The sequence below is a fragment of the Adiantum capillus-veneris genome, chromosome 13, assembly GCF_014529385.1.
Source record: "Adiantum capillus-veneris isolate H3 chromosome 13, ASM1452938v2, whole genome shotgun sequence".
Lineage (NCBI taxonomy): Eukaryota > Viridiplantae > Streptophyta > Polypodiopsida > Polypodiales > Pteridaceae > Adiantum > Adiantum capillus-veneris.
This window is the reverse complement of record NC_140943.1, coordinates 80,987,510-81,059,598: the sequence shown is the minus strand read 5'-3', so window position 1 is coordinate 81,059,598 and position 72,089 is coordinate 80,987,510. Positions and strand designations below refer to the sequence as shown.

Below are 72,089 nucleotides of genomic sequence, written 5' to 3'. Positions count from 1 at the left end.
GCCAGCGGGTCTGCACCATACAATCTCTCTCTTTCTTGCATCTCTCTCTCTCCTCTTATGCGGTAATGTTGTAAGGTAACAGCACCATTCTCCCATAGTGATGTAGCTTGTAAAAACTGTCCTCTCTTGCACTTACGTGGTGCGGTAAGTTTCCCATGGTGAATCCCCCAGGGTTTCTAGCTAGTAAGTTGGTGTTGGCCATCCCTACCATAATGTGGGCATCTACAGGGCACATATGTGAAAGCTGATGGGGAGGTAAATTTTCTAGGTACTTTTGGGTCATAGGAGAAGTGGTTTCTCACTTTGTGTGTAACTTCCTTAACAATTATCATCAGCAAAGAGGATTCTGCAGGGTCTTAATAGAGGGTTTTGTAGGGTGTTAATAATTTAGCATCTTATTTTCTTGTGCAACTCCACCTCTATTCACAACTCAAAGCATACGTAAAACTACTCCTCTTTCTCAAAACTCTCATAGCCAAGGACCTCATGTCCTCCCGATCAGCGCACACAACTTGGCTGCTGACATTTCTAGTGAACCCAACACAAATAATTTGGGGTGTGAGCGATGATGACTACAATAGGAGAAGATGTTTTGGATTGATTTGAAGCAACTATGGTGTATGGAGTGGTCAATGATTCAATAGCCAAATGGGAGATTATGCAGATGTCATAATAATCAATATCTAATTCTCCTAAATGATTTTCTCATATTAAACGGATCATTTAATGTGGGGAAGGACAGGGGAGAAAAAGCTAGAATATTGGTTAAGCTAGCAGACCGGCCACAGTAGGGATCCAAAGGAGGAAAAATAGGGATCCAAAGGGGGGGCCATCTGCAAAAGAGCCATGTGCAAAAATGGGCTAAAAAGACCCTAAGGTTCAGCCCATTAAGACTTCCAAAATGCTAAGGTTCCAAAATTCAAAGGTTGTGTCCAAAGGTCAACCCTACGGAAAATGGATGCTTTGTGTGTGCCCTAAAAGTCTTTGCACATCCCTACATGGGAGGGGGAGAGCCCTAAAGGTAGGGGATGAGAGAGAAAGCCACACACACACACACAGGCTCCCTTTCAACAAAGGGAATGAGGGACACATGTCAGCTCCCTAGGCCAGATGCCCACAAGGTGTGCCCAATTTCTATTGGGTGACCCTTGAAGTGAACCAATGAAAATTAAGCTAGAGTAAATCTAGTTTAATTAATTTAAAAAAATTTAATAAAAGAAACCAATGAGAATTAAGTCTCCTAGAAGACTATTGGGCAGTCTCCCAAGGGGTCCAATGAGCATTCAAGAGCCCCATGGCTTGCCTGATTCCTATCGCCCAGGAGGCAAAGGGGTCCAATGAGAGTTTAGTTTAATTATTTAATTACCTAAAGCTCTCACAAAAGGGGAAAGGGGGACACATGTCAGAAGGCTATCACTTATGCTGCTTAATTGTAATTGGCTTGACTTGGGGAGGGCCAATGAGGCTGCATGAAGAGCAAATAGCAAGGGGGCTCGCCCAAGAGAGAGAGGGGGCTGATTTTTGCAAGGAATTATCACACACACACTCACACAAGCTCATGTGTGAAGAAAGAGAAGACTATCTCTTCCCAAGCTTTAATGGAGAACTCATCACCTACTCCAAGCTTGTGAGATAGAAGCCTACATCAACACTCTCTTGGCATGTGGATGCAAATCCAACCAAGAGCCAAGCTTCAATGCATGCTCATCTCCTCTACCAAGCTAATTACTAAGCTAAGCTATGATACATATGAGTGATTATGTGAGGAGATGTACATCTTTCTCGTAAGATACTCCTTCTTCCTCTCAATCTACTCTCATACCCTGCTAGCTCTCACCATCTTCGAAGGTGTGTGAGGTCTTGGGTCTGAGAACGGGGATAATTCAAGTTGTGTTTGTTAAGTGTTTTGCTTAGTGCATGAAGTTTCCATCTTCATTGCACTAGCTAGTCTTGAAGGAACACAAAGAATTGTATTGTACAATGTCTCTCTTGATGGGAGAAACCATAATACAAAGCCGTTTGGAGGGGGGACCGGCTCCATGAAAATCCGGTCCTCAACTGTTGTCAATAGCTTAATTGCTCTCTCTTTTGAAAGTATTGTCGATGCTATCTAACTAGGTGTTATGCTTTTTGTTGCTCTCTCCACTCAAGCACTCTTGTAATTCTCATTAGGAATCTATTCTAATGAAATGCCCACTATGTTCATGCTAATTTCCGCTACACATAAGTTATTAGGCCATTAAATGTTACATTGGTATCAGAGCTCAAGGTTTCTCTTTTGTTGCTCAAGAAGGGAGGTCCTCAAGCTAGTTACAAATGGTTGGTATTATTAATTGCGTGTGAGTAAGTAGAATAGGGATTTTTCAACCTTGGAGAGCGCCTGCGTTTGTGCAGTTAACGGTGCATCACCATCGAGAGCTATGGTCTTAATAGTGGAGTCCTACGGGGCTTGCCTACGGCTTAACCACTATTGAGCTATTAGAATCTTGACAGGAGTCGGTGCTGTTTTGGTGTCGAAAGACCCTCTCTTCTATTCCTTGCAATTAATGGTATTCGAGCTGCGGGTTTAGTAGCTTGAGTGATTTTTCTAAAGGGATAAAGAGGAGTAGCAACTAGGGCTTGAAGTGCCAAAGTACACCTAAAAAGTTTACACCTAAAAGTTGTTAGAATGCTGACAATAGTAAAGAGAGTGAAATTAATGTTGATAACTTTGATTTTGCTCTTGAGCAAGCTACTAATGATGCTTCAATGCTTGTTAACTATCTTGTTTCTAGGCTTCAACAAGCCATGGGCAATCCATCTCTCCAAAGTGAAGTGCAATGGCAGCTCCGTGCTCACAGGATTCTCCAAGCTCATCACCATGATGAGAGAACACCTAGGAAGCCTCCTTGTGAGACTACCAAAAGAGGTCTCTCTCCGATTCGGGAAGAAGAAGAGAATCCATATGAAGGGATCAAGAATTTACTTCTTGATGATGCATCTCCTTCCCAAAGGAGAACTCAAGAGCCTCCACAAAGGAATGAGAAAGAAGCGAGTCTCCCGCCACCTCGGCGGAGATGGCTCCACGAAGACGGCGGGCTAAACGCTCTCCATCACCACCAAAGCAGAGAAGACCATCACACTCTTCTCCACGCCATAATTCAAAGAGGGATGATAAAAAGCAAGAGAAGAAAAAGGCGAGAAAGAGGACACCCTCTTCTCCATCTTCTTCATCCTCTTCCTCTTATGAAAGCTATGGTGAAGACGACAAAGATCAAGACAAGAAAAAGGCGAGAAATAGGTCACCCTCTTCTCCACCTTCTTCAAATTCTTCACCTTCTGAAGAAAGTGATGGTGCAACCTTTGAACCATCAAAAAGAAGAGGTCATAGGAAATCCTATGCCACATGGAAGAGGTCCTCCAAGTTGAAGAAATTCAAAGAGGGAGGGAAGAGCATCTCTTTCCTTACCTATGATGGTACCTTTGGTGCTACGGACAAAGTCTTGGCCTTTATCCAACAATTCGATGTGGCGTTTGGAGATGAGGGCTTCACGAAGTCCTCTAAGCTACGCCATGTAGCTATGCACTTTCAAAATTCCACAAGACAATGGTGGTCTAGCCTACGAGCCAACGGTGAAGCTCCATGAACATGGAAAGCTTTAAGAGCTTCCATTATGAAGCAGTTTTTGGCCACCGATGCCAAAGACAAAGTACTCACCGAATGGTGGAGCTTAAAGCTCTCTCCCAATGAATCCATCGACAAATATGTAGACAAGTTTTGGGACTTACAACTCAAAGCCACTGTCTTCAAAAAGTTGGATTTTGGAGAGCAAAAGCAACAATTTTGTGCGGGCTTAACCGAAGAAATGGCGGAGTATGTCAACTCCCAAAGACCACGTACCATATCGGCGGCAATACACCACACTATGGTCGCCTCTCGAATCAATTTCCAAACGGGGGCAAAAAGAAATAATAAGCCCCCAGAAAATAAGGGTTCCAATGAGCCTAAGGGGAAGGACAATGTCCAAAAGTCTCCTAAGGGCAACTCCAACAAAGCTAAAGAGAAGGGAGTTTACAAAGGTAAGAATAAACTCTCTCTTGAAGAGCTTGAGCGTTATCGTAAGGATAACTGGTGTTTCAAGTGCGGCGAATAAGGGCATGCGTACCGCGCTTGTCCCCAAAAGAACAACCGCCAAGATCCTCCTAGAGCTTTCCTGGTTGAAATCCAAGAGGAGGAGACTCACCAAACTCACCACAAAGGATCTCCTCTATGCCATGCTTGGGGAAAGGTAAGAGAACATGATGCTTTTATTCTCTTTGACCCTGGTTCTACTCACAATTTTATATCTATAGAGTTGGCCACCAAGCTAGGAATACAATCCTACGAGATGGGAGATGTCCTACCCGCAGACAGTGCCTTCAAGGGGCAAGAAGCTTCAGTTACTCCCTTAATTGGGAAATGCTGAGATGTAGAGAGAAAGAGAGAGAGACGAGACAAGAGACACGCCATATATGCTCCCGAAGACTGATTCATATTGAGGACAAGATACAAATATATAGGTGAGACCAAGTTGAGTAGAGTGAGCCATATATAGCTCCAACACCCCCACTCAAACAAAGGTCTCTAGCTTTGGATGAAAAAACCCTTGGGGAGTTCAAGGGAAAAACCCAAGCCCCTATACAATGTGAAAATATGAACCAGCGATGATGATGTGAAAGTGAATTGTGCATCTATGTACAAATATTCAAGTGACTTAGAGATCACAATGTGCAAATGTGGAGTGTGCATAGTGCATGGTACCTAAAAGATTACAATGTCATATGTACAAAGCTATTACAATAGCAAAGAAGCTAATCTAGAAAGAGTGAGGTCGAAGCAACTCCAAGCTCCGAGCGCAAGAGGATGAAACGTGACTCGTTGAGGCCTTTGGTCAAAATGTCTGCAATCATCTGGTCACTTGGACAGTGCTCAACCATAATGGTTCCTTTGCGTACTTCATACCTGACATAATGATAATGGACAGCAATGTGCTTTGACTTATTATGTTGAACATAGTCTTTTGCAAGACTAATAGCACTTTGGTTGTCACACCGCAAGGGTGTGCTAGAAAGAGGAGAGTGACCGATATCAACCAGCATTTGTCGAAGCCAAATCAACTCACGAGCTGTAAGTGATGCCGCAACATATTTTGACTCAGTCGTAGAAACTGCAACACAACGTTGTTTCTTGCTAGTCCAAGAAACAAGACAACCATTTATAAAGAAGCAATTTCCACTAGTAGATCGCATAGATAAATGTGAGCTTGCCCAGTCTGCATCTGTGTAACCCAAAAGAGAAAGAGATTGCATAGAATCCGATGTGAGTTGTCGTCGATAGACTAAACCAAAATCTGTAGTGCCTTTCAAGTATTTCAACACACGCTTTGCAGCAGACCAATGCTTAAGAGAAGGACATGCAAGATGTTGTCCAAGATAATTAGCAACAAACAGAATATCAGGACGAGTTCATCGCGTACATGAAGTATTCTGTCTGGAGCAACTGAATATAGGATGCAGCTTGTTTCTGGTACAATGTTGTTTCGATGTTCAGTAGCATATGCTCTATTCCGATCTGTGTCGAATCGACGCTTATAGCACATATGAGTGGGATGATCAGATCGTCCATAATATTCACAAGAAGAAGAAGAAGAGTCTCTAGATAAACGTGGTTGTTTTGTGGTAATATTGTGTTCTTCATCATATTGACGTGCCCAACAATCATCTTCAGTATGGCCATTTCTGTTGCAGTAAGAACATTGCTTATTAGGAAATTTGAGATGAGAGAAAATATTACCGCGACGGCCACCTCTGTTGTGACTCAGTCTCCTCGTGTGAAATCATAGCTGTATCATGACTAGCATTACGACGTTCTTGACGTTGAAGTATTCAATTAAAGACATGCAAGCTTGGTCGAAATCAAGACCATCTTTATTAGAGAGAATAGTAACAATGTTATCATAAGAAGAGTCCTTCACCGTATCAAGGAGAAGTGTAATCAGTTGCTTTTGTGGAACAGGATCACCGGCAGCAGCAAGTTGATTAATAATAGATTTGAAAGATTCAATATGTCCCGTCATGGCAGTACCAACTTCATATTGTAACTTGTTAAGCAACCCTCTCAAATAAAGTATTTCTGTGAAAGATTTCTTCCGAAAGTTTGCAATAAGGTACTTCCATACGTCGTGGGAAGTAGGCAGTTCGTACATATCAAGCAAAAGGGAATCAGTAAGAGTAGAAAGAATATACCGACGAGCTGCTTTATCACGTTGTTGCCAATCCGTATAGGCAACATTCCAATCTTCAAATATAGGTCCTTCAGTGATAAGCACGTTATCATTATCCGTATCAACAGGCTGAGGCGGACAAACACGATTTCCAAGAACAACATCGGAGAGTTCATCGCCTTCAAGAATTAACAACATTTTTGCTTTCCAGTCTGGAAAACCTTGACCTTGGAAAGGAGGAACAAAACGCTGGCCAGAAGGAAAGCCGTTGACGAGAATATTCATAGCCATATCTTGTTGCGAGAAGACGTATAAGATAAGATCGCAGAATTTGCACACCATATATGGTGAAGGCCGCAATTGAGAATGAGAGAGATATGAGGACTGCGTTCTGTCAACGATAAACGTAAGAAGGATGCTCAAGGAACTTCCAAAGATGTGAGAGACGTCACCCAAAAAGGGCAGGGTAAAGGAGACGTTAATAATAAAAGTCCTCAAAATAGAGTGGCGTGAGACGCAAGATTGACGACCACAATATGAATAGCAAAAAGCTAAATCTTCTCGAAAAAGTTAACGCCAAAATAAGAAAAACGATCGCGGACGCTTCACGAAGAAGTAGGACGAAGAAAGCTGCGTCAAGCTCAATTGCAGTAAAAACAGCATAACTTTCTGCTGCGAACTCCGATTGACGCAAACCTAGAACTCAAATCGAAGAGCTCGAGGAGACGAACAAGTTTTGGATGAAAAGTGCCATTGTGCTATGCTCCATCGCGCTTTTCCCGTTTCTCCAAATTTTGAGCAGAACAATAAGAAAAATTGAGATGAAGTTCAGGGTGTCATCAACAAGAAAACGTAATCAACGATTAGATTGATTAGCAATAAACGTCACACAAAACACTAATCATATTCTTCTTAACACAAAACAACCACAATTAACAAGAATCAATGCTCAAAAATAAAATTTGTAGCAATTTTTGAATCTTACATGCAAATCGCATACACATACTGTGTTCTCACCATGAGTTGAATCGGCGCATGATCGTTACTGCTCTTATACCATGTTGAGATGTAGAGAGAAAGAGAGAGAGACGAGACAAGAGACACACCATATACGCTCCCAAAGACTGATTCATATTGAGGACAAGATACAAATATATAGGTGAGACCAAGTTGAGTAGAGTGAGCCATATATAGCTCCAACAGGAAATTGAGGCTTCATGTCCAAGGCTATGTGGACAAAGAGGACTTCTTTATCTCTCCTCTCAAGCATGAGGATGTAATCCTAGGGGCACCATGGTTTGACCGCCTGGCTGCCGATGTTAAATTTCCTGAAAGGAGAATCTCCTTTAAGTTCAAGGAAAAAGACATGTATATAGATGCTAAGGAAATAGGTAACACCATCCCCATTGTACATACACCAGCTTTCAACAAGTCAATAAAGAGCTCTATTTCCGTGTACATGATTTTTTGTTAAAGACTCTCAAAATGAACCTAATGCTTTAGCAAAAGAAAATAAAAGCAACCAAAAGGAATTAGAGTTATTCAATTTTCTCAAGGGGTTTCAAGATGTTTTTATTGACGACATCCCTTGTGAGCTACCTCCTAAACGAGGTAATGATGACCATGCAATTGAACTTCTTCCAGGAAGTTCATCGCCTAATAAACTTCCTTATAGAGTTTCTCAAGCTCAACAAGAGGAGATTATGCGGCAAGTGCATGAGTTAGTTGAGAAGGGTATGGTTAGGCCAAGCTCATCTCCATTTTGCTCACCTGTGCTATTAGTGCAAAAGAAAGACGGCACATATCGTATGTGTGTCGACTATAGAGCACTAAATAGGATCACTATCAAGAATAGGTTTCCCGTTCCACGGGTAGAAGACCTATTTGATAAGCTACAAGGATCAACCTACTTCAGTAGGGTTGACCTAAAAAGTGGCTATCATCAAATAAGGATAGTTGATCAAGACATTGTATAGACCTCATTTCGTACTACATTTGGTCTTTACGAATACATTGTCATGCCTTTTGGCTTGACCAATGCACCAGCCACATTCAACCGCTTGATGGAGAAGCTGTTCAGGCCTCATCGAACCTTCATTGGAGTGTTCTTTGATGATATTATCATCTACTCTAATTCATTGGAGGAACACAAGCAACACCTCCAGGTAATATTTCAAGTTTTAAGAGAGAATAAACTTTATGTTAATCGAAAGAAAAGTGAATTTTTCTTGCAAGAGATTCAGTATTTAGGTCACATTATCTCTCAAGATGGCATCCAAATGGATCCATCCAAGTTAGAGGTAATAAAAGGATGGCCTAAACCAAGGAATCTGCATGAACTAAGAAGCTTCATAGGTATGTGTGCATACTATAGACACTTCATAGAAAAGTTCTCACAAATTGCGGGACCATTACATGACCTAACAAAGAAAAGCGTTAGGTATACATGGTCTGCTAAGGAGAACAATGCTTTCGAAAAGCTTATCTCTCAACTTGCGCTTACACTACCGGATCTCTCAAAACCATTTGAGGTCCAATGCGATGCTTGTGGTGATTGCCTTGGATCTGTTTTGCTCCAAGAAGGGCACGCCATAGGCTATGAGAGTCGAAGGCTCGACCCTATTGAGCAAGCTCTAGGCATATACGAAAAAGAACTCCTTGCAGTTCTACATACCTTAGACTCATGGAAGCACTATTTATTGGGGACTCCTTTCATTCTGCGAACGGATCACCAAAGTCTTAAGTACTTCATGACACAGACCAACCTCTCCGACAAACAAATGAGGTGGGAAAATTTCCTTTCGCAATTTCATTTTCATATTGCTCACATTGCTGGCAAGCATAATCAAGTAGCTGATGCACTCTCAAGACGGCCGAGAGTGAATGCAATTTCCATAGCAACTCACAATGATCTATCTTCAATGATAGATGAGTATGCTATTGATCCCGATTTTAGAGATGTGATTTTAGCCCTTGCATTAGGGAAGAAAGAAGAACCATTTACTTTACAAGATGGTTATCTTCTCTATGGCAATAGACTATGCGTTACTAACTCACTACGTGAGAAAGTAATGTATGAATATCATGCTCCACCTTATGCGGGGCATAGAGGGATTCAGTCTACCTTAAAGGGAATTGAAACATATTTCTATTGGCCTACCATGAAAGTGAGCATACAAGAGTATGTTTCCAAATGTGTGGTATGCCAAAAGACAAAATTTGATAGAGGGAAGCAACTTGGATTGCTTCAACCCTTGCCAATCCCTAATTCACCATGGGAGAGCATATCCATGGATTTTATCTTTGGATTGCCTAAGTCTATCCATGGGAATACGGGAATATGGACGATAGTAGACAGGTTTAGTAAACAAGCTCATTTTATACCTGTCAAAAAGACTATCAAAGCCCATCAAATGGCAACCCTCTTTATTTCACAAATTTTCAAGTACCATGGCTTGCCCATGTCCATAGTGTCGGATAGAGATCCTAGAATGACCAGTAAGTTCTGGAAGGGTCTGTTTGAGAATTTAGGAACAAGGCTAAACTTCTCTTCGGCCTATCATCCACAAACTGATGGCCAAAGTGAAATAGCTAACCTAACCATTCTCGATCTACTAAAAGCCTATGTAACGGAAGTAGATCAAAGATCCCAATGGGAGAAGTACTTACCCTTAGTGGAGTATGCTTACAATAACACTGTACATACTTCCACAGGAAAAGCACCTTTCGAGGTAATTGAGGGAAGATCAAAAAGTCCCTTGCTACTTAAGGTACATGGGAAGATCTTCGCTGCAGATGAGTATAGCCGAGACCTACAAGAATCTTTCCAAAAGATTAAGGATGCTATCTCTATCTCACAGAAAAGGCAAAAGGCTGCTGCTGACAAGCACAGAAGAGCCCAAGCCGTTAAAGAAAACGATTGGGTCTTGTTAAAGTTTCCCAAGGCTCGATTAAGGCACACAACGGGCAAGAATCCTACGGGTCACCAAAAGTACTATGCTAAACTAGCAAAAAGGTACTATGGTCCCTTTAAGATTCTTAGGCCAATCAATGAGATGGCCTATCAACTCAAGTTGCCCAATCATTGGCTCATACACAATGCTTTTCATGTGAGCCTATTAAAGCCTTACAAAGAACCAACTATTGAAGACCCACCGGAGATCGAGGACCAAGAAGAGGTGCTGCAGCCCGAGTCCATTCTCCTACATGAAGACAAGGTACTAAGAGGCGGTAAGACTATCCGACGATATCTTATTAAGTTTAAGAATTATCCTTTTGAAGATGCTAGATGGATGCAGGGCATACAATTAAAGGATAACCTAAACCTTGTCAATGCTTACAATGCTTCCCAAGAGTAAGCAAATGTACAAAATGTTAAAAATGAACAAAAGTTTTGTCTTATAAGACTCTCTTTTTCTTTATTTGTGCACAAAAATGAAGTAGTATGCATGCTTAGATCAAGTTTGCAGAGACGACGTCTCCCAAACACCAAGTAGAGCTTGTCACTCTACTATGGAAGACTGATAGGACTAATGTGTAGACATGCTTGCGGCAGCCTCAGGCTCTCAAGCGCCAAATGGACTAGTCATCCATTGTGGAATGATGTCGTAGGGTAACATAGGGATCCTCTACCCGCTAAGAAAAGGACTCATGAACATGCTTTATCTTCTCTACACCATAGTTGAGGACGACTATGATTTCAAGAGAGAGGTAATGTCATAATAATCAATATCTAATTCTCCTAAATGATTTTCTCATATTAAACTGATCATTTAATGTGGGGAAGGACAGGGGAGAAAAAGCTAGAATATTGGTTAAGCTAGCACACCGGCCACAGTAGGGATCCAAAGGAGGGAAAATAGGGATCCAAAGGGGGGGCCATCTGCAAAAGAGCCATGTGCAACAATGGGCTAAAAAGACCCTAAGGTTCAGCCCATTAAGACTTCCAAAATGCTAAGGTTCCAAAATTCAAAGGTTGTGTCCAAAGGTCAACCCTACAGAAAATTGGATGCTTTGTGTGTGCCCTAAAAGTCTTTGCACATCCCTACATGGGAGGGGGCGAGCCCTAAAGGTAGGGGATGAGAGAGAAAGCCACACACACACACACACACACACAGGCTCCCTTTACACAAAGGGAATGAGGGACACATGTCAGCTCCCTAGGCCAGATGCCCACAAGGTGTGCCCAATTTCTATTGGATGACCCTTGAAGTGGACCAATGAAAATTAAGCTAGAGTAAATCTAGTTTAATTAATTTAAAAACATTTAATAAAAGAAACCAATGAGAATTAAGTCTCCTAGAAGACTATTGGGCAGTCTCCCAAGGGGTCCAATGAGCATTCAGGAGCCCCATGGCTTGCCTGATTCCTATTGGCCAGGAGGCAAAGGGGTCCAATGAGAGTTTTGTTTAATTATTTAATTACCTAAAGCTCTCACAAAAGGGGAAAGGGGGACACATGTCAGAAGGCTATCACTTATGCTGCTTAATTGTAATTGGCTTGACTTGGGGAGGGCCAATGAGGCTGCATGAAGAGCAAATAGCAAGGGGGCTCGCCCAAGAGAGAGAGGGGGCTGATTTTTGCAAGGAATTATCACACACACACTCACACAAGCTCATGTGTGAAGAAAGAGAAGACTATCTCTTCCCAAGCTTTAATGGAGAACTCATCACCTACTCCAAGCTTGTGAGATAGAAGCCTACATCAACACTCTCTTGGCATGTGGATGCAAATCCAACCAAGAGCCAAGCTTCAATGCATGCTCATCTCCTCTACCAAGCTAATTACTAAGCTAAGCTATGCTACATATGAGTGATTATGTGAGGAGATGTACATCTTTCTCGTAAGATACTCCTTCTTCCTCTCAATCTACTCTCATACCCTGCTAGCTCTCACCATCTTCGAAGGTGTGTGGGTCTTGGGTCTGAGAACGGGGATAATTCAAGTTGTGTTTGTTAAGTGTTTTGCTTAGTGTATGAAGTTTCCATCTTCATTGCACTAGCTAGTCTTGAAGGAACACAAAGAATTGTATTGTACAATGTCTCTCTTGATGGGAGAAACCATAATACAAAGCCTTTTGGAGGGGGGACCGGCTCCATGAAAATCCGGTCCTCAACTGTTGTCAATAGATTAATTGCTCTCTCTTTTGAAAGTATTGTCGATGCTATCTAACTAGGTGTTATGCTTTTTGTTGCTCTCTCCACCCAAGCACTCTTGTAATTCTCATTAGGAATCTATTCTAATGAAATGCCCACTATGTTCATGCTAATTTCCGCCACACATAAGTTATTAGGCCATTAAATGTTACAGCAGATGCTTCAACAGGTTCTGAGTCGTATGCATGAGCATGTAGCAAGGCTCGAAGAGGAGCGGATTGAGAAAGCAATGAATAGAGCTATGCAGCTTGTGTATGACGATAAGAACTTGTTTGACGGATACAATGTGATTGGGTATCTCACACATTATGTATAGGAGATGGAAGTACGAAATGTTCTAGAAGGTAGGATGATTGAAGTTTTTGTGCAGTTAGTGGTACTATATTTTAGTAATCGTGTGCAAGATATTCAAGCACAACATGGATACAGTTGGAAATTAAAGACTTTGAAGCAGCTCTCAAATGTGAGTATATAAATCATTGTTTGGAGAAAGAATCTGAGTTTCAGTCAAAGGATATTTTTTATACAAACCTTTTGGTCATAAGTGAAGCTTCCATGCCAAAATCTAGAGAAAGCTTGAACTTTGCAAGATGTACCAAGCCATGTGAGCCAAAAATGCATTTTGGTAACAATTGATGCTAAAATAGGTGAGTCTCTAACACAAAAGAATGATCAGGTGTAATGGCATACTTTATGTTGTATACGAGGAGCCATATAAAGTAGATATGGTCACAGAGAAGAAGGATATATATGAGTACAAGAATGGGAACGTTTTTGAGGATTATCAAAAGCAATTGGAAGCTGTGTGGAAAATTTGGGAGCTAAGACAAGATGTATTGCAAGTCCAAGTTTGATATGAATGACATTTTTTATGTGGCAAGATGTGTATATGAGGTTGAGGTTGGCATGCAATATATACTCTTTTTGGGCAATGATGAAAGCAAGCTAAAAGACGCCAGGTTGCTACATATGCCCTTTGATATAGGAGGAATCAATGTGGGCTATAAGGTAATGAATACTCTTCTAATGTCGTTTGATCCAGGAGAAATTCATTGTGAGCCCTAAAGGATACACTGTTACTTATTATTAATTATTGGGCTGATTTCAGGGATGTTGAAAGCTATTGCATGGTATGCTGAGTATGGGAATGGTAAAGAGTCACTTTATTCCTACGAACAGACCCAAAATGAGCTAGGCACTCTTGACTCTATCACACTTGTTTGTAGCCTCAAGGTATGCGGCCTAGTAGTAGCCATAAATCAGGGTAGAGATGAGATTGAAAGAAAGGGTCTTTTGATGGATAAGCGGGTTTTTGGTAATTCTTTGTTTGATGTCTATGCAAAATGCAACATGCTCCTCATAATAGGAGATATCTTTGATGCTCTTTTAGTTTGAGATGTAATTTTGCAAGATAAAATGATTGCAATATATTTTGAGCGAGGTGTTGATGAGGAAACCTTGAATTTCTTTCAACAGATGCAAGTGAATGAGGAACCTCAAGATGCTAGAACATATGTATGTGCACTGAAAGCTTGTATTAGCTTAGAAGCTATTGGTGGAGGCCAAGAGAATCCCCGTGAAGTGATTGTGGATGGTTCGAATGACAATACTTTTGTGGCAAACACCTTAATAAATTTTTGTGCTACTTGTAAGTAGCTTGTGGAGACTCAGGCTGATAAGTTGTCATTTCCAGATGTAGTAGCATGGAATTCAATCACAACTGGGGTATATTGATCATTGAAATAGTGAATAAGCAGTTTCATATTTGGAGCAAATGGGATCGACAAGGATGCCTCCAGAAGCAACAACCTTCAACTGCAATTGAAAAGTCTTTTGCAATTGAAGGCAGGTGATAGAAAAAGGCCGAGAAAAACACACTCTTATCTACAAAGTGGGGTTTGACAAAGACTTATTTATTGCCAATATTGTTATGGACATGTATGCTAGATGTGGCTCACTCTTAAAAGCTCAAAAGAACATTTGATCGGCTTCCTATTCAAAACGTAGTCTCTTGGATGGCCTTGATTAGTGGTCATGGGGTGGTCATGTTGCTCAACATGGAAACGTTCTTCAAGCACTGCTTTGTTGAGATGTGATAGAGGCATCTGTTTCATAATGCAGTAACTTTTCCTTGCATTTAAAAGCACGTGATAACATGGTGATTTGGCTGTTGGAAATACCCTACCTCATATGTACATCAGCTTGACAAAGTAACTGATGATGTTATTGATAAGCTTCTAGTGTGAGGTGTTGTATTATGGATCTTTGATTACCGGTTATGTAGAAAAATGTTTGCTTGGAAGTGCACAAGAATGTTTGACAAGGCTTTTGTTTATTTCCTTTGGATAGAGGAGGATGACTTCATGCACACTACCTTGTGCAATCCAATCCAGGGCAAGGCATAGTAAGACAACTCCTAGATTTGGCACATCAATTGTTTGCATATTGAATGTGTTCTTGGCATTTTTTGAGATGACAGATTTACATCCACATGCGAAGATATATGTTGCTCTATTCCTCATGTAGGTTGTGCTAATGTCACGCTACCGACAGTTCAAGGTGTATGGTAAATTGAGTTGAGGCACAATAATACATGCCATATCAGTTCAGATGCATTAAACAAGGGCTACTTGCAAGAGCTTAGCAATTAATTGGTGACCTACGAGCTTGGGACACTATTGTTGCTGGAGCTTATTTGTGTGATAAGGAGGCAATTGAAGTTGTCTATAGGAAAGGACCGGAGAGGGTGAAAGAGCTTATTTCTATGGGAGCGTTGATAAGAGAAGATGGTCATTTACATCTTTCATGTGAGGGTGGCCACTCACATCATCGAATTGTTCATGCTGTAGATATGACGGGTAAAGAGATTGAAAGGGCTTTGTTGACCTCTGAATGGAATTATTCAAAAATTACCTTCTTTAATGAGCATCACTTTTCCATAGACTTCTTAGTACTCCACGAAGGTATGCCTGTCACATGTCATGGTGTGGGTACATGGGACACTTTATCTTGGAATGTAATGATTCGCCCATATGTCGAACATGGAGAGAGAAAATTTGCAGTGTATTGTTGCAAAAATGCAATCCAAAGGTGTTTCTCGATTTTAGAATAGATATTTCGCAAGTCAATTCTTGGCAGAATGATGTCTCCGAAAGCGTTTCTCCGTTGCAAGTCAAGCCTTGGTAGAATGATTTCCTTCTCAAACTGTCTAGTGTCATGGATTACTGTCAACTAGCAGAAGTGATCCTCCATCTGATGGTGAAGATCCTGCACTTGTGATGGGGGGTTATGGTAGTAAAAACGCTAATCCAGCAAGAGAAGAAAATGAACAATAGTCTTGCACTACATGCAACTGCAAGGCCTAGCCTAGATGAGGATTGAGCAACACTGGGTGATTGCATGATCAGTATCATTGAAGAGACAAATGCTCTCAAGATATCAAAAAGAGTTTTTGAGTCACTATGCAAAAAAATCTTTGGAAGTTATTCCTATGGATCATGCTTAGAGGGTTTTAATTGACTTATACCTTCAAAGCACGAAGTGGGTGTATGTATAGAGAATCAAAACCATATCTCCATGAACTAGCTCTACTGATTTCCAAATGATTTCTAAAAGTGGTTGTTAATGAGTTCGGCACATGCCAAAGGATTTGTAGGTTCAAAGGGGTTCGATGTCATGCTATGGCACATACATAACGTAAATTATGGTTAGAAAACCATTTGAGAAGATTTTGATGCCATACTAAAATAAGAAGAGAGAGAACTATGGGGAGAGAGTACTGGAAAAATCACCCAAGCTAGAGGGTGGTGTAGATAGTGCTAGAAAATGCCCAAGCCTTAGCGTGGTGGTGTGTAACTTCCTTAACAATGATCATCAGCAAAGAGGATTCTATAGGGTCTTAATAGAGGATTTTGTAGGGTGTTAATAATTTAACATCTAATGTTCTTGTGTAATTTCACCTCTCTTCACAACTCAAAGCATACATCAAACTACTCTTCTCCGTCAAAACCCTCACAACCAAGGACCTTGTGTCTTCCTGGCTACCGCACACAACTTGGCTATCAACAACGTTCTCTATCGAACTGTGGATCAGGCTTGGGTGGGCAGTCTGAGCCCCCCTTAAGCTTGGGCTTATGTTTAGAATCTTGAATAGATATATCTACCCTGTGTATCTAAGGGTTTCATGACTTTTCTACATAATGTTCATTATTTTCTTTGATACAATCTCTAGCATCTTGATGGAAACAAGTGATAAATCATGAGACTTGCATAGTAATGTTTATTTGAATTAATGTTCTACAATAATGTAGTGCAAGAAAGGTTGAGAGAGGGAATGAGAAGAAGAAATAGAAACAAAAAATGTTGACATTGCAAGACGCAATCCTTGAGGCACAAGTGAGATAGAGATAGAGATAGAGATAGAGATAGAGATAGTGATAGATAGATAGATAGATAGAGATAGAGATAGAGATAGAGATAGAGATAGATAGATAGAGAGAGATAGAGATAGAGATAGAGATAGAGATAGAGATAGAGATAGTGATAGATAGATAGATAGAGATAGAGATAGAGATAGAGAGAGAGAGAGAGAGAGAGAGAGAGAGAGAGAGAGATTGACCCTTTTCAAAAACCATCGATAACATAATCACTAGATTCTTAGTCCTAATGAGTCTACAAAATTGCGTTCTTGCAATTAAAAGACTTGTGTTGAAGCCCTTATAAAGAGAGTATTGGAGTCAACATGAACATCCCACTCCTTCGCTTTTGAAGGTACATCCTTGATATTGCATAGGTAACTTCAATGCCTAATATCCTTCCCTAGTAGTTAATAATTTCTTCAGTTTGTAGAAAAAACCCATAGCAATAAGCAAATCTTCCATGATCTTTTAAAAACTTGTGGTTTTTCATACAATGCACAACGGCCAAAATGTCCTAGAATAACTAAGCTTTATGCATACTTGACTTGCCCTAGCCTACTAGAAATTTGGTGTACTCAAACCTAGCCAATTTCTGAGAGTTGTTGCAAATATTCATAGCCACTACAAGAAGTGAGAGATTCACTAATTTTTTGGAATTCATGTGCGACATAGATGGCAAAATTCACATATGGATAACATTTTCTCGAGAATTATAATCATCATAATGATGTACCAATTTCTCTCAAAATAAATGATATGCAATAACACCCCAAAAACTAGTAGAAAGGCTCGATTTCTTAATCCTAACGAGTCTATGAGATTGTGTTCTTGCAATCAAAAGACTTGTGTTGAAGCCCTTATAAAGAGAGTAGTGGATTCAACATGAACATCCCACTCCTTTAATTTTGGAGGCACATCCTTGATTTTGCAGAGGTCACTTCAATGCCTAATATCCTTCCCTACTAGTTAATAAGAAAATCTTCCATGATCTTTTGCATACTTGTGGTTTTTCATACAATGCACAAGGGCCAAAATGTCCTAGAAGAACTAAGCTCTATGCATAGTTGACTTGCCCCAGCCTACTAGAAATTTGGTGCACTCAAACCTAACCAATTTCTGAGAGTTGTTGCTAATATACATAGCAACAACAAGAAGTGAAAGAGTCACTAATTTTTTGGAATTCATGTGCCATGTAGGTGGAAAAAGTCACATGTGGATAACATTTTCTCGAGAATTCTAATCATCATAATGATGTACCAATTTCTCTCAAAATAAATGATGTGCAATAACACCCCAAAAACTAGTAGAAAGGCATGATATCAACTTCAAAAAATCCACCAATTGGAGAGTGTACATCCTAACACTTCTATCAAAATGAAACCTTACTAATTTCATACATTCGAGTACAAGGGGTATATACAACAACTTTATGATCAGATATAATTGATGATCATGACATAAGTGTATCAAAAAATATACTTTACCAGTAGCTTGCTTTCAAACGGAAAAACATCCTTTGTAAGATAAAAAGGGGTGAGCCAAGGAGAGCATATCTCTCTCTACAATATCATGTTGCTAGCTAGAGCAACTTCCTACATGATCTACACATTAGAGGAAGTTTGAGGTCTCGAATTTTCCCTGTAAGAAATGGTAGAGAGAGAAAATACTTTTCATTTTTGAAAAATTGAACAAGGAATTTTAAATCTCAAAATTGGGGGAAACCTTTGTATTTTTTTTGGGTGCACGGGATGCAAATTTACGGGGCCCCACTTGTAGTGCCATTTTCAAATGTCTTGGGAATGTATCCCTTTTCCCAAAATTCTCCCTCCCTATGCACCGTTTTTCTCTTTTCGTGCAAATTTCAAATTTCCCTCTTCTCATCTACACTTTTCTCTGCATCTTTCCCTACACCATATCCAAATCATCATCTTTGGCACATCTCCATGAATCCTTCTAAAAGAGGTATCTATCATCGCCATGTCAAGTTGGAAGATGAATATTCCCCTTTGAAAAAAGGAAATAGGCTTTGTGAAACTCCTCCTTCTACCATAGAAGCATTGACATTAGAACAAAAGAAGCACATTGATCTATGGACAGATGGTAGATTGTATCCCATAGACCCCATCACCAAATATACCCCACCATTCTTCAATTTTTCTTCATTGATGAGATTTGTAGGAGATGGTATGAAAGGGCTATTAGGATATACACAAAACCTTGCAGAGCAGAGCGGGACATGCTTCAGCTGGAAAACCATTTTCTACTACAGTTCAAGGATTCTCTTAATCATCAACTTCAAGAAAGCAAGGAGAAGGTAAAGAACCTCCAATCATTTTTGAATACAGTCAGAAGAAAGAAGACAGAGCTTGGACTTAGACAAAGACAAAGGAAGAGTTGAAGAATAATGAGAGACTCAAGCAAGGAGGTGGAGGTTGTAGCAGAAGAATTAACGCAGTGAGGTAAATTTGCCTTTTTTTTCAAATTGATATTTTTTTTGTAAGTTGGTATCTTTGGGTGCTATAATCTTTCCATGTGTTTACTACAGGTCCTTGGTTCAGCCATACTTGTTACAAGGAAATATGAGAGGTGCTTCACAATCATTTTGTGAAGTGATTCCACCTCTTCGTGCTGGCAACCTGTTGAATGAAAGAAGATTTAGGGTTGCTAGCAAAAATGCATCGATGGCTTTTTGCAAATCTCTACTTTGGACAAAGATGAAGTTCAAGGCACTTAGGACAAAGTCTGATCAATCAGTAGGGCAGGTTACCAAAAGCTATTCAAGCTTATCAATAAGAAATCTGAAGCAATCAAGAGTAAGAGGGTCCTTGCTTTCGAAGCCATCAGTTGTTCAACAGGCCAGGTTGAGAATTAATTCCAAGGTCATGGAAATTCTTGGAGAGGCATTCCACATCAATGACATATATCCTAGTAAGAAGAAAGACCTCAAGTTTAACTCTTTCAAAAATCTGTTCTTTGACTTGAGAACTTTGCACATGGCAATGATAAAATTCTATGATCTTTAACATACTGAGGTGAATGGGCAAGCTATTTTTGTCATCAAATTAGATGAGAGTGAAATTGTTAAGGGTAGAAAGCTTGAGAGAGTATCAATAACCCTCATGAATAGAGCTCTTCATACCGCAGAGGTGCAACAAAACCCCAAAAATTATAGTGTGCAATCAGAGAAGAACATTTGGTGGTTGGGTGCTTTTGAGGTTGATAGTGAAGATTTCAATGTGTTGAATTGGGTATTCCAGCACACTAGTGTCCCTGTTATAATCAAAGATAATGAAGATTTCAATGTGGTGAATTGGGTCTTCCAGCACACTAGTGTCCCTGTTATAATCAAAGATAGTGAAGATTTCAATGTGTTGAGTTGGGTATTCTAGCACACTAGTGTCCCTGTTCTAATCAAAGATCAATAGGCTAGGGAAGAGCTGGATGTTTTGGTCTTTGGTAGGTACAAGGTGGACTGGCACATGAGGGGACCTAAAGACACACTAAAATGTATGTACAATGTGTCAAGGAGTGCCAATGCCAAAAGCCCCTGTATCTACTACATGGGTGGAACAAAGGAGTTGAATCTTGCCAACTGAAACAAAGCCCCAGATAGACACTCTAAAGATCCAAACTTTCAACATGTTTTAGATATTCCCCTTTCAAATGTCCACATCTGCACACTGCATGCACTTTGTAGAGTCATTGAGAAGATTGTGCACCTGTACATAGGGTTTTCATGGAAAATATAACCTTTATCAGCCAGAGAAACTACCATAAAAAGCATTAGAGGGTATTGACTGATATTGGACTTCATGGGGGGAATGTTGTGATTGAGTCAGACCTCAAAAGATGATATGCTAGAAATAATGTCCCTAGAAAATCTTCTATTCGTGGGATGAAGGCCAGAACATTCTTGGGATTTCATGGAAAGTTTGGTAGGGGTGCATCTAAAGTCCAGTACAACCATGTAAGGCCCTGCACAATGCTATGAAGCACGATGGAGTTGATGTCAGAGCAAGAAACGAGAAGGCAGAAGTGTGGGTAGTTCTTTATGTAGTCTTTTATTATTGTGATAAAAGTAATTGGGGAAAGAATGACCTCTCCAACTTTAAGAAAGAGTTGAATAGATTCAAAAAAGGTATTACAATTTCTTGGAGCTCAGAGCACTTCACACACTACATGGTAAAATTATGAATTTTGATTCTTCTAATCTGCTTCAATACTTATATAAATTGCTAAATACATTATCTTTTTGTGTGCAGACATAATCAACAATCACAATCCATGGTTTGTAAAGAAATATGGAAGCCTGTCAATTTGGTCTACTCAAGGTATGGAGAAGTCCCACTATCAGGCAAGAACCAAGTTTTTCAAACACACTGGACATGGTGGAGGAGCTCAAAAAGCTAATAGCTTGCTTGAAGTATTCCAATGGTTCAATAGACAAGTGTGGCACAGAACAAGATCACATGAGACCAACAAGTTATTAGACAATTATGGTATTGCTGCAACTATACAAAGGAGTATACAAAAAAATAAAGATGCATACAATAGATCATTTGCGAGTGAAAAGCTTTTACAATGGATTTCCACTAGAGAGAGGCAAGGAAGCAAATGGGGAGTAATACAAGGGTCAGTTTTGGTTTCTTGATCCAACATAAGGCTTTTCCCTTTTCCCCCTCCACTTCAAGTACTCTTGCTTCTTGTAACCCTACAACTGCTTCAAGTCAACAGAAGAGGCAAGGATATAACTGGCCATTGTGCCAAAGTATGCACTTCTTGAGCCCATAAATCCTGGAGAAAGTCCAAAAACTCTAATGGATTCTTGCTTCTCAAGAAGTATGATCTTGTCCACTCCAACTCTTATTGGATGTGAACCTACCACCCTTGACAAAGTCACTAGTGCAAGTATGGGGAGAGTGGGTGATTGGGAAATCTTCCTGTGGTAGATATCTATTGTCTCCTTGTTGAGCTTTAATGGCCCAAACTTTGATTCCTCTTTAGATCCAAAGGCCTAGAGCCTTCCCTCTCCCCAAAAACTTGTCAAGATCTACAATATCAATCTATGAAAAAAAGCATATCAAACCAGTTAATAGAAATGAAGTTTCAATGAAGAATCATGATCCTAACTAATGTACCATTTTACCTTAGGGTTCTCATCATCTTCAAAAATGTCCTCTTTCCAAAGGTATATGAAAAAGCTTGGTTTATTTTGTGTGCTCTCCCTTACAGCTTCTTTGCCTATGTATCTTCAATCTTTTATGAATTTGTTGGAACTCCTCATCTGTGGGAAGCCCTTGCTCTTCATAGCTTTGAACAATATCTGGTACATGCTCCCCATCATGGGACTGATCAGTCACTCTGCCAAAATAGGAAGGCAGTAGTCCTCTCTTAGATCAAAGATGTTTTTTATATCCTGTAGTAGAAAATACTCCTTATTGTTTATCTTGTAGGTGGGCATGGTTGCCGTGCAGAGCAAGGGATCAAGATCTTCCTCTGAAATGTGGATGGGCTCCTCCACCTTGGTAATTTTCCTTGCCTTGAACTCTGCAACATCCATCTCTTTGCTTTCAAGCCTCTCCATTTCCACTCTAAAATCTTCAGGTGTCTCCTCTACATCTTGAACATTCACAACAGCTGTTGTATTTTGTAGAGATTTGGACTCTCCTTCCTCTAATGGAATCAGAGTCAAAAAAGAGAAAAAAGGAAATATTTTCAACCACAAGCTTTCATCCATGCCTTCCATGCCACAAACAGGGGTTTAGGACCTTCTTCCAATCATCTTGGAGTAATGCAAATTTTGTTGGGCCTGTGCTTGGTGTTAAGTTGCCTGCTTTAAAAATATCATTGAAGTGCACTAGGTTGTCAATCTTGTGCTCACTGGTAAGGTCAAACAAAACCTTTTGATAGTCAAGAATGTCATTGCTGAAGCCTTGCAAAAAACCTTCCAAATCAAAAGGCACATTGAACATTTCTTTCACATAGGAAAACTTGGACAATTTCTTCACTTGGTATAGAAAGTCCATCAACCTATCATCATATGTTTCTTTAACTTCTTCAAAGCAAGGGATCAAGATCTTCATTTCATATGTGGATGGGTTCCTCCACCTTGGTGAGGTTCCTTGCCTTGAACTCTTCAACATCCATCTCTTTGCTTTCAAGCGTCTCCATTTCCACTATAAAATCTTCAGGTGTCTCCTCTACATCTTGAACATTCACAACAATTGCTATATTTCGCAAAGACTTGGACTCTCCTTCCTCTCATGGAATAAGAGTCAAAAAGAACAAAAAGGAAATATGTTCAACCACAAGCTTGCATCCATGCCTTCCATGCCACAAATAGGGGTTTAGGACCTTCTTCCAGTCATCTTGGAGTAATGCAAATTTTGTTGGGCCTGTGCTTGGTGTTAAGTTTCTTGCTTTAAAAATATCATTGAAGTGCACAAAGTTGTCAATCTTGTGCTCACTAGTAAGGCTAAAAAAAACCTTATGATAGTCAAGAATGTCATTGCTGAAGCCTTGCACAAAACCTTCCAAATCAAAAGGCACATTGAACATTTCTTTGACATAGGAAAACTTGGACAATTGCTTCACTTGGTATAGAAATTCCATCAACCTATCATCATATGTTTCTTCAACTTCTTCAATATCAAGACTCTCCAAACTTTTCCTTCAAGCCTTTTCTGCAGAAGGAGCAAAAAAACAACATTAAAAGATGGCATACTTGGAAAATAGGTTGACAGTATTGAGTTGCACTATATAATAATGATATGTTGCCTTTGTGCAAAAATAGAGTACCCAAAAAGTCTATCTACTTACGCTGTTTTTGTATAGAGGCTACACAACATGCTTCATCGATATATTTTTGATATACAACATATCTTGTCCTCTCTATGAAAAAATAGAGCACTCGGAAGTATGCCTGTGTGCTCTATTTTTGCATAGAGGCGATACAACACCTTGGAAATTTCATATATAATGCCTTCAGCTAAAAACATATCATATATCTTGTAGTGTCACTTCTATATATTTCTTCTATATGGTTTCGTGTCGTCTCTATGCGAAAACAAAGTACCCGGATAGTCGTCCGGGTACTCTATTTTTGCGTAGGAAAAACATGAAGATGAAAAAACTATTTTTAAAAAAATTCTTATCTAAAATACATACCATTGTGCTTCCTTAGGAGCATGTTGAGACCTTAAGCGTCAAAATCCAACTCTTTGTCTTTAAAATCAAGTTAAAATTACTCTCAAAATGCCAAGGGTTGATCAAAAGCAATTATATACGACCAAAGAGCTATAAATAGTATGCCAATATGGGACATGTGCCCAACGATCACATAAATACCCAACTCTTGGGACACGTGCCCAACGGTCATATCTAAGCATCAAAAAATGTGTAATTGCATGCAAAACAGTCATATCTAAGCACCAAAAAATGTTTAAATTAAAATTAAACCTAGATATTTGTGCACCACTATATATAGAGGTACTTCCACTCAAACTAGTTTTTTGCCAAATTTCTTTTCATTAGCTCCACCCATTCATTCACGAAGGCAATTCAAGGTATCGAGACTCTAAAGGAAGTGGATTTCAACCAAACCCCCTCTTTTTATCCAAAACTCTTAATTCTTCTAATACTAAGGTAATCTTTCGTAATGTCATTGGTTTTTTTCTTATTTTGTCAAATGGTTTTTTATGTGTTGTGTTGTCTACCATGTGCTACTTATTGGTCTACCATGTTGTGTCATCCCTCTGTAAAATCAGTAGTTTTCACATAGAGATGAAATAATCGTAATATTTAAGTGTGTACCTTAATTATTTGAACCAACAACTACTTTCGATAATTTTTTCTTAACTGTGTCATCCTTGTGCGAAAGCAATGTAGTCGGACTTGGCTACACTATTTTTGCACAAGGACAACACAACTAGTTTTGCCTTTTTCGGTGATGTCGTCCATGTGTGAAAATAGTGTAGCCAGACATCTATCTAGCTACACTATTTTTGCACAGGGATGACACAACTCATAGAGTGACTCCTTTGAGCTTAATATAGAGTGACTCCTTTAATCTTTATATAGAGAGGGATGTGATATAGTGGAATGAAACAAGGTTACCCTATTTAATTTAGTAGAACTACCTTAATTTATTGAACCAACAAATTCGTTTTAGTTAGTGGTTTTTAATGGTGTCGTCCTATGAAAAAACAGTGTAGCCGGATAGATTTTGCACAACGATGTCACAACCATTAATGTGTATGAAGAGTGTCTCCTTTTGAGCTAATAATGATAAGTGATATATTATGGGATGAAATCACAATGTATTTCTCTATATTTCTTTGTTAGGAACAATTTGATAACTTTTTTTCAATGTGTTTTTATATTTTTCTCCTTCAAGGTCTATAGATATGGCAAGGACAAATAAAAATGCAAGGAAAGTTCCCAGAGAAAATGTCAAGACAGAGAAAATGTCAAGACAGGAGATGTGAAAGGAACACTAACTGACAGTAAACTAGCAGACATAGGCAAAGCTCACAAGAAGATAAGGAGGTGCATCCCCCAAAAGAAACATGCCAAAAAAAGGGGGTTGATATACAACTCCCACCTCTAAAGAGAAGGAAATTCTCTCAGAAAGTTAGATGCTTAAGAGAGATAAGGAAAGCACAGAAAGCTCTTACACTTGCAATGCCAAGGCTTCCTTTTCAAAGGCTCTGTAGGCAAGTAGCAGAGCAGTTTAAGATTGACATAAGATGGACAAGAGGTGCTTTGGCATGCATACATGAAGCTTTTGAAGAATTTTTAATTGAGATCTTCCAAGATTCATACATATGTGGAGCCCATTGTTAACCCTCACGGACACCCTATTACCTTCGACGGACGCATATTATTTATTTGATTGAGTCACGGACCGGGCTTGGCGGTCCAATAGGTGTGTAGGTGATCGCCGATGAGAGGCACGGCACTTATCTTATTTTTACAGTAGTTTTGCAACGACCGACCACTATGGGCACCCATGTATGAATGGGTCAAACTCTTATAAAAGGTCCATTTGACCTAAAAATCCTCATTCTTGGAGGTGTAAGCTAAGAAGTGCTCTTGCTCCATCTCTGTCTCCTTCTCCTTTGTGTGCTCGTGTGTATGTGTGTGTGTGTGTGTGTGTGTGTGTATGCTTGACAAAGAGAGAGAGAGAGAGAGAGAGAGAGAGAGAGAGAGATCCAGCATCGCGGCGGCATAATCGACGACGAGGAGGCAGTTGAGCACGGCATTGGTGGCGGCTCCTTCTTCTTCATAGCACAGGATCCTTCACGACGAAAGCATTGAGCGGTGAGTGACACACCATTGTTTCTTTGAGCTTGCTAGGACTCTCTAGGTGTGCTTGCAGTATTTGGAGGCTCGCACACAGTGCACATGCAAGTTCCCAACCTTCGCGACACGTGCGGTAAAGTGCACATTTTTGGCACTGTTGCCAAGGAATGTCTTGCACTAAGCTTAAGGAGCACTCAATGCTATATAAGTGGCAGTAATGTGCAGTAGACAATGAGAGAAGACTGTTTTGTGAGTGTACAGTGCGCTGTCTAACTGTTAATTAGTGTTAATTAGCTCTAGGTAACTTAAACAGAGTGGCCAGAGGTGCAACAATGTGCGCGCTTGAGACAAGCTCTGTGCGTGCGCTCGGTGCCACACAACTGAACATTATCGACAAAAAAAAGAAGGTATAGTACAGGTCTAGTACCATTACATGTAGTACCAGTACGAGTACAATATAGGTCCAGGATACTAGTACAAGTCCAGTATAGCAATAATACAAACAAAAGAAAAAATATGTGTGTGCCTGTATCAGTACACTAGTACCAGTACTAGTCTAAGAGCCGGTTGAGTATGTCTAAGTGTAATTTGTTATGTTAGACTAGTACCAGTAAGAGTACCAATAGTACCAGTACTAGCTTGATAAATCTGAGAATCGGATGCTAGTATACTACTATCAATACAGGTCCAGGATACCAGTACAAGTTCAATATAGCAGTAATACAAACAAAAGAAAAAATATGTGTGTGCTAGTAGAAGTACTATAGTACCAGTACTAGTCTGAGAGCTGGTTGAGTAAGTCTGAGTGTGCAGTCTGCTATGTGTTAGACAGTGAATGTACCATCACTCGTACTACCGTACCAGTAGCACCAATACCATTATTACCAGTATGATAGTATAGGTCTAGTACCACTATACCAGTACCAGTACTACCAGTAGAAATGTGAGACCAGTACCCGTACCAATAAACCGTATAGCTATGTACCAGTACCTGTAAGTGTATCACAATAGAAAATGTGACAAAAAGAAAGAGTACCATTGTCGGTACTAGTACAGTAAAAAAAAGAAAATTTGAGAACAGTATAGTACCAGTACCAGCTCGAAAATCTGAGACGCAAAGGGGAGGGTAAATTTGGGATGCAAACACCCAAAAAACTAGGTGAGCAGCCCTCAGGCACTCACCAATACTTCTAGAGTGTTGAGGTCCCATGCACCTATGCTCTGGTTGTGTGCTAGAGGACGACCACATAGAGAGTGTCTTCGTTTACGCGGGCACTCATTGTTCCTCCACCTTATTCTCTAGGCCCTCAACGCGAACCCAAGGTAGCACCACTTAGGACCCATATATTGCATCTAATGACTCTTCCTTTGACTAGAAGTCATGGAGGGTTACCCGATGCCCAATCCTAATAGTTCAAGCCAAGACAGGCATTCCATGGGCCCACGGTCCGGGCCGAGTGCGTTTAGCCGCTTGAAAGAGACTCTGAGTAGAGCTACTCGCTTTGAACATGGAGCTAATGATGTAAATGAAGGGGATGGGGAAGTAAATTCACCATTCATTACCAACATAGATCCCACGCTCTTGGAGAGTGTGCATGTGAATACTCCATTCACTGCACCCCTTGACTATTTAGAGCTATTCCCCTCCAAGGTTATATTACCCGATGGAAGAAGCCTTGCCGAAGTGCAAGAGGTTGAGCGGTATATCATTGCTGCTAGGTAAAAGGAAATCGAGAGCCTACGTAAGAAGAGCAAAGAGAGAGTTAAAAGAAAAAGCCCCTATGTCAACATCCATGCTAGGCGAGCAATCGAGTGCTCCTAAATTAGCAACCACTAAGGGTCAACCCATAGAGAGCCACATTGCATCTAGTTCAAAGGACACCCCTAGCACTTCAATCCTAGATGGAACGTTTCTAAATGAAAACTAGAAGTATGAACTACAAACGGAAACTCTAACCGACCTATACACAGGTCACACCTATCATGTGAGCTGGTTAGATGTCCTACAATCCACAACGGGTGCTACTAGCATAGAGGAGCAACAACAAAGAGTTTGTGATGTCATCCATAGGGTTATTGAGCTATAGAGGCAGAATAAAGGTATCCACATTCCTTCAACGAGTCTCATGAGATTCTTGGATGCAGGGAAGGCTAGCAACCAACTTTATCACAAATGGAGACTCCCTCGGTAATCCCGATGGATCCTCCATATGTTTTTTTGCCAGGGGTCTCAATATAATCTAAGCCCATAAGTGATAGCTTTACCTTTCCAAGTCTAGCTCATATTTCTCTTTATGAAACCACAGCTACCATGCCTATCCTAGTGATGGGCATGCCAAGAAACATGCCATGGACCTCATTTGTTAGTAAAGCACCGCTACATGGTAGCTGGATGCCTGCAATGGTACCTACAAGTGTCTATCAATCCTATACACCTATGGGACCTCGTGCTCATGTAGCTCCTACCCCTCCTATTGTTTCAACAACTTATGCTCCACGACCACAACATCCAAGCTCTTATTTCAATGGGACCATACCAGCTAACACATCTGCTATGCCTAGGGCCACACATATGAACTTTGGGTCACCACATGGCACAACATCGTGCCAAACTTGAAACCCAAGATCTTTCTATACGCCAAGCCCAATGTCAATATTGTTAAGTATGGAGCCTGATTTACCCTTGTAATTTTCTGTGGTAAAAGCGCACATTTGTAAGGCCCCCATTATGAGGAGAAGCCATCGTGCGTGAAGGAAAATCACTCACCGGAAACCAAAATTTTCACGGACAAGAATCAGGGGCAACTTTAAAGGCCTCGGGGGCGGAGGCCCCCGAGACTTTTTCTTTCGCTGGAATATTATGGCTGGACGGCGGCCGGAAAGTGGTCAGGAAACAACCGGTCGGTTGGCTGGTGGCCGGTAGTCAATGGCCGACGGCTGGTGGTCGGAAGTCAATGGCCGGTGGCCGGTGGCCGAATTCAAAAGCGGACTTGTCTTCTCAAGGGCGGCCACACATGGGCGGATTGGAGGGTCCGATTTGGACTTATTCGCACAAGGGCAGCTACACATGGCTGTCTCTCATAAGAGAGGGCAGCCCTTTTGGCCTATAAAAGGAGGCCATTTCTACACACATTTCATAGTGTGAAGTTGATGCAACAAGGTGAGTGTGAGGTGGTGAGAGTGAAGCAAGGCGGGAGCTCCATTAAGGGTATAATCCCTTTGTAAACTACTTCTTGTTTTGAAGTACTAAAGCCATTGAGTGGCTGCTTTCCCATGGACGTAGCCCACATTGGGTGAACCACGTATATCGTGTGTACTCTCTCTCTCTCTCTCTCTCTCTCTCTCTCTCTCTCTCTCTCTCTCTACTCTATAATCTCGTGTATATAAATCTGTCTCTCTCCATTAAGTAATCTACTCAATTATCTATTTAGCTACGTCTTATTTCCTAACAAATACGTACTCCACATGTAGTCTCTGGAGCGCCTTTACCCACAATGCCTGCTCACTTAGGTGACGTGCAACGTTTGATCAAGATATCGGTCACTCTATTGCTGAGAATATGCGTAACACACGTGATAGAGAGCCTAGACGTAAGGTAGTAAAAATAGCCAAGTTCACACAAAAATTTAGTGGAGATGGGGATGTGAGAAAGCATATCAAGTATTTGAAAAAATATGCAATTCCGTAGGAGAACATATGACCTGCATAAGAGTAATGCTTTAAGCCTGACCTTAAGTGGAAAGGCTGGGGATTGGTATAGAACCCTAAGACTGGAAGAAAAAACAACTTACCCTACTCTTAGGAGACTGTTGTTGAAAGACTACATACGAGAGGGAGTACTTTGGGGTGTAGCATCTCAGCTCCAAAAAGCCCAACAAGAGGAAGGAGAGAATTTATTAGTTACTTGAAGCATTTGATTTCTCGTTGTAATCCAAATGAGAGCTTCAATAATAGCCAAATGCTCGATAAATTCATTACGGGACTATGACATGAGGATATCTACAATGGCCTAGTCATTAGAAAAATCACCACTTGGGAAGCAGTCACCACCAATGCGATCCAATTGGAGGACAACTTAATGATTCAAGGGAGAAAGAGTGTCTATTGAGCCTCAACTACTAGCTCGCAAGCATCGGGGCATGAGCCAATGACCATAAAGCCTATTGCTAAAGAGCCAAAGATATCTGAGATGACTTACCAGATCTCACCAAGGCGATTCAAGAAAGTCTTAGAGACAATCGTGCTCTGCAAAACAACCATTTGTATCCAAGAAGGGAGAAAATATGGTGCTCAGTTTGCTATGGCCCACATAGTACCAGTGAATTCCCTATGTTTAGAGTAAAATTCAATGGGAATTGCACTGCATATGGAAGGTATGGTCATTAAGCCAAGGATTGCATAGTATTTAAACAGGAAATGGCCAATAGACCACCAACCTTAGCATGGACGAACACACCTCAAGTGCATGCATTGATGACGGCCCCACCTCTTGAACAAAGTCACAACACATGGCCCTAGGGCCCAAAATGTTGTTAAAACAACACCCTCACCACATCAAGTGCTAGGATCACAACCACCACATCCGAGAATCACTTATGTGAATCAAGTGGGTTGTGAGTCATCTATTGCTTGTTTGGAAGGCTGTGAGGAAGATATAGACCCTAATATTGCCTATGGGATTGATGCACTTGAAGAAAGTCCATAATACTACATGGAGGACTATTGGGGACAAGTCAAACTTGTCTATCAAGTAGCTGCTCTTGCTGGAAGAGGCCAAAATATCAATTACATTGCCAAGAGACCACCTCTTCAATGCTATGAGTGTGGGGGTCCACATTGTATAGCCGAGTCCTATTAGGCTACAAAACAATGCCACACTAATGCAAACCAATCAAGCGAGCACGTCTACAAGGCCGATACTCATGTGTAATTGATGTGGCATAGATCATTTGATTGCCCAATGTCCGAATAATCCAAATGCACCAAAGATAACACCATTGAATTTAATTGAGGTTGTCGAGGAGACAACACAAAGTACGCCTATGGTACCAGTAAATGTACTCACACGATTGATGCTCCAAAACCAAAATTATATTCTTGAAGAAAGAGACACAACATCAATTGCCCAATCTTAGAAGAAGAAGAAAACACGAAGGAAGAGATCGCAAAAACCAGCGAAGTCTGAACCCAGTTCAAAGACCAACATAGGGACTGGTGATGACCCCGTATATATGAACCACGCTGAAGGAGATTTAGATTTGGGTGAGACCATGGAGACTAAAATGACCACTAGGAAATAAACAACCAAGGAAGATATCATGAGCCACAATGGCCAGGAACCAAGAAGAAGATAGGAACTTACCCAAACTCTACAAAGGAGATCTAGTAAGTAAAGAAATTAAGGAGTTTGGTAGAAGAGACCCAAAGGGATCTGGAGCCGGCACCTAGGTAGATCCAAATTACAGATCAATTACATTGCCAAGAGACCACCTCTTCAATGCTATGAGTGTGGGGGTCCACATTGTATAGCCGAGTGTCTATTAGGCTACAAAAGAATGCCATATTAATGCAAACCAATCAAGCGAGCACAATGCCGATACTCATGTGTAATCCATGTGGCATAGATCATTTGATTGCCCAATGTCGGAATAATCCAAATGCACCAAAGATAACACCATTGAATTTAATTCAGGTTGCTGAGGAGACAACAGAAAGTATGCCCGTGGTACCAGTAAATGTACTCACACGATTGATGCTCCAAAACCAAAATTATATTCTTGAAGAAAGAGACACAGCATCAATTGCCCAATCTTAGAAGAAGAAGAAAACACGCAGGAAGAGATCACAAAAGCCAGCAAAGTCAGAATCTAGTTCAAAGACCAACATAGGGACTGGTGACGACCCCGTATATATGAACGACGCTGAAGAAGATTCAAATTCAGGTGAGACCATGGAAACTAAAATGACCACTAGGAGAGAAAAAACCAAGGAAGATCTTCATGAGCCACAATGGACAGGACCCAAGAAGAAGATAGGAATGTACCCAAACTCTACAAAGGAGATCGAGTAAGTAAAGCAATTAAGGAGTTTGGTAGAAGAGACCCAAAGGGATCTATAGCCGGCACTTAGGCAGATCCAGATTACAGACACAGTGTTCCCTACGCAAAATCAACATTACAAAGACCATAGACCACTATCCATACCAAGTGTCATTTAAGAAGAAAGTGACTTCAAGTCATGGGAAAGTGGGCGTACTTCCTTCTTGTTGAAGAGAATGTTTACAGAGGGATTCCCTGACCCTATCGAGGAAATGGAGATCTCATCTTTCCCATGTCAAGGGACTGAAGCCCAATAAGTGCCATTAAATATTGCAAAATGGATATATTTCATGGCTTCAGAAGTTAGAACCACCATCATGTCCAAACTATATGGATACCCCGAGCTATTCTTAGCTCTTCGAGCTTTCCTCAATGGAGAACTGAAGGTCCGGCTACCACAATTTGCACAAATGGATGGAGCTAGGGACGTGCCAATAGAGGAGGAACACTTAGATCCACAACCCAACCTAGATGAGAACTTTGTTGTAGAAATACCTGTTAACAAGTTGGGACAATACTTTGAAGATAATGAATTCAATGCGACCATACCAATCTCTACCAAGGGATTAACTGTGAAGGGAATCCTTGATGGTGGCTCTGGGGTTAGCATTGTGACTAAAAATTGCTGGGAAACTATGGGAAGACCTCACCTTGGAACCACACACATAGTGGTAAATATGGCCAATGGGACTATTGTTAATCCTATTGGGATGCTAGAAGATCTCAAGATCAAGGTCTTTGGATACAAAAAAAGGAATACCTTCATTATTATGGATTTCTCCAAGCACACTATGTCATCTGAGATGATCTTAGGACGTCCTTTCATGAGGGAAGCAAAAATGGTGCATGACTAGTCTAAAAATCATGTCTACTTGCAGTTCCAAGATTCTGTCATTTGAGTTGATCTTGTAACTGGTCGGATACATCCTCTAGGAAACAGATTTATAATTGATCATAGATCTGACACCACAGTTCACTCTGTCCCATTGCAATATTGTTACACGTGTAAAATGAACACTGATGTTAGGGAAGATTCTCCTTATATGGATGTTCTACCTGGGATGACTGAGTCTGACAATGTGGATTGGCTCCACCTAGCAGCAACCATAGACACTTGGGGAAATAGAGGGACGAGCTGGGTAACACCTGAGGGGGATGAAATGTGTATCCTTAAATATGATAGGAGCAATGCATATAGCTTTTGATGACCTACAAGATGAAGACTTGACTGACATTGGAACTAGTAGTATCTCACAAGACTATAGCCCACACGATTCAAAGTCAGAATCATCAATTGGATTTGACTCTGAAGACGAAGAATCTAAGTTAAAACTTGGTGCAAATGTGGGGAAAAACCATTCAGGGCCCAGTGGTACCCTAGATGACAATCTATCCAGGAGAGCAGAAGACAAAAGTAGTGATTCATCTAGTGACTCTTCACTAGAGATCGGCCGTAATAAAAAATTAGACAAGAAGAGTAAGAGATATAAGAGGCAGCGTTATCGAGAAAATTTGCGTGCTAGAATAAATGAAAAGAAATCTACCGCAGAATGGATTAATTATATAGGGTCATGTGATGCTCATCAGAAGTGGATAGATAATTGGGGTGAATAACTTCAAAGCATTATGTGGTGTAGTCCACAACCCATTGACATTGCATAGCTAGAGGCTACAGAGAAGCCAAAGTTGAGCCGTACCATAAGGAGACGACAAAATCAAGAGTTAGCTCAACAACAAAAGGAAGCGGAAGTGAAATTTAAGTCCATAGAGCAACAAGACCCCATAGACTTACACCCTGCACCTGAACATTTCAAATCCTACACCACAGAGAAACGTAAGGTTGTGTAGACAAAGGCACAAGGACACCTATCAATGGAATTAATGGATTCTATGATGGTCCAGTGATAGTTACGAAAATAGAGTTATCAGACCCTGTCCCAACCTGTTTTCATTTCCCAAGATCTGACAGAGACTAAGGAGTATGTACTTAAGGAACTTCTCAAGGAATTCAAGGATATATTTTCTTGGACATATCATGATATGAAAGGTGTTCCACCTTCCGTGGTGCAACACACAATTTCCATGAATAACGTGTCTAAACCGATCCAACAATTACCCTATCCAATGAATCCTAAGTATGCAAAGATTGTTCAAGAAGAGATTAAAAAGCTTGTCAAATGTGGATTCATATACCCTATTGAGCACTCGGAATGGGTGTCTCCAATAGTTATTGTGCTGAAAAATATTGGGAAACTCAGAGTGTGCGTGGATCTCAAGAAGGTCAATGCCGCCACTAGGAGAGACCATTAGCCCTTGCCATATTTAGAACATGTGCTTGAAAGAGTTGCAAGGAAGGAAGCTTATAGCTTTTTAGATGGGTACTTTGGTTACAATCAAATCACAATTGCACTAGAGGACCAAGCTAAAACTGCTTTTATAACCGAATTTAGAGTGTTTTCATTTTGTGTTATGCCTTTTGGCTTAACCAATGCCCCCGCTACCTTCCAAAGATTAATAAACACTGCTTTTAGAGAATATTTGAGAGAGTTTTACGAAGCTTTCTTAGATGACCTTTGTGTTTATTCCTCTTGGGAATAACATCTATCATGTTTACAAAACGTGTTTGAGAAGTGCAGATTGTATCACATCTCCTTAAATCCTTTCAAATGCCAATTTTGGGTTAAACATGGAGTCATCTTAGGACATATAGTGTCCAAAAATGGAATTTCCACTGATGAGAGCAAAATTAAAGCCATTGCTATGATTTGCCACCATCTACAAACTATAAAGGAGTTCAAAGGTTCATGGGCCATGTTGGTTATTACAGGCGGTTTATTTTAAACTTTGCCGAGATAGCTCGCCCATTGTACAAGCTTCTTATTGAGTTCCACTAGACCGCCGAGTGTGACCATGCTTATGAGTCATTGAGAAAGACCTCGACAAGTGCTCCCATTCTACAAGTGCCCGATTGGAATGTAGTTTTCCATGTGCATATTGATGCATCAAACTTTGCTATTGGGTGTGTTCTAGCTCAACCAAGAGAGCATAAACTGGACTACCCTAATAGCTTTGCAAGTCGTCAATTAAATGATGCTGAGAGAAACTACACCACTACAGAGAGGGAAGCTTTAGCTATATGATTTACGTAGTGAAGAAATTTTGCTACTACCTTCTTGCCAACAAGTTTGTTTTCTATGTTGATCATCAAGCCTTGTTGTATCTAGTAAATAAACCTTGTTCCACGAGATGAATCACATGATGGTTGTTAATTCTTATTGAGTTTGATTTTACTAGTTGTGGTAAGACCCGGTAAAAGACATGTCATGGCAGACCATTTGTCTTGCATACCCAATGGTGAAGCCCCTACTGGAATTGATGATGAATTGCCCGATACTTCCTTGCTCCTAGTCGAGACTATGCCTGAATGGAGTGATAAGATTGTGCACTTTTTAGTTAAGTAAACGGTTTTTCACCCAAATAGCTTCCGTAAAGATATAGCTCAAAAATTGTTAAAGGAATGGGAACCTTATTCTCTAATTGCAGGAACTCTCTACAAGCTAGGGAAGGACGATATTCTTAGACGTTGTGCTCATGAGGATGTGTATTTATACATACTGCAAGAAGCCCACATGGGTATAGCAAAAAGACATTTCTCACGAGAACTAACTACTAGAAAGGTGTTGCAATCAAGCTATTGGTGGCCTACCTTATTCAAAGATGCATCACTGTTTGCAAAAGGGTGTGATGAATGCCAATGTTACAAGATCACACATTGAAAGGATAAGATGCCCTTACATCCAATTAAAGTGACTCAACCATTTGAAAAGTGGGGTTTAGACTTTGTAGGCCCAATTAGTCCGACAACTCGTAACACTCAATCTCGATATATTATCGTTTCCACATTGACTATGTGAGAAAGTGGACGGAAGCCAGGGTGACATGCAAGGATGATGCAAGGTCTACTGCCAAGTTTCTCTTTGAGAATATTATTACAAGATTTGGTTGTCCCTTTGAAATTGTGAGTGACAATGGTACTCATTTTATAAATGGAGTGATAAAAGAACTCACGACAAACTTCATGATAGCCCACCATAAGTCCATGCCTTATTATCCACAAGCAAATGGCCAAGCTGAGAGCATTAACAATACCTTAATTTCTATCTTGACCAAAACAGTGGAAGCTCATCGCACAGATTGGGATTTGAAGATGACATCAGCTCTATGGGCTTACCGTACTTCTTACAAAGTGGCTATTAATTGTACAACATTCAAAGTGGTATATGGCCAAGGAGCAGTTATGCCATGGGAGTTTGTAATTCCTAGTCTGTGCATAGCTTCACAAGAAGGTTGGGATGGTAACCCTTTAGTTGAGTGTTTATATATCCTTGAAACGTTAGACGAAGAAAGACAATTGGCTGTGCAAAATGCACTTGTGAAGAAAGATAGAAGGAAGAAATGGTTTGACCGTCATCTCAAGAACAAAGATATCAATGTTGGTGATAAATTCCTTATGTATGGAGTGTGTAACAAAAAGAAAGAGTTGAAATATGCGGGAAAAGAACCATATAGAGTATGTGAAATCACCCCACGAGGTACCATTCATGTGGAGACTCTTGAAACCATTGGATTGCTCAATGGGAGAAAATTTAAAACATATTATGATCCTTTAAGCCAAGAGGAGCTATGTGCCGTCCATCAAAAAAAGGCATCCAAAGAACAAACAAAATTGAAGAAGATACAAGCTCAAGCTGAGGCTAAGGAGCGACAACAACGCATAAGACGCCAACAAGAGGCAAACCTTGGAGTTACACATGCATTCCACGTTGAAAAAGAGGATGATTGGTTGGAATCTGAAACACCTCTACGATACCCTATTGAACTAAATAGCACCTATGGGAAAGTGCTATATAAGCCTAAGCTAGACACGGGTGCTAAATATAATATGTTGTCATATGGACTGTGGTGTCTGTTGGGAAAGCCATCTCTATCTGAGAGTACTATCAAAGTCAAGGGTGTCAACAAGAAAAAACTGTGGTTTTTGGAATCTGACAAATTCTGTCATTTATGACAACGGGGCTGTAGCTCAAGACTTTTTGGTCATTTCCTGCTGGAACTATGGAAGGTAATATAAACCTAGGATGCACGTGGATGATAGGGACCAAATGCAATATTTATTGGGGGACAGGATGTGTCACAACGCAGAAACCAACTCTTAGCCCTGTCACTCAAGCCATAGTCCATGAGATATTACCTCCTAAGGAAATAAAACCCAAAAGAGTGCATGTCCAGGAGGTTGAACCGTATGTCCCTGTAGCCTAACTCTCTAAAGCTTCAACTTTTATAGTTGAAACAAAAAATGAGACACACAAGACCCATCACAATATAACTAAGAAAACATACAAGTGGGTCCCTAAAGCCTCTTCAGCAACCATGGCTGATGCTAAAAAACAGAAGCCTTATAAGAAACACCCCACTAGCTCCCAGAAATGTAAGAAAACGTGGCGTTGGATTCCTAAATGACTATTGGAAGTCCAAGGCTACTATGAAGGAAATGATCAAATCTGGGTGCCAAAACGTAAATTGTGTTCTTACCTGTTACTTGACCCATGTGAGTCAAATCTGGTAACGATAAAGCCAATTGAAGATCGTGGGAAAGGAAAGATCACAGAACATTATACACCTGATCTGAAGCTAGTTTGGGTACCCAAGCGAGAAAGGCTTGTTTTTCTCAGGTCAACCATAGAAAAAACAAATGAAGCTTCTTGCTCTTGTAGCTCATACATACAGAAATAGAAGCTTCGACACAACCTCCACCTACCACTGTACATATCCATACGAACAAGAAAGAGTTTTTACCTCTCGTTGTAAATTCACCACCTATAACAACATTGCAAATAAAATCATGGGAGAGTACCTTACCACCCTTGCAACTAGATGAAATGCTTAGGACGGTCAAAAACTTTTAGTCAAAGTCTTCAACTTAGAACAATTGGTTTCAAAAGGTGACGACATTATTCCAAAAGGTATGATCTACCCAAGGAAGGGGGGAGTGTTTGCTGACATCCATCATTCACTTGCTCCCCTCTTAACCTTCCTCCCTGACCTCTCAGATCTCCCAACCTTAGGAAATGTATATATAAAGCCTTATACATTTCCTAAGATTGGGCTTTATATATAAGAATAAAAAAGTAAAAGAGCAATAGCCACCAAACAAAAATCTAGAAACCTATAAGTTCTATATATGACACAAAATCATAAAAACACATTATGTACAAGGATGCGACATTTTGACACGACCCTTATAATATTTGCACTCTAACCATCATCTATCCGTGTGTACAGATATGGCTAGTATGCTAGAGTCATCCACTACTACTTTTGGTGAGGGGTACCCTCTTTACTTTTTCACAAGTGTTTCACATAGTCTACCCGGTGTTTGTATGTGAATGGGATTTGGTCGACACGCTAGCGTATGAGAGAAATTTTGAGGGGTTAGAATGGTTCATACGTCTCTTGACCACGACTGCTCCATACTTAGTAGAGAATGTCTCTCCAATTTCACAAGCTTATCCTCTTTCCCAAGATGACTATAGATGCCTAGTGACGTTCTTAGTGAACATTTGTGCCTCTAATGATGAGAAGAGTTACATGATTACATGGATGGCATGTATGGTCTCACGGATGATGACTTTGTTTTTCTCAAAAAAGACAAGGATAAGGGTTTAGCCTTAGGGTTACCTCCCCATCTCTACAATATCCTGTTCCCTTGACTCTCTGGGGGGGGGTGCAAATAATAAGGTTAGGGTTCCTTATGTTGTTTGACTGTGTTCAATAAATGTTGGTGCCTCTTCCCACTGATGTGCCTCCTAGAGGTGTTCCTTGTGTTTTCTAGTGTGTATAGAAACGTGTTGCTGTTGTTAGGATTTGGAACTTCATGGAATCTTTCTTTCGTTCACTCTTCAAATCAAGCGTGATCATCAACACGAACAGGTGTTTCTTGACCATTAGCATTGCCTCTTGTCTTTGTTTTTGCATCCTTGTTTGTCTGCTTTAAATGTGATTGGTAGCACCATATTCAACACATTTTCTTAGATTAAAAATTAAATCCTATATAAATTTTTTTCATAATCCTTGTTTAGGTTAAAGAATCAAATAGTCTGACTAAGCTAGTTTGGCCAAGCTAAGCGTTAGAGATCTTCTCTTAATACCATGGAGAATGCCTTCCTAATAATCAATGGTTACTTTAGGCTTTTAATCTGATTTAGGCAAAATTGTGTTCAATGTACTAGGGCTTTCTAGTGGGCTTAGTCCCTATTGACCTTTAGCTTAAGTATTATAAAGAGATTTTACTAGTGTGATGAGCCTGGGGAGGGTAACAATGTTATATGACTCCCCAAAGTTACAAAATTAAAATACTGAAAAGGAACAACAAAAAAATCAAAAGTGCCACAATGTAAAATCTTAAGCTAGAAGAGAAATCCCATCTTGATTTGGTACTTCACTCACATGTATCGCCTATGGTACTAGAGCCCTAGAGGTTCCCAGTGTGGGCGCTTTTCCTTGAAAAGCAAAAAACCCAAGGCATACAAAATAAGCACACACATCAAGATTGAATCAATGTGAAAAGACTTTGGGGGGTCAAAGAAAAGGGAATATGTCGAGGCGATTATTTCATGAGCAATTCCTTTTATCGTAGATTTTAACTACAAGGTCTTTTAGATATAGCCTCTAGTCAGACCTTGGACATGAAATACTTGGCTCTCGCGATTAAACAGCTTAATTGACCAAAGAAAATTGAGAAGCTTGCTCATGGTATTAATAGTTGACCTCTAGTGCCTTTTGATCATTAAACTAGCGACCTCATACTTGTTTAGTTTTTTACCTTTACAACTGCTTATGCGTTCGACTATATTACAGTTTAAATTTTTAATGCTGACAAATTGTTTCATATTCTATTACCAATCAATTTATGTGCCTATAATTGCATATGATTTTTAATTGTATATAAGAATGCAGTTATTGTGCCAATTTTGGTTGACGTTGTAGTGATTGAAGAAGGCTAAGGATATTCAATCTTGAATGCTCTTCCACCTCGACGAAAAGGATTCATCTCAATAGCTTCCAAGGATGGAATCTACATCAAGAAGGGGGGTATGTTAACCCTCACGGACACACTATCACCTTTGGCAGACGCATATTATTTATTTGATTAAGTCACAAACCAGACTTGTCTGTCCAATAGGTGTGTAGGTGATCGCCACATATCTCATTTTTACAGTAGTTTTGCAACGCCCGACCACTGTGGACATCCATGTGTGAATGGGTCAAACTCTTATAAAAGGTCCATTTGACCTAAAAATCCTCAATCTTGGAGGTGTTAGCTAAGAAGTGTTCTTTCTCCATCTCTCTCTCCTTCTCCTTCGTGTGCTCACATGTGTGTGTGTGTGTGTGTGTGTGTGTGTGTGTGTTTGAGAGAGAGAGAGAGAGAGAGAGAGAGAGAGAGAGAGAGAGTGATTGAGCGAGGCGGCGATGAGGCGGCGGCGAGGCAGTTGAGCATGGTATCAGCGGTGGCTCCTTCTTCTTCGCAGCATAGGATCCTTCACGAAGAAATCATTGAGTGGTGAGTGACACACCATTGTTTCTTTGTTGAGCTTGCTAGGACTCTCTAGTTGTGTGCTTGCAGCCTTTCGAGGCTCCCACACAGTGCACAGGCAAGTTCCCAACCTTCGTTACGTGTGGTAAAGCACACACCCACTCTCACAGGGTGACACTTATGGACAAAGATATGATTATCTTAAGGAGATTAAGATACAGATTCAAAAAATTCTTGAGCCAATACCTCTACAAGATGAGAATACCTTCAATATTCTGAACATACCCCCATCAAGAAAAGTAAAAGAGCTTGAAATGGTGATTGAGGAGATCACAGAGGAGGATGTTTTAGGATCTCAAAGTTGACAAAGAGTAGCTGGAAACAAAGGAACATAGGGAGATTGAAGCTCAACTCCCTTCAATGCTGAGAGCTTTCAATCCCACAAGCTTCTTAGTGGCTTCTTTCGTAGAGGGTGACCTTCTTCAAAGAACAGATTATATTAACCTAGATGTTGAGTCTCTTAATATCCTTAAAGACTGGCAGAGAGAGATCAATGACCGTATTATAATTTCATCCTTGAGGTTAGCCTAACCATCAACATTCTATATATGGATTTTTGAAGATTGTTCATAACTAATAAGTGTTCTTTGAATTTCTTTGTAGATTAATGATGCATGACTATAAGCTAGATGTCCAACAGAAAGTGGACATGGTTGACCGAACCATCTCTCACTATTTGAGATCTGATTATGACATAAGGAACTAGCTCACCAATATAGATTTTGAGACTTGTGAACTCCTTCTCTGCCCCTATCATGAGACGTAGGTTCTATTGTAATCCTATGCTATCTTCTCAATTTCTCCTTTAAGGCCTTGCCACCGCCCTCACTAGAGTTGTCTTGCCACAACTCTCATTGGAGTCTTATAGCAATTGATATCACTGATAAAACTTCATACTGAACTTTCTTTAGGGTCATCATGGAATGGCTAGGCTGTAAGTGTAACTATGCAATACTTTAGCCAGTGCTCCCACTTTTAGTTATTTTGTAACAATGATTTGGATCTTTCTAAATAGGGCTGCCTCAAGGCAGGTAGAGGCAATTGAGCAATCTCCTCCTATTACAAAGCTCATGGATGACATGCAAACCTAAATGTAAAGGTAGATTGATCTTTAAATTGTAAGTAGATTGAGCTTCAAATTGTGTAATTATTTTTCCTATTTTGTTTGTGTAGCCACCTTTGCAGGAGGAGTCTTTCTCATGTGGATAAAGAGGGATAACAAATGCCAAGCTAGTGATTGAATACACTTATTGCAATCCACAAAAGACTATTAGGTAAGACTTTGATCATATAAATAGATATTGCTAATAGGGTAAGCTAACACACTAGTTTTTCTTTGCTAGATCAATAGGAATTGCTACACTTACACCCATGTTTGGTGGGTAAGGGAAAAGTTGATTAGTTATATGGTAAGTGTCCAAATACCACTAGTCACAGAATCACCCAAGCCTCTAAAGGGCCAGAGAAGCCAAAGGAAGAGGCCAGGCACCACGCACGGCAAGCAGGATACACAAAAAAGAGCAAAGGAAGAGAAGCCCAAGGAGGTTTATAAGGCAGAGAATCCAAAGGAGGAGAGGACCAAGGAAGATAATACCAAGGCAGAGAAGCCCAAGGAGGTTCCAAAGGAAGAGAGGCCCAAGGCAGAGAAACCCAAGGAGGTTCCAAAGGAAGTGACGACCGGTTTTCAAAATCGCGACCACGAAAACCACACCCTAAGGAAGGGAAGACATATTACCAAAAGGAGAAGAAAAAAAAAACAAAAAAGGAAGCTCTTTACCATTCACCACCCCCCTCTAAGCTTAACCACTAGCGGGGCGGCGCCGATTTTGCCACACCTCTCCGTTATCGCCAGAAGACGGACTCTCTCTCTCCTACTGCTCCGCTCTGCCAATATTCTCTCTCTCACCTACTCTGCCGCTGCATCACCTGGCCCAGTGGGCGCATAAAACGTTGATTCCTCTGTCACACCCTCTAGCGGGCTGCCACATATATTGTATATACTCTCTCTCTCTCTCTTTCAAATATCCTCCCTCTCTCTCTCTTTGCTCATCCACACCCAAGCCCCAACGGGCCGCCAGATTATGCCCCTACCTCCCCTCTCGTCACCCCCTTCGGCCTTATACCCCCCCCCCCCCTATCTTCACCTCTCTCTCTCTCTCTCTCTCTCTCTCTCTCTCTCTCTCTCTCTCTCTCTCTTGGAGAGCGGCCCCGTAGACCATGGAAGGCCTCTCTCTCTGTCTCTCTCAATTCCCTTCTCCACCACTCACCCTATCCCCTATCCCCACTCACCCTCTCTCACAACCTCACACCCTCTCTCACTCTTTTCCCTCTACGCTGGGAACCCGCCTTAGGGGCAATCTCTCTCTCTCTCTCTCTCTCTCTCTCTCTCTCTCTCTCTCTCTCTCTCTCTCTCTCTCTCTCTCTTCTCTCTCTCTCTCTCTCTCTAATATTTTCCCCGCTTCCCCCTCGTTGACTAAGCTCCCCCCCCCCCGGTTTTGCGCCCTCTGTCGACCTGCTTGCGCGCACGCCTTCCACCCCGACCCTAGCCCATGCGGGGGCACCATGGAATGCAACCACCCATCCCCTATCCTCTCACCCCCCCCCCCTCCGCCTCTCACTCGCGCTCGCGCACACACAGCCCGCAAGCAGCCACTCCATGCTCTCTCTCTCTCTCTCTCTCTCTCTCTCTCTCTCTCTCTCTCTCCACTCAGCCCGTGCAGGCACTGCATCCACACACACATATACGACACACACACACACCCTCGCGCACACACCATCTTTCTCACCCCATCTCCTCCTCCCCGCCTCTGCGTCGCAGCAGGTCCGAAATTGACAAATATATATATATATATTTACACATATGTAATACCCCCCCCCCCCGCCCCGGTTCCCACGCACGCTCGCGCACACACATATATATACACACACACACGATTATGCATATATACCCACACATACACACCCACGCACCCATACATACACACACACATGCATAAACACACACACCAATGAGAAAAATACAAAAAAAACGAAGGATTCAATGATTATGACACCATCAACAAAAGAAGGACGACCCAGATCACGTGACATCGACAACAAAAAAGAACAAAGGCGCCGAAGGCGCCGACCCCAAAGAGACGAACGTGCTACACCGACGCACCGGCAAAGCTTCCATTCACCAGCATTTGCGACCACCACACCCTCTTCAGTAAACCGTAGGTTATTATCACCGTTTTTTCAGTTTTCACCCAAGCATTGTAAAAAGATCCCAACTTGTAAATTTCTCTCTCTCTAGGTGATGGTCACAAGGCCCACCTAGAGGTTTTCATTTTAATAACTTCCAAGACAAAGCAAGGATCAACCACCCAGGGTCCACCGCCTTGCTTTGTCTCCCCGATTAGCTTACCCTAATCAAACCGGGATTACCCTGATCTAAGCAGCCATCACCTATAAAAGGGCACTAAGAGGTCACTATCCGGGGGGGAGGCAGTTCATGAGAGGTCATCACTTGGTAGATTTTTAGTGGGAGGAATTGGCAATGTTTGCATCACAAGAGGGGGGATTCAGTTTAATGGTTTGTTTTGGGAATTGCATCATGTGAAGGGAGCTACGTCCACATCTCGACTCCAATGGTCGATGCGCACACACACACATTCTTGGTAGCAAGTTTCACATCACCGAGTCATCTCTAGAGAACGCACCAAGTAGGTTCACTATCTCCCCCTCTATCTCTCTATCACCACGATGTGCCACCTTGTCGGAAAGAAGACCATTTGTAAATATGGCAAGAAGTAATTCTCCCTCACACCCCCGAGGGCTTTCATCATTTGTTCATTCTCTCTATCTTCTGTGTGTGTGTGTGTGTGTGTGTGTGTGTGTGTGTGTGTGTGTGTGTGTGTAAGTTCGTGATATCTCACATCACCGTTGTGTGCGTTCTAGCCGCTCAAAGCTAGGTGGTGCTCCCTGGTTGCTTTACCGTGACCAGCTTGAGGCGTACATCGGCTCCTGGCGTTTTAGAGGCCATCCGGGTCCGTGTCTCGCTTTGCTCCCGTCATTTGGTGGCCCCACGGAGGAGGGCTTCTTGGAAACCTTCGGTTAACAATGTTGAAAGTAACGCACACCATCAATCATGGACGAATGGCTGAAGGAATTCTGTAACTGGAGGACGTAAGAGGAGGAGACTAAAGAGGCACTAGCCACCTTCATTGAAGTACTACTTCCAAGCTGTAGTGTCGTCGGTATTCAAGAGGTAAGCTGCCATCTCGTGTTGCTCGTTCTAACCACAAATTAGAGCATCAGGTGGGAGGCCTATGAAGTGCCATCACTACTATCAACCAAAACACATTGTCAATGAGTGCCAGCAACAAAGGCAGTAAAGGGGCTGAAATCGTCTACATCAACATTCATCGCAAAGAAGTTATCCACATCAAAGGAGGAAAGAAAACAGTAAGGCCTCTCTTTCCTAAGGAAACTGCAATCAAAGTTATAACCTCTACTCCAAAATGGCCTAAAGGGGCTGCTCGAGCCAAAGGTAAGGAAAGACTACGCCAGTCTGGAAACACATGACCCCAAAGGAAGAAGCGTCTGGCCAAGCGAGTTCTTCAAGTTCGGAAAGCCAGGTCATACCCAGCTTGCCAAAGAGGAAGTCATCAGAGGCTAAGCGGTGGAAGGTCGCCTACTGATTTGCACGACGCATGCGAGTACTGCCAATCCACTTTGACAACCCTGAAGTAGAAGTGGTAAGAAGATTCCCATGCTCTAAGGAAGAGTGGTTCAGCTACTGCTCTCACTGTTTTGGAAGACGGGTAGAGGGTCTTCCTCCTGTCCCTGTACAACTTATCCTAAAGAAGCTCTCCACCACGGGTGAGACCCAGTAGGCTGGAGACGAATTACAGCTGAATGGATTGGAATTCATGCAACACGCCGACTACGATAATTATCTGCAGTTGTTGCTGCTAGCCAAAAGGCTGGGAGTGGTCAGACGCATCGCCATCACCCTGTATGTGCTGAGCGACGAAGGAAAGGTAGAACCCATGAAAGACGACGACCTCCTGTGGATGTGCCGACTCATCAACATCGGCACGGTAAGAGTATAAGTAAGTTCTCCACTCTTTGTACATGATGGAAAACGGGCCAATAGCATTCGTGTTTAGATTCCTTCAACATATGCATGTGAATATCTATGTAGATAGGAAAATCTTCTACCAACAGAAAATTGTGTATTTGTTCGGTGCGCGATGCTAGGAGAAATCCTTAATTCCCCAAACCTTATCATTCTTCCCATATTGGATTATCACCACTCCTTCAATGTTTCCATATCTATCTTGTTTTAATCTATCCACTCAACTCTATAAAAAGCCGCTATGAGCCGCTACTATCATTAATATAATATTTATAAATAAAAAAATTGTAATTTCTTGAGTTACAACCATGGCAAGTGTTTCTTTCCCCAGGTTCAGCGGAAAGAAGGGAGAAGATCTCACCACTGACTTTCTGGATGATTTCGACATCGCTTGTGTGGTTTCCAACAAGGATGAGGACGCCTCACGACTTCCAATTTTTCCTCTACTGATGAAAGTAGCCAAGTCTTGGTACAATGCTTTGCTCCAAGCTACCAAAAATGCATGGGATGTGTTATGTGTTGCCTTTGTGAAGAGGTTTGGTGGAGGCACAACCTCGGAGAAGCTATGGCAACTACTGATGGAATTAAAGCAGCGAGGTCTGCTAGAGTATGCCACCTACGAGTCCAAGTTTTTGGACTTATGGGAGAGATGGGTTGCCTCACTGGAGGAAGGTTAAGGAGCGCCGAATTTCCTAAAGAAGGACCGTTTCATTGTTGGCCTATGGTCGCTGCTTAAGGAGAAGGTGAAGGGAAGATTTCCTGCAACATATGAGTTGGCAGTTGAAGTAGCCCGCCTTAAAGACAAGAAGGTGCACATGCAAGCAAGAGTCAACGAGTCAAAGGAATCAAGCTCAGTCCGACTAACCCCAGTAACTACAACAGCCGCTCATAGAGCCCAACCACAAGAGGCATTAGAGGAGCAGCAAGACCTGCTAAGTCGCATCACTACCCAACTAGAGAGTTTATCCATGTATTTGGTGCAGCAAGCGCATGCACCTATCAGAAATCCAGAACAAGGAAGAGGACAACGAAGGCAAAATCAAGAGTACCACTGCTATAATTGTGGGGAAGACGGCCATGGTATGTACTACTGCCCACATCCAAGGAGGCAGAATTCAATAGAGGAGGGAGACAGAATCAAATCTCTCTGCCAAGGGTGAGACCACCACCACCCAGGCAACTAGGGACGATTCCACCGGTCCAAATCCTTCGACCACCTGTACAATAGCAACCACCACCACCTCTTATTCCACCACTACCCCCACCACTTGCTGTAAACCAAGCGGTGAGTGTTATTAGCTTGGAAGCTAAAGCGAAGGCAAAGGTAGAAGAACCAGTTTGAGAGAAGCACAAAGGGAAATCAAAAGTAGAAGAAGTGGATGCTATGGGAGTGAAGTGAAGCAGGCACACAGAAGCCTCTCAAAGAGAAGAGAAAATGAAAGGGAAAGCCGAGTCTAGCAAGCAAGCAGCTAAACTGCGATGGAAGATAGACATCGTGGATTTCTCACTAGGTGAGTATGCTAAACCCTATGACTTATTTCACGATGTGTTGATGCAAGGCCCGAAGATAACTTGGCCCCAATTACTCCACCTTGCACCAAGAATGAGGAGGCAATGGACAAAGATGGTGAGTACCAGGAAATCAAGACCAAGGATAGCTGGGGCTATCTCCAAGAGGGATCTCGACCACATCCTACCAACCATGGATGCCCACATCAAGGGGCAAAGAATCTCAAACGTCTACATAGATGGTGGCACGCAAATATGCGTCAGTGAAAAAATGATGCACCATCTAGGTCTAGAGGTAAGTAGGCTAGCACCCTGCCGAGCCAAAATGGCAAATAACGTAAGAGTGAAATGCGTAGGCATTGTGAATGCGGTCAAAATAAAAGCATTCAATACATAAGTGGAGGTAGACATCTTTGTCATGCCACACAAAGGGGAGGGCTACCCTATCATTCTTGGGAGACCCTGGCTCATGGATATGGAATCTAAGCAAGACTGGAGCACCGGAATGATTCAGATGAAGGACGCTAAAGGGTAGTCCATATTCTACGACATGAGGAATGGGAAGCAATGCAACATGATCTTGGAGGCTTCAAAAGATGAGTCCACCAGCGACTATTCGTCTACCTCAGGAGTAGAGACAACAACAACTGATGAGAGTGACAGTAGCTTCGAAGTGATGGGGGTCATCCTTAAAGACCCAAAAAGATTGACACAATCAGAAGCACCCCCGACAAACCAAGAGGAACCATCAGGTACGCAATCCTTAGAGGATGTAAGTAAGTTACATCGGATGCTCTCAAATGAGTTAACCTATGAAGAAATGAAGGAGTATGTCTCCATGCTAGGTAATTTCACTACATTGTTCATTGATGGCTATGATAAGATCACAGGGATCACAGTAGTACAACACCACACAAAACTCAAGGAAGGAAGTAACCCGTAGTGCAAAATCTCAGAAGACTTGGGTAATCCCACAACAGACACTACTTAAAGAAGTGGGGAGTTTGCTACTACAGGCAGGTTTCATCTACCCTGTCGAAGACTCAGAATGGGTCTCCCCAGTAGTAGTCACACCAAAGAAGAATGACAAGTGGAGAGTCTGTGTGGACTATAAATCTCTCAATGCAGCCGCAAAGAGGGATCACTTTCCCCTCCCATTCCAGAATAAAATTCTCAATGAAGTGGCAGGTCATGAGCGCTACACAGTATGTGATGGCTACTCGGGATACTTTCAGATTAGCATTGCGGAAGAAGACCAGAAGAAGACAACCTTCATCATGCCTTGAGGATGCTTTGCTTACAGAGTGATGCCTTTTGGCCTCACCAACGCTCCGGCTATGTGACCTTTGTCTTCGAACCTTACTTTGAAACGTCAATACGGGTGGGTAATGATGGCCGGTTTTTGAAACCGAAACCGCGAGAACCACACCCTAAGGAAGGGAAGGTATATTACCAAAAGAAGAAGAAACATAAAAGAACAAAAAGTAAGCTCTTTAGCATTCACCACCCCCCTCTAAGCTTAACCACTAGCGGGGCGCTGCCAATTTGGCCACACCTCTCCATTATCGCCAAAAGACGGACTCTCTCTCTCCTACTGCTCGGCTCTGCCAATATTCTCTCTCTCACCTACTCTGCCGCTGTATCACCCGTCCCAGTGGGCGCATAAGACACTGATGCCTCTGTCACACCCTCTGGCGGGCCGCCACAGATATCGTATATACTCTCTCTCTCTCTCTCTCTCTCTCTCTCTCTCTCTCTCTCTCTCTTTCAAATATCCTCCCTCTCTCTCTCTCTTTGCTCGTCCACACCCCAGCCCCAACGGGCTGCCAGATTATGCCCCTACCTCCCCTCTCGTCCACACCCCCTTCAGCCTTATACCCCCCCCCCCCCCCCCTATCTTCACCTAGCTCTGGCTCTCTCTCTCTCTCTCTCTCTCTCTCTCTCTCTCTCTCTCTCTCTCTCAATTCCCTTCTCCACCACTCACCCTATCCCCTCTCACACTCTCTCACAACCTCACACCCTCTCTCACTCTTTTTCCTCTACAGTGGGAACCCACCTTAGGGGCAATATCTTTCTCTCTCTATAATATTGCCCCCCCTTCCCCCTTATTGACTAAGCTCCCCCCCGCCCCCTCCCCCTGTTTTGCGCCCTCTATCGACCTGCCGGCGCGCGCACGCCTTCAACCCCGACCCCAGCCCATGCGGGCGCACCATGGAGTGCAACCACCCATCCCCTATCCTCTCACCCCCCCTCACCACCTCATCCACCCCCCCCCCCCCCCCCCCCCCTCTCACTCACGCTCGCACACACACAGCCCGTAGGCGCCGCTCCATGCGCTCTCTCTCTCTCTCTCTCTCCACTCAGCCCGTGCAGGCACCGCACCCACACACCCATACACAACACAACACACACACACACACGCACACACACCCTCTCTCTCACCCCATCTCCTTCTCCCCGCCTCTGCGTCGCAGCAAGTACGAAATTAAAATAAATAAATATTTATTTATTTATTTATTTATTTATTTATTTATTTACACATATATAATTACCCCCCCCCCCCCCCCCCCGTTCTCATGCACGCTCGCGCACACAGACATATATACACACACACACACACACACACACACACACACACACATGATTACGTATATATACCCACACATACACACCCCCGCAGCCATACATACAACACACGCATAAACACACACACCAATGAAAAAAAAACAAAAAAAACGAAGGATTCAACGATTACGACACCATCAACAAAAGAAGGACGACCTAGATCACGCGACACCGACAACAAAAAAGAACAAAGGTGCCAAAGGCATGCCCCGGCCAACCCCAAAGAGACGAACGCGCTACACCAACGCACCGGCAAAGCTGCCATTCACCGGCATCATGCGACCACCACACCCTCTTCAGTAAATCGTAGATTATGATCACTATTTTTTCAGTTTTCACCCAAGCCTTGTAAAAAGATCCCAACTTGTAAATTTCCCTGTCTCTAGGTGATGGTCACAAAGGCCCACCTAGAGGTTTTCATTTTAATAACTCCCAAGACAAAGCAAGGGTCAACCACCCAGGGCCCACCACCTTGCTTTGTCTCCCCGATTAGCTTACCCTAATTAAATCGGATTACCCTGATCTAAGCAGCCAAACAGCACCTATAAGAGGGCACTAAGAGGTCACTATCCGGGGGGGGTGGCAGCTCATGAGAGGTGAGCACTTGGTAGAGTTTTAGTGGGAGGAATTGGCAGTGTTTGCCTCACAAGAGGGGGGATTTAATGTAATGGTTTGTTTTGGGAATTGTATCATGTGAAGGGAGCTATGTCCACATCTCGACTCGAATGGTCGATGCGCACACACACACATATTCTTGGTAGCAAGTTTCACATCACTGAGTCGTCTCTAGAGAACGCACCAAGTAGGTTCACTATGTCTCCCTCTATCTCTCTATCACCACGGTGTGCCACCTCGTCGGAAAGAAGATCATTTGTAAATACAGCAAGAAGTAATTCTCCCTCACATCCCCGAGGGCTTTCATCATTTGTTCATTCTCTCTATCTTCTGTGTGTGTGTGTGTGTGTGTGTGTGTGTGTGTGTGTGTGTGTAAGTTCATGATATATCACATCACCGTTGTCTACGTCCTAGCCGCTCAAAGTTAGGTGGTGTCCCCTGTTTGCTTTACCGTGAGACTGGCTCAAGGCGTGCATCGGCTCCCGGCGTTTTAGAGGCCGTCGGGGTCCGTGTCTCGCTTTGCTCCAGTCAGAAGATAGTCCAAAGAAGGAGGTTCCAAAGAAGCATGTTGCACCCAAAAAGAGCCCCAAAAAAGCACAAACACATGCCAAAGAGGAGAAAAAGAAGCAGACATTTGAAGAGGTAGAGCCCGAAACACCCCCAAAACAGAGGACAAATGAGGAAGCTAGCACAAGAAAGAGTCCTAGGACCCCCAGAAGTGTTTTATGAAGCAGAATTTTGTAAATACATACATTACATAATCGAGTACATCTACTTGAGAAAATTACATACTCTCTACTTGACAGCACCCTTGTAAAGAGATCAACATTACATACTCATATTTTTTTGCAATGAGAAAAGTATACACATTGTCTCCTTAAGAGTTTAAAATTTTTTAGTGGCTCCATTTCTCATGAAGCTCCCAATACAGTCTTTCAATTTCTATTGTAATTATGGTAGCCCTTGCATTTGTCTATACATGTTTTTCATAGTCCAACAACAACTTGTCAAGGCTCAATCCAACCCTACCTCAGAGGGGCCTAAGAAATCTGCCAACCATGGTGGGAGTTCTTTCATGTAAGTGGAGACAGTGAAGAGTGGCTTGGGATCTTCCTTCTCTTCTACCTCTTCCCCCTCTTCCTTCTTTTCCACCTCTTCCCCCTCTTCCTTCTCTTCCTTTTGTTCATGGACTTTTCTCTTCTTCTTGCCAATAGGAAATGAAGAGGAGGAGGAGGTAGAAAAATCCTTACCCATATCTCTTCACTGATTGCTCATAAAAGGAAGATGAGAAATGGTGATAAATCTAAATGGGGCTCTCCTCTTTATTGAAGAATTAAAAACAATAATGATTACATCAAACAAGACATTTAAACAATAAAAAAGAATATATCAAACAAGACATTAACATTAAACAAGAATTTTGAATCAAAATGTCATTTGTCATTGATATGGAAATGTACAAAATGCCAGTCTGCTACAAGAAGGGACAACCATCATTTGTACAAAATGCCAGTTTGATACAATTTGCATAGGCTTTAGCTTGGAAGAAGATGTACAATCCCTTCTAGCACATCCTTACATAAAATATTCTTCTCAATTCTTCTCAAGACGTGCAATCACATAGAAAAAGTAAGAATAGGTCACACAAAAATTTCTCCTTTAAAAAAGCAACTATTATTTACATACCTTCCTTCCTACTACTATCTGAAAAAGCAAAAGTTGAGGGTAAATCTATCTCCTCATTGTGTAAGTCTTGCCTCACTTGGTGCAATGAGCACTTGGTCCTAATCTTCAATGTTGCCAAGTGTTCATTGTGCATCCACACATCAATGTCCTGAATGGGATTCTCATTGCAATCATCCATGTTCTGATATAAAGGAACCAAGTCCCCATCGACTATAAAAAAAATAAATAATAAAGTTTTGGGTATGGAGCATGTATTTACAGGTAATGGATCCAGTTTGCACTTTGCAAAGAACCCCATTCATTGTTTTTTGACTCCAACCCTCATCCACAAATTCTAACATATCTTCACTTCCTAAGCACTTAATTGACATCATTGTTCTAGAGACTTTCACATCAAGCTTTGCAAAGAAATCTACAAAGACAATGATGGACATAAACATTGAAACTCTGCTCAACTTGCTTGCAATGTTGGCCTTTAGACATTTTTGGATCTCAGAGAAGATCTTGCACCTATAGCTTTCACTTGTTATAGAGTTGGCAATGGACACTCTCCACTTCTAAAACTAGGTAGTGCAACCTTGGTGAGTGCCTCAATCCCTCATGGATTTTGGGGGGACATAAAAATGATTATAAAAGAATATCCCTCTTTCTACCAGAGAGCCATGTGTTCTACCTTTGTAAAGCTCTTCACCAATGGATGCATGACAGAAAAAAAGGAAAAAAAGAGACCTCAAACTTCCTCTAATGCGGATAGAGCATATTACACAAACAATGCCCACATTTACACCTACCTCAAAACTTTCTCTAATGCAAATAGAGCATCTTGCACAAACAATGCCCACATTAACACCTACCTCAAAACTCATAATTTATACCACCAATGATCATCACAACTACCATCAAAGGATTGCACATGAGAGACTAATCCTTCTGCTTCCGCGTGATCAACTACATAAAATGTCCATGTTTGCTCTTTGAGATGTGTATGAACCCACAAAACATGGTGTTTTTGCTATTGTTACCTTTATGTGTGTTAAAACTACAAGCCATATTTACTCACTAGAAGCATTACTAAAGATGGCCTACAACACAATTGTCTTACCAAGAAAAACCTCGTGTGCTATCACAAGCAAAGGATAGAAGTAGGATGAGAAAACCATCCTCCCCTTTCTCAATCTGCTACCTCTGTCATCATTATCTGATCCTGCCACTAAACAATCGAGCTTCAACCCAGTTCTCCATTCCTTCTCTCTAGCCTTGTTCACCATGAAAGATACGAACATATAGCAACCTTATAACCAACTCAAAAGACTCTTCATGTTCCTTTTTTTCCATAGGAGTGTTGCCTTTTCTTCTTCTCAAGCCCTGTGTTGTAGGTCCATAGTCTCTACTTCCCAAGCTCTAGTCTCAAGTGAAGATTCTCATGTCATGACCCCTTCAATTTGACTCTCCCAATCCCTACCACTCTTGCTCACTTCATAGATATAATCACATCTTTGAGACTCTCACTAACACAAGAACATTTTCTTAGTCTCAACACTCCCTCAAACTCAATCTCAGAATTCAATTGAGCCTCAAATGTGACGAATGTCCATGAGAGATTGGGCAAGGTAGTGAATGTAGAATGTACAAGAAATATGGGAGAGGGATTGGGACCTATAGAGCACACAATCCATCTCTTAACATGCAGGGAATGGAGATGAACATTTTGTGTGAGTCTCCATATGTGAAACATGCAGAAGGGAGAGGGTGGAAAGAGAGAGAGAGAGAGAGAGAGAGAGAGAGAGAGAGAGAGACATGGGCCATAAGAAGGCCCTATAATTGTTAGAAAAGAAATCAAGAGAGCATGCTGCTCTGCCTGTTGGAGATCCTCGCCCCCACCAGTTAGTTCGCTACCGTAATGTGTTCTTGATATAGAATCACGTTATATGGTAGTTGTGTCCAACCCATTGTTGCCGTGCTCCTTCTATGTGCTTTGCCTTTGAATAACTATGCCTACCCTTTATAACTACACCAATTTTGGCATAGTTGTGAAGTTCAAGGCATGGTTGGGACAACCCATTGTTGTCACCTGCTGTGACCATGCAAGAGGTTTAGAGGGCTCCCCCATAGACCCTCTAAAGGTGCTATTAGGGGGCCCTTGAAAAAACTAATCTATGCTTCATAGGCCTCCACAAAAGTGAAGGGCCCTTCACCTAAAATGTCTCACTGAAAATGTAGGGGGTCCTTCAACCAACCCCTACATTTGAGAAACTCTTTTATAACTTGGTATAGGAGGTCAACAAGTCAAAAAGAGAAAGAGTACTCCCAATTCTTTGGTGCAAATAGGTGGAAACTTGTTGTTGAAGGGTTTATGGGCATACAAAGAGATTTTTATAGGGCCCTTTACATTTAAAAGGGCCCTTTTCTTAAAGTTTGAGGGTTTATGGGGGAGCTCTCTTAGTGCAACATCTTCCTCACCTATTTGATAGCTCAGTGTCGTGTGGGGGCCCGTGACTATTGACTCTTGAGCAAAAGAAAACGTGTCCGTTGACCGGAGACTACAAGATAGACTCCTAAAACTCAGTCGTTCCTACATTGAACATGGGACAAAGTGGCTATGCATTAGGGCCGAAAGGGCCTCAAAAAGGGTTGTGTAAGGAATTGGTTAGCTTGCTAATTAGCTGAGCATTTGACGGGCAAAACGGCTCCAAATTTGACCGTTTTGGGTATTCAAAGCATATCTTGAGCATTTAAAGAGTATCCCGGTACAGATCTTTCAATATGAACAAAAGATGTCATTTTCACACTACTTTCTCCCCTACTGGACCTATTTTGTTGGCTTGGCGGCAAATACGAAATTTTCACTTTTGAATGATGGTTTTCCTCACTACTCTTTCTCTCAAGCCATTTCATTAGGCTCTCTTCACCCTCACAAGCTTTCAAGATGTCTCTACCTTCGCAAGAGGACCGCCATTTCTCGTCTAGCTAGAAGGACCACTGTGGTTTTTCTCTCTTCACCATTGCAAGAGAACTACCATTTTGTTCTCTTCACCCTCACAAGCTTTCCAATTTTTCTCACTAGTTTTGCTCGGCCACAAGCTCGCTTCAACCTCACAAGTTTTCCCATCATTTCTACTCTGCATGGAAACCATTTTTCTCTCGTCACCTTCACAAGATTTCCAAATTTTCTCACTAGTCTTGCTCTTCCTAGAAGCTCAGTTTAGCGTCACAAGTTTTCCAAACTCACAAGTTTTGCTCTGGTTAGAAGCTCCCTTCAGCCTCACAAGCTTTTTCACCATTTGAACTCTGCCTAGAAACTCATTAAGTTGTTCCATATGAAAATCAAGCTCAACCAAGTGTAAGAAACCGCGAGGGTTGTGTATCAAAGGTTGGAAGCGTCCGAGCTCAAGCATTACAAATCCAATGGAGCAAGCAAATGGATATGGACAAAAGTCAACTTGTATCCTGTTGATCCACGAACTCGAAGGTAAATAGAAAAATTTGAAGCCTTACTTTCATAAATAGATTTCCATGGTGGCCATCTGCATTTGGAGAAGGATCCAACTATTTCTAAAAGTACAGAAAATGTTTTGCAGGATTCTTCAACAGGAGGTTTGAAAGCTAAAAGATTCACTTAGTTTTCTCAGAAGTCACATTATCAAGCACAAACTTCATTTTTCATATCAGCAAGAAAGGGAGGATGACAAAGAAGAAGCAATGCACTAAAATAACTAATTCAATACCAAGGGAGGCAATTATAGAGGATGAGATCAAAGAGCCAACAACAACCACCTTGATGTGAACATCACAATCCTTCCAAGGAGGAGACTATTTAGATGCAAAGTTACAATATCATTCCTTGCAAAAGACTATCATTTTAACAATATAATTACTTGTAAATTTACCTTAAATCTCCTTGTAAATTTACTTTCAATCTCCTTGCAAAACATTCATTTTCACAATATAATACCTTGTAAAGTTACAACATATGTTCCTCTAGCATTGCAACATCAGGATTACCACTTTATCTCCCCTTTGCCACACAATCATTTTACTCATCTATAACTCCTAAGACAAGTTTACCTTTAACTATTCTAACATTTCGGTGAGATCAAACTTGAGATTGAAATTTTTTCACTCTTCTATGTAGACTTCCATGTGACCATGATCCTATAACATGACATCTAGAAACCATTGGCATGGACCATCATTATTAGAATCTTCATCACCCTCCAGAGTCCCTTTGCCTTTAAGCCATGTTAATAAAACTTTGTTGCTTCATCTCTTTTGACTCAACTTATAATGACAACTTTCAAATAGAGCAAAATGAAAAAAAATTAACATCACAAATGAGTCCGAAATGCCCAAAAACCTCGAAAACGACTGGCTATATGCCTCGTTCTGACACCCGGAGAGGTCGATATGGCCAAAAAAGGCCTCCGGAGGCACTATCCCGTACGGTGCGAGGAGAGGGGTAGCAAGAGTCTTGCTACCCCTCTCCTCGCACCGTACGGGATAGTGCCTCCGGAGGCCTTTTTTGGCCATATCGACCTCTCCGGGTGTCAGAACGAGGCATATAGCCAGTCGTTTTCGGGGTTTTTGGGCATTTCGGACTCATCTGTGATTTCAAAAGTTTCAAATAATATAGCTTTTAAAAGTTACAAGTGTTATATATTGTAAAAATTTTGTGACTATGCTTGGGTCCAATATGCTTAATAGATCTATATATAAAAAGACATCTATATTAAGTAGGAAAGGTGAATCTGTGAATGCAAATAACCCACATGTCATGATTGGGGTAATGAGATTCTAAAACTAACCCCCTATCCTGGGGTAATGTGGCACCAAATTGGTGTTCCAAAAATGACCCACACAACATGAAGGGGTAGTGAGATTCTAAAAGTACTCCCTATCCCGTTGTGCAAGCAAGGCATATTGTGGCACCAAATAGGCCTTTTGCTAATATCTTCTACATATAAGAAAAACCAATGGAATCCAAATAATAAGGTCACTCAATATTTTTTTGCATGGTGTGTGTATGCAGCCAGAACGACGCGATGAGGGGGGGAGTGACAAGCTGTGTGATGCTCTCTTCGCGCGGTTTGGGTAGGAGCAAAAATAATGCAACATGGCGAGTATCAAAGTCTTTGAGCACTTTTGCACATGGTTTAGAAAAATAAGTCCAAATATTAAGGTCACTCAAGATTTTTTTGCATGGTGTTTGCATGGAACCAGAACGACGCGATGAGGGGGGTAGTGACAACCTGTATGATGCCCTCTTCGCGCGGTGTGGGCAAGAGCTAAAATGATGCAACATGGGGAGTGTCAAAGTCTTTGAGCGCTTTTGCACATGATTTATAAAAATAGTCCAAATAATAAGATCACTCAAGATTTTTGTGCATGGTGTGTGCATGGAGCCAGAACGACGCGATGAGGGGGGGAGTGACAAGTTGTATGATGCCCTCTTCGCGCGGTGTGGGCAGGAGCTAAAATGACGCAACACGAGGAGTGTCAAAGTCTCTAAGTGCTTTTGTACATGATTTAGAAAAACCTTAGGAATCCAATTAACAAGGTGATTCAAGGTTCTTATGTGGTGTGGCCGCAAAGCTAGAACAACACGATAGGAGGGTGACAAGCTCACACATGACAAGAGCACTATGGGCAAGAGTTGGACCGATGGGATAGGGGGAGGAGTGAAAAATTCATTGAGTCCTTTTGCACACGATGTGGGTACACTAACGAAACGGGGCGAGTGGGGGTAGAGTGTAGTTCAATCAAGCCACAATCGGATAGTGTGGTCATTGATTCAAAACAATGTGAGAAAGGATGTCTTCAGGTGTGGTCCCATGTTGATGTAGATATTATGTATGCACGTGCTGAGTGCAAGCTCTTGATGCGGTGCTTAGAAGTAGAGGCTAAGTGAAAAGTAGACATTAAAACAAATACGGATTAGTCATTAATAGGCGTCATCATCACTGTTTGAAAAGAAAGATTTCGTATCTTCTAGCTTAATATTGTACAATATTAAATAGAAAAGAGCACTTGTACATCAGGCCCAGAATATGATGTTATTAATAGGTGTCATCATCACTGTTTGAAAAGAAAGATTTCGTATCTTCTAGCTTAGTATTGTACAATATTAAATAGAAAAGAGCACTTGTACATCAGGCCCAGAATATGATGTTATACATCAAAAATAACAGGAACGCCATCAAGTATAGGCAATCGAGCCAAATGAAAGTGATATTTAGACGTTTTTCGCTAAAGTGGAAGCACAAAAGCTCAAGCTAGAGGAGACAGGAATGCCATACTTCTGTATATGTGTCAAGTGAGTATTGGCCTATTTCTTAATCCGTGGATTACCAAACAGCCCTTTTTTAGACGTTTTTGGCCCTAATGGACACTTGGTGAAGGGAAGCACGCTCGTTGTCCTGCGCAATCTGCATCGTCTTCTACACTTGGCGGCTTTGTGCCTCCTCTTGCCCTGTCAACTGCTAATTCGAACACGATTTGCTGGATCCTCGGTAGCGTCTTCTTCACCAATTTCATTACGGCTCTCTACACTAAGGATTGGAGACTGGCGCTGCTATACCGGGACGAAGCTTCTGCTAGAGATGTGGTTGTCAAGCTTGGTTTTGTCTTCTTCGCCCTCCCAACGATGGTGTCAATGAAGGAGGCCTATGTGGAGGCCTCAAGGATGATGTCGACCTTCACAGATTTTGGCATGGTGGCGCTAGCGGTGACGGTAGGGGACGCGATCTATGCAGCGCAGTGGCTCGTGAGAAGTGGCAAGCAGAAGAGGAGTAGAGGGAAGTGCGTGCGAGCACTTGGGCGAGCGGCATCACATACTGGGGGCTCACCTTCTGGCCCTCTGTTGCGCAGGTGTTTGCAGATGGGCAATATGGCTGGTGTTACCATATACATGTGGTAGTGATGTGTGTGAACACACTAGGACCGCCGGGGCATTTTTTCCCTCTTTAGGAGGTTTTTCCCCCGTGCATTGTATATACGCCCATCACTCTAGGGCTATCTATCTTTCCATTGCACACTAAGTAAAAAACTCTCTATTGTGTGCCTTGAGCTTCCTTCGTCTTCTCCAAGCTGTGTGTGTTTCTCTGCAACCCTAATTCCAACAATTGGTATCAGAGCAGGTCACGTCCTCCCGGGCTTAGTCGCCAGCTGCTCCAGCACACGCCTGCTCACTTTCTTCGATTTCAGTGAGCTTTGGCGAGCGTTCGCAGGTCGATAAATATTTTGGGAGAACTTGAAGAGCTTGGTCTGCTCAGAATTTTGATTTGGGCTCATTTCGGCCTCCGTTTCCACTACGGGCACTACTGCACAGGCTATTTCGTCATTTTGTGCAGATTTTCTGTCAGTGCCATTTTCTGCATAACAGGTGCCTTATAGTCTTCTACGGTTTGTGCTATATAGCACAAGTTGTTCCCGCTCCATTTCTCCTATTTTCGGGCATTTTTCACATCAGGTGCAGCATTTACCATGGCTGACAACAACAACACAGATGTGTTCAAGATGTTTGCTGCTGAGGACAGGTTGGATGGGGACAACTACCCTATGTGGGCTTATATGATGCAACATGTTCTTGTGTCAAAAGGTGTCTGGAACATTGTGCAGGGCATTGATGTACGTCCTGGTTCTGAAGATGTAGGCGATATTGAGGATGTTGCAGGTCTTGCTGCAAGGATTGCAGATGTTAGAGTTGTTTTGCCTACGACAGAACAAGCTCGTTGGGATGTTAAGGATGCGCAGGATCATGCATTGATTGCGTTGTCTGTGAAGTGCACCATTATTCCTCACATCCGTTCAGCAAAATCTGCAAAACACGCTTGGGATATTCTAGCAGGTCTTTATGCAAGCCGCAATGAGGCTAAAATTGCTTTGCTGCGTAAAGAGCTAGAGTCGAAGATTATGCATGAGGAAGATGATATGGACACTTTCCTTGCTAGTGTCAAGGATATCAATGAGCAACTCATTTCTACAGGTGAAGTCATTTCGGACAGTTCCCTTGTGCAGACTGTTCTTGATGCCTTACCAGATTCCTACCAGACTTTTGCTAGTACTTGGAGATTGATGACCCAAGGAAATCCTAAAGTTGTCAAGTTTGATGCATTATGCACATTGCTGTTGCAAGAGTCACTTTCTAGAAAAAACAGGACTAGGTAGCGTGCAGTTGAACAGGCTTTTATTGCTTCTCAAAGAAAGGGTGGTAACAGTAATGCAGCCACTTCTTATGGTTCTGCTACGAGTGGAAAAAATTCTGTTCCTAATGCTTCTGCTGGCAGCACTTCGTCTGGCAATTCTGGTGATAAGGGCAAAAAGAAGATGCGTTGCCATTATTGTAAAGCCAATGATCACTTGATCAAGTCGTGTCCTAAGTTGAAGGCCAAAGAGGCTAAGAAGAAAGAGGGTGGTTCCACTACAAATGCTGGATCCACTACAAATGCAGCCATTGTTGAGTCTTCTGTGAAAGGAGATTGTGATGCTGATGTTGATGCAGAATGGGCTTTTAGCGCAGAGTGCACTTACAATCCTGCTGTCCATGATGCATGCTTGTCAGTTGCTGCAGATTCACATGTGTGGTATTTCGACAGTGGTGCTACAAAGCACATTACCTCACATCGTGAATTGTTTACCTCTCTCGAGTCTGTCCCTCATGGGAATTCAGTCACTTGTGCCAACAACGCCTCTTATCCAGTTCAGGGAGTTGGAAAGATTGTGCTCACTGCTGCTAATGGCAGTTCCTTCACACTTGTTGATGCACTTTATGTACCTGGGATCAAGAAGAATCTCTTGTCTGTATCCGCACTTGCTAGACTTGGACTTGTAGTCAAATTTGTGGATGACAGATGTACAGTTCATGATCTCAGTTTTGGTGATGAAATTGTTGCATCTGGGCTTTTGTGCCGTGGGCTGTATAAGCTCACTTTGTATGACAAGTGTGGACAAAATTTTGCAAATGTTGTTGCAGATTCAAGGGCTATTTCAGATGCAAAACTTTGGCATGCACGTTTTGGTCATCTGAATTTTGCCAGTTTGCTGCGTTTGCAGAAATCTGATATGGTTGCTTCTTTGCCGCCTCTTGAAGCACCTATCAAACATGTTTGTGAAGGCTGTATTCTGGGTAAAATGCAGCGTTCTAAGTTTCCAAAGGATGGTTCAGTTAGGGCCACATGCAGGTTGCAGCTTGTGCATAGTGATGTTTGTGGGCCCATGCAAACTCCGTCCTTGGGCAATTACCTGTACTTCGTGACTTTCATTGATGATTACTCCAGGCATGCATGGGTATTTCCGCTTAAAGCGAAGTCCGAAGTTTTTATGTGCTTCAAACAATTTTTGGCTATGGCTGAAAATGTCTCAAAATGTACTATGGGCACCCTCCGTTCCGATCGAGGGGGGGAGTATATGTCTCATGAATTTAATGCATTTCTGGCTAGTCGTGGGATAAAACACCAATGTACAGTGCCTTATACACCTCAGCAAAATGGTGTTGCTGAGAGGAAAAACAGGTCACTAACGGAAATGGCACGATGTATGGTCAAAAGTCAAGCTTTGCCGCATTCTTTTTGGCTTGAGGCCATCATGTGTGCCACTTATGTACTTAACAGGTGTCCTACGAAAGCTTTGCAGTCTATTACTCCATATGAAGCATGGCATGATAGAAAGCCTTCTATTGAGCACATGCGTGTTTTTGGCTGTTTGGCATATGCTTTGGTGCCACAAGTGCAGCGCAGAAAATTGGATGATAAGGCTGTCAAATGTATTTTTGTTGGTTATAGTGCTGAAAGCAAAGGTTACAGGTTGTATCATCCGCAAACAAAACGTATTCTGGTTTCACGGGATGTAGTGTTTGTGGAAGATTCTGTTCAGCCCTTGCTGTCATGTACTAGAGACAGTAATGTAAGCTCACAGGACATTTATGACACTTTGTTGCCTCTTTTCAGTGGTGGAAATACGAATGTAAGTTCCAATGAGGCAAATGTACAGCCTATGGGGGTTTCTGAAAATGTTTTAGAACAGCCTATTACTGATGCAGATGTACATGATGTACTTGATGAGGAAAGGGCTGAAAATGAGCAGGCTAGAGGTATGCCAAAATGGCTGGTGCACACTTTGCGTGACAGTAAATTGGATGCACCTTTATCTAGTCGTACTCGTTCAGGCTCTCGCCATGCATCTTATGCATCAGATTGTTATGCTTTGGCTGTGTCTAGTTTACATGATGTTGAGGAGCCTCTGTCTTTTGATGAAGCACAAAATTCAGAAAATTGGATTGCTGCCATGAAATCAGAATATGATGCACTTATAGAGAATGACACATGGACTTTATGTGATTTGCCTCCTGGCAAAAAGGCCATTGGTACGAAGTGGGTTTACAAGTTGAAACGCAAGCCGGATGGTGAGATCGATCGCCATAAGGCTCGACTTGTTGCAAAGGGTTATGCACAACAAAAAGGCATAGATTATGAAGAGACTTTTGCTCCCACTTGTCGTATGACTACTGTGCGTTTTCTATGTGCATTGGCAGCTCATTTTGGTTGGGATGTACATCAATCAGACATTGTTACTGCTTTCTTGAATGGTGACATATTTGAGGAAGTTTATGTAACGCAGCCTCGCGGTTTTGTCATAAAAGGACAAGAGGACAAAGTGTGCAAATGTAAGAAGGCTTTGTATGGGTTGAAGCAATCTCCTCGTGCTTGGTATGAGAAAGCTGACACTCATTTGGTTAAACGAGGCTTTCGTAACAGTCCAACAGAAAGCACATTGTATGTAAAGCGTGAGGATGATGTATTTCTCATTGTGGTTCTTTATGTTGATGATTTGCTGATCACTGGACCAAATGAGAGACATATTGCTGAATTTAAGGCTGATTTGAATGCTACTTTCAAGATGAAAGATTTGGGGCTGTTGCATCATTACTTGGGTATACAGTTTAAGCAGTGTGATGGTGGTATTGCCTTGTGTCAGAAAAGTTACATAGAGACATTGCTATGTAAGTTTGGACTTGAGGATTGCAAACCTATTGCCACTCCCATGGAAACAGGTTTGAAGTTGAGTCTACATGATGCTGGCGATCCTGCTGATGTCACTCTTTACCAAACTGTTGTTGGCTGCCTCATTTATGTATGCAACACGAGGCCAGATATTCAGTTTGCAGTCTCGCAGGTCAGCAGATTTATGCATAGCCCAGGGTCTAAGCATTGGCAGGCTGTCAAGAGGATTTTCCGCTACCTTAGTGGCACTTTACATCTTGGCTTGTTTTATCCCAAGGGGGGATCATTGCCGCCAGACTTACATGCTTTTTCGGACTCAGATTGGGCTGGTTGTTTTGACACGCGAGTGTCCACAAGTGGTTTTTGTTTCATGCTTGGCATTTCATGTATATCATGGTTGAGCAAGAAGCAACCTACTGTGGCCACTTCGAGTTGTGAGGCTGAGTACAGGGCAGTCTTCAAAGCTACGGTTGAGTGTGTATGGCTCAGACGCCTTATGGCTGACTTGGGTGTTGGACAGGACACTGCCAACACTATCTACACTGACAATCAGAGCGCATTGGTAGTTGCGAGGAACCCAGTTTTTCATGCTCGCACAAAGCGCATTGAGGTGCATTACCACTATGTCAGGGAGAGGCTCTCAGCAGGAGAGATCAGCTTGGCTTATGTGCCAACACAGGACAACCTTGCAGATCTTTTCACAAAGGCATTGTCTCGTGAGAAGCTTGAAGCTTTCCGCAAAGCTTTGGGCTTACTCCCCTTTGTGGACTGATCCTGTCCTCAGGGCATGGCACTTCCCTTTACTCATGTGCTAGCTCTCGTTCACCGCATCACTCCAGGGGGGATTTGTTACCATATACATGTGGTAGTGATGTGTGTGAACACACTAGGACCGCCGGGGCATTTTTTCCCTCTTTAGGAGGTTTTTTCCCCCGTGCATTGTATATATGCCCATCACTCTAGGGCTATCTATCTTTCCATTGCACACTAAGTAAAACACTCTCTATTGTGTGCCTTGAGCTTCCTTTGTTTTCTCCAAGCTATGTGTGTTTCTCTGTAACCCTAATTCCAACAGCTGGCTCTATAGTGGGCTTGTGGTTGGTGGGATTGCCTGCCTCGCAGTTGCTGGTCATTTTTTCCATCGAGGCGGCTCTCTTTTTGTCCTGCAACTCTGCCGCGCCTCATGATAATGAGCATCCCTTCGTCACTAATTCTTCACCAGCATGAAGTGCTCTCAAAAGGTTTGCGGTACTCGAGCTTGGGCTTATAGTTAGAAGCTCCGTACTTATAAAAACATAAGCTTTTGCTCGTTTTTGTATCAAGCTTATCTATAAGGCTTTTACGCCTTTTGAAAAAAAAAGGGGAATTTTTCTTAATCTTTTTAGTAACCGTACGAGCATTCTAGCACGTTCAGTTACAAAAGACGTCCGTGATCACCATCTTAATCACTTGACCACATTCGGTGAACCCATGACCCACATCACGACGATCAAATGCTCAACCAACCAAGCTAGCCCCTTTGAACAAAATTTTTGCTTAATCTTGAATCTCTCCTCATAAATAGTGCACGACGGTCGAATGTTCGACCAACCAAGTTACCCCCTTTGGACAAGATTTTTGCTTAATCTTAAATCTCTCCTCATAAATAGTAGTCATATAAATGCAAGCAAAATGTTTAGAGAATAGTAAAGCGTTTTAAATTCTTTTGGCATTGTTTGCCAAATTAGCTTCACTGCCTATTGGACATTTTGTATGAGACGGTTATCAATATAATGAAAAAAAAAACTCTTGATGGAAAATTGTAAAAACGAATAATAATCATTAAGATAGTATTTTTTGTACCTAGCAAAAGTAGATTTATGTAACCCCTACATGAGAAAATTAAAGTAGAGTTATGTAACCTATCCATGAGAAAATTAATAGTTCCTAGTATAGCCGGCGGCTCTCTCTCTCTCTCTCTCTCTCTCTCTCTCTCTCTCTCTCTCTCTCGCGCATTGTAGGCTACACCCGTCGGTTGAAAGAGGATATGACGCGTGGCAAGGAGGGGGGAGGGGGAACCGGAATTCCCTCCCCCTTTATCTATTAGTGTAGATGAGAAAATTAAAGTAGAGTTATGTAACCTGTACATGAGAAAATCAATAGTTACTACTTACAATCTCATAGTTTTCTCATTTGGCCTTCATGTTTTTGTTTTTAGCTTTCGAGATAAGGTAATGACTAGTATTACAAACCGGTCTATTGATCGATTTGTGTCGTTTCTTTTCATGGGTTGCTTCGTGGTAAAAAAAAATAAGACTTTTCTATCTAAACCAGTACAACGGCGCCGCCTTCGGCGGCGGCACCGCCTCCGACGGTGCTATGTGAATGCATATGAGAGGCACCCATCTAACCAAGGTAGTGCCAATCACGACATTTTCTTTCAATGACCCCTGACTAACAATTATATAATCGCAAATTCTTTTGCCTATATGAGCATCTTGTGTAATGCCACATTCCTTCAAGGTGCAAGTGTACGTGATTGCATTTGGAGAGATGTCCTCTCTCTCCATCTATCGAAAACAATGCAGAGCTTCCTAACCCTGACTCTTGCCTTCGAGTTGAGAGCATATGTGATTTCATCTAGAGAGACACCCTTGCTTCGCATTTGCCGAAAACATCCCAGAGCTTCTTGGGCTTGTCCAACTTGGGCATATCCCTCAATCAATGCATCCCAAGAGATGACATCCCCGATAGGAAGCTCCTCAAGCACAAAGTGTACGTGATTGCATTTGGAGAGATGCCCTCTCTCCCCATCTATCAAAAACAGTGCAGAGCTTCCTAACCCTGACTCTTGCCTTCGAGTTGAGAGCATATGTGATTTCATCTAGAGAGACACCCTTACTTCGCATTCGCCGACTCCATCCTAGAGCTTCTTGGGCTTGCCCAAGTTGGGCATATCCCTCAATCAATGCATCCCAAGAGATGACATCCCCGATAGGAAGCTCCTCAAGCACTTTTTGTGCTTAAAGATACCTCATTGCTAGACATAACCATGAGACAACATTGCCTCGTCCACCGGCTCTTCACCTTGTGTAATGCCACATTCCTTCAAGGTGCAAGTGTACGTGATTGCATTTGGAGACATGCCCTCTCTCCCCATCTATCGAAAACAGTGCAAAGCTTCCTAGCCCTGACTCTTGCCTTCGAGTTGAGAGCGTATGTGATTTCATCTAGGGAGACACCCTTGCTTCGCATTGGCCGAAAACATCCCTCATTTCTCTTGTCCCTCATTTCTCTCTGCATTTCGATCGGCCCTCCTTTACTTGTGTAGTCTTGCACTCATCGCTCCTCCACTTCTTTTGGAAGCCATAACACTGATCAAGAACACAGGGCTTACATACATTTTAGTTGTCTCCATTTTTTGGCAGAGAGAGCGTCGTCCATTGTTCGGGAAAAGTGTGCCTCAGCTTCGTTTAAAATTCAAAACAACTCAGGGGGAGAAGGAGAAAATGGGGTGCGTCCCGCTAGTGGTGAATGGGCAGCCTCGCTTGCCGGCAAGGACATCATGGTTGGGCCATCTGCTTGTGGTGGCGTTGTTGTTGTTGTCCAAAAAATAAACCTGATTTTCTAACAATTCCTCGTAGCAAACTTAAAGAAAGGAATTTTGTATGTTTGGAAAAACGATTTTTCCCGAACACTAACGTGGGGTCTCTCTCTCTCTCTCTCTCTCTCTCTCTCTCTCTCTCTCTCTCTCTCTCCCCCCCCCCCCCCCCCGCCCCCCCTCTCTCGTCCCTCATTTCGCTCCCCATTTCGATCGGCCCTCCTTTACTTGTGTAGTCTTGCACTCATCGCTGCTCCACTTCTTTTGGAAGCCGTAACACTGATCAAGAACACAGGGCCTAGCTACATTTTAGTTGTCTCCCTTTTTTTGGCAAAGAGAGCATCATCCATTGTTCGGGAAAAGTGTGCCTCAGCTTCGGTTTCAAATTCAAAACAACTGAGGGGGAGAAGGAGAAAATGGGGTTCGAAAATTTCAAATAATAGATTTAAATTGGTTATTTTGGGAAGTCTACTTAAAGGCAGCTTTGTATTTTTGTGTAATTGATTTTCCCCAAACGCTAGCGTCCTCCCTTGCTCTCGGAGCTCCCTTACTCTCCTTAGCTACCTACTGGTTCCGAGCCATCTTCCAGTTCTCCTCTTGCTTCCTCTTTAATCGATCCCTCCCCTCCAGTTTTGGCATCCAATGCCTAGCCCTCAAAAACCCCCTCCTTCACGTAATGGACGTGGGGTAGTGTTCGGGAAAAATGTGTCTCAGCTTAATATCGTGCCGTTTTCAATTTCAAAAATGGGGCAAGGGGAAAAGGAGAAATTTCGCTCCAAAAGAGTGTAAAAATCCAAAAAATAAATCTAATTTTCTAAAATTTTCTCTTGGCAAATTTAAACAAAGGAATTTTGTACGTCTTGACTCAGCTACTGGTTCCGAGCCATCTTCCAGTTCTCCTCTTGCTTCCTCTTTAATCGATCCCTCCCCTCCAATTTTGGTATCCAATGCCTGGCCCTCGGAAACCCCCTCCTTCACGTAATGGACGTGGGGTAGTGTTCAGGAAAAATGTGTCTCAACTTAATATCGTGTTGTTTACAATTTCAAAAATGGGGCAAGGGGAAAAGGAGAAATTCCAGTCCAAAACAACGTAAAAATCCAAAAAATCAATCCAATTTTTTGAAATTTTCACTTGGCAAATTTAAAGAAAGGAATTTTGTATGAATTTTGACGTGGGGTCTCTCCAGTGTTCGGGAAAAATGTGTCTCAGCTTAATAACATGCCATTTTCAATTTCAAAAATGCCGGTTGAGGGCAAGGGGAAAAGGAGAAATTCCGTCCCAACATAGAGAAAAATAGTGTAAAAACTCTAAAAATACACCTAATTTTTAAAAATTTCCTCTTGGCAAATTCAAGGAAAGGAATTTTGTATGTTAAGAAAAATGATTTTGCCCGAACACTCTCTCTCTCTCTCTCTCTCTCTCTCTCTCTCTTCACTGTCTTCTCAAACTTCAAAGCCTTTGCCCGAGGGCGGCGGCGTTCACTCAGAGGACCGATGGGCGGACTGTCTCAGCAACGTCTCACCCTGGCTCAGCGGCGTCTCACCCTGCGCCTTAACACTTGCCCTGCAGGCAACAACACCCTCAACGTGCAGGTGTGGCCCGTTGAAACGGCACCGTATTAAGCTGAGACGCATTTTTCAAGGACGCTCTCTCTCTCTCTCCCATACTGCACGTGCGCACTGCGCTGGAATTTCTCCTTTTCTCCTTGCTCTAAGACTCTCTCAGTCTCTCTCATTGTCACGCAGCCGACCGGGGTGATCTCTCTCTCTCTCTCTCTGACTCTCTCAGTCTCTCGTCACGCGAGGGCGGTACGGCGCCGTCAGAGGGCAGTGGGCACTCTCTCTCTCTCTCTCTCTCTCCAGCCCGGCTCTTAGCGTTCGCACACTCTATGTGTGTCTGGTTCACTGTCAGGGCTACAGGATAACACGCTCGCTGTCTTGCCGTCTGTGCGCCTGGAGTAGTCAGATTAAGCACATGCTGCCACGTGTCGGGGGGGAGTCGGAATCCCTCCGCCATTATCTATTTGTATGGACAACGGCTAGATAAGTTGAGTCTACAATAACAACAACAACGAAGAGAATGCGGCCTCGGTGCCTCAAAATTATTTGGCGATCCAAATACTTATGAAAAATAATGGGAGGGGAGGTACTCTCACTTGACACCATTCATCACGTTTTACTATGTAGGCCAAAAGTCTGGACTCTGGGGTCTTCAACACAGGAAAACTGATCGCATGCATGCGTGAAAAAACACCATCAGATCTACCTACTCTGGTCCACAGCAGTAGCAAATCTGACATCTTTCTGATCACTTACAGTCCTCCCTACGGTCCAGGACTTGCTGTTGCTGGAGTTACAAAATTCCGAATATCCATTCTGATGCTCCCAAAGGAAGAGACAATAATGATTAGCAAGGAGAGACTATAATGAAATGTAAAAACGGAAGGGAAACCAACTCTCAAGGTATGTAGCACACTTAGGATTTGGCCCAGTGATTGGGTTGAGTACCATTAGGTAGTATGCTGTGTGCCTAAACAAATAAAATTCCGCCTCTTCTTCAAGAGGGCTACAAAGTAAGAACGTTATCCTTGACACATTGCTCGTGACTCTGAGCCCAGATAGACAGGGGACCTCATGGTTTCGGGGACCATTTGCGACCTGCAGAGAGCAGAACTGCCCCCCCACATCAGCTGAGTACTTTGTTGTCATCTCTACACAATCCCATCTGCTCTTGATGATCATCACCTGCTATTGTCCCTGCACTGGCCTGAATCGTGATCGCCTTGGTGCCTACAGCTACCACCGCTTTGACTCCGATCCTCCGCCATACCATGCCCACTAACCTGCTACACGTAGGCGTCAGCTATAGTTGTTGCACCTGCCTCAGCTTGCGTATTGCCGCACGTACATGTAGCGTGCAAATAAGAGAGAAAGCTGCTTGCAGCAGCAGCGGACATGCAATCCCATGCGCACACACATGTCCACATTCGAAGAAGCAAAAACACGAACCTCATTTGGGGCAGCTGCAATTCTGTGTGTGTGTGTGTGTGTGTGTGCGCTTGCAATTCTCCTTGGGGAACACTGCCAAGAACCCCCAGAAAATGGTAGCATGCCATCCAACCAAGGCCAGCTTGAGGATTTTGTCATCTCCAGGTTTCTATTTCAGCATGACGACCTGCTGAGACGGGTTTTATATAACTTGAGAGAGAGTGTGTTTGTGTGCAAGGCTTTACCAAAGCCGTTAGAAAGTGACTGACACACATACACACACATACAGCGCGATAAACATGGAAATGGAGAGAGAGAGAGAGAGAGAGAGAGAGAGGGGTAAAAGGGAGATTGGGAATGCGAGCTGGCCGGCTATGTCATTAGCCTTGATGTATACTGAAGCCTCTTCCACCTTCTCTGCTACTGCTTCTTACCCAGTCTTTTAGTTAGCACACCTCCCTTCCAACCCTCGAAGCACTTGGAGGTTGAGAATATCATGCACCCGGCCATCCAATCTTTACTACCTTCGCCTCTCCAGCACCCTGCTCTGTTAGATAGTGCAGGCCAGCACTCGAGTTGTGGTTTGGGGCTGGCAAAGGGCTAGAACTGGAGATTCAAAGCTCACTGCCATCAAATTAACGTCAGGTGTACCGGAGGCAGTCTTCGGCGGCGAACCTTAACTCTCTCCCTCTCTCGCATTGAGTCAGTGGGCCGCAGTCTTCACACTGGCAGCACTCTCTGTCTCTCTCTCCCCCAGCAGTCTTCATGTTGGCAACTCTCTCTCTCTCTCTCTCTCTCTCTCTCTCTCTCTCTCTCTCTCTCTCTCTGCGTTCGAAGTCAGCTGCCGGCAGGCTGTGTGTGGCCTCTCTCTCTCTCTCTCTCTCTCTCTCTCTCCGCAGTCTTCACGCTGCCCCTGTGTTGCCTGTGTCACCGGGTGATGCACATAATTGTGTGTGTGTGTGTGTGTGTGTATGTGTTTGAGAGAGAGAGAGAGAGGGAGAGAGAGACGCATAATAAATCTGAAAGAAAGAGAGCAAGAGAGGGCAGAGATAACCTGCGCAGAGAGCTGGGAGCAGTTGGTGATTCTGGAGCCGCATAAGCGATGGAGCCAATCTCGGTGCGATGATGTTGCTGCTGCAGTAGCGATGGAACCACTCTCGGTAGCAGTACTTTCTCAAGCCACTCTCGGTGCGATGATATTGCTGCTACTGCATTAGCGATGGCCAAGGAGGACAGGGGGAGGGAGGGTAGCTCCTGTGTGCAGCTCACGGGCCGTTAGGATGGTGATGCTGCTACTGCAGTAGCGATGGCCAAGGTCGTGCAGTTCACGGAGCTCCTCCCTCTCTCTCTCTCTCTCTCTCTCTCTCTCTCTCCCGCTTTCTCTTCCTTTAATCACCTTCGGATCACTCGCCTACTCAAGCAGGCGGTTGGCGGTGGTTTTTTCATGAATTTTTTTTTCCTCTTTTGAATAGCGCAAGCCGGAACCCGTCTGAGGTCTTAGCAAAGGACACGTGTCAGGGGGAGGGAGCCGGAATCCCCTCCCCCATTATCTATTAGTATAGATAATGGGGGAGGGTATCACCATCCTAACGACCCGTGAGCTCTACACAGGAGCTACCCTCCCTCCCCCTGTCCTCCTTGGCCATCGCTACTACAATAGCAATGGCCAAGGTCGTGCAGCTCACGGAGCTCCTCTCTCTCTCTCTCTCTCTCTCTCTCCCCGTCCCTCCCGCTTTCTCTTCCTTTAATCACCTTCGGATCACTCGCCTACTCAAGCAGACGGTTGACGATGGTTTTTTAATGAATTTTTTTTCCCTCTTTTGAATAGCGCAAGCCGGAACTCGCCTGAAGTCTTAGCAAAAGACACGTGTCAGGAGGAGGGAGCCGAAATCCCCGCCCCCATTATCTATTAGTATAGATAAATAAGTTCACTCACGCTAGACATAATTCCTTGCACGGGACGGAATAGAAAATAACATTTTACTCATACTACTACGTCCTTACACGGGACGGAATAGAAAATAACATCAATGTTTACTCATACTCATACTACTACTGCTAGACATAATTCCTTACACGGGACGGAATAGAAAATAACATC

The 72,089-nt window shown here is 42.4% G+C and overlaps 2 protein-coding genes across 2 annotated transcripts; both read right to left on the bottom strand.

Moving 5' to 3' along the window:
- Window positions 1-21,349: 21,349 nt before the first annotated feature.
- On the bottom strand, window positions 21,350-71,356 carry LOC147444329 (uncharacterized). Its single transcript, XM_086526979.1, has 2 exons — window positions 71,043-71,356; window positions 21,350-23,498 (listed from the first exon to the last, which is right to left on the bottom strand). The coding sequence occupies exon 2, from the start codon at window positions 22,559-22,561 to the stop codon at window positions 22,172-22,174; it is 390 nt and encodes a 129-aa protein (XP_086383105.1). The 5' UTR covers window positions 22,562-23,498; window positions 71,043-71,356; the 3' UTR covers window positions 21,350-22,171.
- On the bottom strand, window positions 67,214-69,854 carry LOC147444330 (uncharacterized). The gene is made up of 3 exons (XM_086526980.1): window positions 69,699-69,854; window positions 69,267-69,376; window positions 67,214-68,564 (listed from the first exon to the last, which is right to left on the bottom strand). Exons 1-3 carry the CDS (start codon window positions 69,831-69,833, stop codon window positions 68,480-68,482), a joined length of 330 nt encoding a protein of 109 aa, XP_086383106.1. The 5' UTR covers window positions 69,834-69,854; the 3' UTR covers window positions 67,214-68,479.
- Window positions 71,357-72,089: the final 733 nt, after the last annotated feature.

Bases quoted from the DNA above. Each gene is read 5' to 3' on its own strand.
- LOC147444329 (XM_086526979.1), bottom strand. From the start codon at position 22,561: ATGGAAGGCATGGATGAAAGCTTGTGGTTGAAAATATTTCCTTTTTTC.
- LOC147444330 (XM_086526980.1), bottom strand. From the start codon at position 69,833: ATGGTATGGCGGAGGATCGGAGTCAAAGCGGTGGTAGCTGTAGGCACC. The intron at 69,377-69,698 runs GTACTCAGCTGA...TGGGAGCATCAG, and splicing joins TGTGTAGAGATGACAACAAA to AATGGATATTCGGAATTTTG. The intron at 68,565-69,266 runs GTAGATCTGATG...TGTTGCCTGCAG, and splicing joins ACTGCTGTGGACCAGAGTAG to GGCAAGTGTTAAGGCGCAGG.